The following is a 71595-nucleotide window of genomic DNA, read 5'->3' on the forward strand; positions in this document are numbered from 1 at the left end:
GCCATGTAGGCAACTGGAGAGAAACATGTGGAGGCCCCTGGAACCCTTTGTCTTCTAGGCACAGTCCTAAGATCAATGGCTTCTCTTTCTCTTTTGTTTTACAAATTTCATCAGAGACACCTCTCATCTGTGGGAACTAACCCACACTTTACCCAAAAGGGATTTTACAAAATACAGATATTAAATATCCATTTCTTGAATGATATGAGAGAACACAGAAAGGCTTAAATAGTGTGAATTGTCAATATACACTTAACACATTCACTAAAGGAATAAATCATCTATGCAACTCCCCCACTCTGACCCCATGTTAAATTTTAATACAGTATCTTTCTCTATAGTGTAGGTTGGCTTGGAACTCAGCCATCCACATGCTGGGATTATAGGTGTGCACTACTACACTTACACCTGGATTACATTTTATTTTTATTTTATTTTTTTGAGTTATGGTCTCACTATGTAGCCATGGCTGACCTGGAACTTACATAACCAGGCTCACCTTGAACTCACAGAAATCCTCCTGCCTTTGTCTTCAGAGTGTTGGGGTGAAGGCGGGATTTAAATGAGTTCACCAGACCCAAGATACATGATAAATATGTGTCTATTAGGGAAGGAATTACAATGGTAAGAGTAAGTAACCGCCACAGTCTTCCTGCTCCAGAAGATGCAGTCTCTGCTCTTCGATGCTCTCCATGGTCCAGGAGAGTGTGGGCCAGCCCCTCCTCTGCCTTATAATGGGTCACCTGAAACCATGTCCAAAAGGGGTGGCCTCCACTACAAATTCACTGACAAAGCAAGATGCCACTACATTGGGATTAAAAGCCTGTATCACCGTGCCTGGCATACTTCTCTTTTTATGTTCTTTAGCTCTGTAGTTTTGATATTATAATGCCAAATAGTAATATATATTGATAAGGAACATACAGAAGTGAAGGCAGGTCAGAGATGCAGGAGGAAAAGACCACAGTCTAAGCTGGAGAATTCATTCCAAGTCTACACAGGGTGGTATCATAAATCACAAGACACACTTTATTCTTTATTCTTTTTGTGTTTGTAGATGGGTACTGTAACAGAGCTCCAGACCTTAGTAGGCCCAGAGACCTCAGCACAACTGACTCCATGGGGGGAGTATCATTCAGGCCACCAAACTCGGACTATAGACGGTACCACGTGCCAAGACTAAAACGACAGCCTAATTCATCAGAGTCTGTGGTTATGGGAAACTCTTTAAAAGTTCTAACCTTGGCTTCTGTAGCTTTGGCTTCTGTAGCTCTGCTTCTACCTAACTGTTCTTGATAACTGAAGTACGTCTATCCAAGACATGCTTTTTTGTGCTTAAAAGCTCACTCCGAGAAAGGCGAGGGCTAACTGGGATCCTGAACACCCAATGTTGTCACCAGCCAGCTAATAAAGACTTTCTATTGTTTTAAGCCCTTGTCTGAGCAGTCTTCTCTGGTGAATACCCCACAACAGGTACCCTTGTGTTTGTGTGCCCATGGAGGACAGGGGTCAACGTTTCTTCCACAACTGCTTCCCATCTTATTCTTTTCCATTTCTATTTGTTTAATCGTGTGTGTGTGTGTGTGTGTGTGTGTGTGTGTGTGTGTGTGTGTGTGTGATATGCCACTGTACATGTGGAAGTCAGTGACCATCTCTGTGGTTCTTTCTTCCTCCTCAGTGTGAAGCCAGGGGATCCCACGCAGTTCTTTGTGCTCAAATGGCAATTGCTTTTACCACTGAGTCATCTCTCCAGCCTCATCGTATTTTCTGGGGCAGCCTCTGTGAACTTGGAGCTTTCTGATTTAAGTAGACTGTGAGGACAGTGAGCCCTGGGGATCCTACTGTCTCTATGTCCCCTTGGACTGATAACAGAGCCATGTGCCGCTGTGTTCAGCTTCAACTCGGATCCTCATGCAAGATGTTCGCCACGGAGTCATCGTTCCAGTTTCCACTTTTATCCTTTATACTTACACAAATTGAATGTGGTTAAAAGTTTCTTAAACATAGCAGCAATGTGTTGTGACTTATTTGTTTTTAAAAACCTTCTGTTGCCTCATGATTATGTTCCACTTTCTTCCCTTCTCAGAGGTCAAGGTGCAGTAGCCCGCCCCACCCCGCCCCCTTAGCAGTCGCTAGTGAGGGGCTTTCAGGCTCCAGGTGCCCTATGCTTTCCTCAGAGTAGAATCTAGACTGTTCTCGGAAAGACTTGGGTATGCACAATGTGTGCCTTTTCCTAGTTGCTTATTACAGAACACCAACTCTGTGTTAGCCCCTCAGAGAACCAAGTGAGTAGGAGCTAATAGGCTGAGCGCTCGGGAGTCAGAGGAAGGTGGACCTCTGTGAGTTCTAAGCCAGCCTGGTCTATATAGAGCAATGGCTCTCAGTCTTCTTAGTGCTGTGACCCTTTAATAATAATACAGTTCCTCATGCTGTGGTGACCTCCAACCATAAAATTACTTTGTTGCTATTTCATAATTGTAATCTTGCTACTGATATGAATCGTACTGCAAATATCTGATAGGCAGGATATCTGACATATGACCACTGTGGGAATCTCCACTCACAGGTTGAGAATCAGTGGCAGAGAGCACCAGGACTACATAGAAAGACTCTGTCTAAAACAAAATATTAATAAAATAAATTAATGCCTGAAGGGACATTAGCCCACTAGAGCATGCAGCTCTGGAAGGCCTTGCCCTTCTCCCCCATTCCCTCTGCCTTGATAAAAATTAGATTACATTCCTAAAGCTAGCCACCAAGATCTAGTCCCTTATTTGGCCACTTTCTCCTCCTGAGACTGACTACCAAGGTCCAGCTACCAAAGTATTGAAGTCCAGCAATCAGAAGCCCCCTTTGGTTCACCTAATTAAAATGCCCAATTACAATTAAACACTCATCTGAACATGGGGTCTCCTCTTTTATCTTTATAAATTGCTGTTTGCTTATGGTTCCTGTCTCCTCTCCATCCAGAAGCAGTCCTTTGTCCTCCCTGGGAACAAATAGAACAAATATCCCTCCCCTTCCCCCTCCTCCTCCCCTCCTCCTTGTTCTTTTCCCCTTGCCCTCATCTTCTCTCTCCTGTCTTTGTCCCTTATTCCATGCCTTTGTCCCTCAGGGGCCAATGAATCTCCTTTGTGCTGAGAATTTGGTCTTGGGCTGATACCATGCCTTGTACTTACTGTTTGGGGTGAGTAGACATGTGTATTGTGTCTCCTCAGGAAAAGTATTGTCACACAACACTAGCCCACAGAATTATTGAAAAGATACAGAACTGGAGCTCATGGAGCCGTTCAAAAACTATAATTCCAGCACTCTGGAAGCTGGAGCCAGAAGATTGCCTCAGGTTCAGGTGACCCTGAGATACACAGTGCATCCGGACTATCCCTGACTGAAGAGTGAGACCATAAAACAAGAAGAAAGGGGGCTTGAAGATAGAGCCATATCTCTAAAAGGCTTGCAGCATGAGGACCTGAGCTGAATCCCCAGCATCCGTGAAGAATTGTTGATGGGGGGATGTCCTTCTGTATATATGTTTCTCTTATTGGTTAATGAATAAAACACTGTCTGGCCAATGAAGCAGGAAGATAGGTGGGACTAGGGCAAGGAGAATTCTGGGAAAGATAGGCAGAGGGAGCCCGCCAAAAGGAGTCGCCATGTGGAGACTAGGAGGATAGGAAGATTAGTAGTTATGGGTTAATAATTAAGACAGAGCTAGCCAATAAGAAGCCCTAGTTAGTGGGTAACAGTTTAATAATTAATGTAAGCATCTGCAGCAGCTGCAGGACCTGGAGGGACAAGAAAAGCTCCAGCAACAAATTATGACCCCAGTTCTTGGGGGAGCAGAGAGTGGAGGTTACCTGAGACTTGTTGACAAGTCAGTGTAGCCTAATCGTGGAACCCAGGTTCCAGGTAGATAGGTCCTGAGGAATTGCACTCAAGGTTGACCACTGGTCTCCACACATGTACACACAGCCCTGCACTCCACACACAAACATGCTTACACATCTGCACATACTACACACCAATATATATATAGTTATGTATTCAAACACAAAAGCAACTTGTATTGAATTAATGATGCATTATATATATTGTACTCAATACTACTGCAGTAAAGAAGCGAGATTCCGGAAAACTGATTTCAACTCTAAATACACTAAAACCATAATGAGGGTCAGTGAATGAAATTTTTATGTAGGGTTTCATGTATGCAAGACTGGCCTTGAATTCACTATGTAGCTAAAATGACTTCAAACTTCTAATTCTTCTCCCACCCTCTGCCATCTCCCTAATGCTGAGTGTGCAAATGTGCTCCACCATGCCTGGTTTGGAAAATTACCAAGATCACACTTCTATGTACATTCGTGGTAAACTGATTTGATTGAATTCTTTTTTTTTTCTTCTATTTTTTCTTGTTAGGTGTGTGTGTGTGTGTGTGTGTGTGTGTGTGTGTGTGTGTGTGTGTGTGTTGATTATTTGCTCCTCCAGCTCCTCTCTCCTATTCCTTCCCCTGGATATCTTGGACATACATCCCTCACATTTTCGCAATCACCACCATCTCCTCCTTGTCATCCTCCTTCCCCTTTCTCTTTCCAACCTGAGTTATCTCTTCCTTATCTGTCAAAATGTAACAAGTCAAACTGCACACTCCTGCTGTCACAGTCAGGAGCTGCTCTGGGCACCATGAGTGCCACCACACCCTCCATCACGATGGGCTGAATGACTCCTTCTCCCTCTCCTCCCTTCTCTTATTCTTTTCTTCCTTTTCTATAATCCATTGAGTCCAATTAGTGCTGCCTGGGTGAACATGGGTAACTTAGCAACAGCCACACCCCAAAGAAAAGAAGTGGCTTCCTCTCACACACACTCCCCTAACCCCCACAGCCATCAATTGCCAGTTGCTAGTAGCTCCTCAGCTAGTGGTAGAGTGTCATGAGCTTGTCCCTCAAACATGCTGGAATTATCGACTGGCTTTATTTTGTGCAGGTGACTGTAGCTGCTTGAGTTTGTGTGTACAATGGTCATCCCATATTCAAATGTCACTCACCCCCATCCTCAGCTCTTCGGAGTTATTCCCAGAGCAGTATGGGGGTTAATACAGATGTCTCACTTAGAACCAAACACTCAATAGGCACATAATTTCTGGCACCTCAACCAGTCATGGATTTCTACATTGACCGCCAATCAGCCAAGGTGGAGAGCAACCTATGAGTGTAAACAAAATGCTCGTAGTTTGACAACATTTCTGTCTGTTTTGCAAATCAACAGCTGCGGGTTCCCCTGCTAGGACCTATAAGCACCTGTGACCTTATGGGCTCTTGAGCAAGTTTCAGTACTAATAGGATTCTTACCAAGTGTAGGCCAAGGACTTACACGTTGAGGGTAGGGAATTGTGGGACATGGTCAGATATTATCAAGGGAAAGAGGTTTTCTCACTAAACTGACTGGGTGGGATTATTGCTCTAAAATTGAGTCAGCAGTTGGAGGCTCACCTAAGTGGCACAGTTCTTTACTAGCATGGAAAAGGCCCTGGATTTGCTCTCAAGCATCAGAAATAGACAACATGAAATAGGATGGGGTGTGGCTCGGCCGACACAATGCTTGCTTAGCATGCACAAAGGCCTGGCTTCCTGTACTAGCAAGTGACTTCATTAGAATGTTTAAGCTTTAAAGTGCTTTCATTTCTGTGAATGTCTCTCAGTTCCCATAGTTTTTTGCAGGGTACAGATTATTTGGGGAACTAGCAGAGAGCTTAGTCACTTTCAGCACACTTTGAAGCTAACGTAGACATTCCGGTTTTGGCTCTCCTTATTAAAATTGCAACTTATACGGAGAGAACTGTACTTATCTCTCATTAAATGTTTCCTCCTAAAACTGAACTCAGGGGAAGTAAGAACTCCGTCATTCTCCTCTAGATAATTTTAACTATTTGTCTAAAACATTTGAACATGGGACGATCAGTAGATGCCATGGGCCAAAGAAAGCAAAACCCATTGTTACCATTATGAGGAGATTTTAGCATGTCTTCCCCAAACTCAAAAATGGATAACACAAATGATACATGGAAAATTTGAGAAACAGAAACAGCTGACCTTGTGGGCATGTGTGGGAACCTCAGTCCTCCACACACAAAACAACTTCTCCCCCACCCACCCCACACACCCCACCCCAACCCCACTACATGTTACAGATTCAAGCACTCTACTATTGAGCCAACCACCATCCCAATAATATACTTCCAAAACAGGAAACACAAACAAAACTAAGTACTTGGACCAGCAGGATGGCTCAGCAGGGAAAGGCACCTGCCACCATTTGGCAAACTGAGATCAATCTCTGGGACCCACATGGTGGAAGGAGAAAATTGACTCCCAAAAGTTTTCTGACCTCCATGTGGGCACCATCGTGTATATGTGTTCATACACATAGACAGATAGATACATAGACACACATACCTAAAAACAGACACACATACACATAGACAGGTACCCACACACATACAAAGAAACCAAATTTTTATTTAGAAAACTAAGTACATGCTGGGCCTCCACAGGCACAGACAGAGTCTTGCTATATATCTTTGCTATAAACATATAAACCATACGGAAATGTATAATGTAAGAAGTTGAGCTGGATATGGTGGCCCAGGCCTATAATCCTAGCACTTTCAAGGCAGAGGCAGGAAGAGCAAGAGTTCAAGGTCATCCACAGCTGCACAGAGAGTTTCAGGACAACCCGGGCTACATGAGAAAGACCCATCAGGTTTACTTCTCAATCCCTGTCATCTTATTTTGGAGACAGCTTCCCATTAGCCCTGGACATTGGTGATGGGTTCAGACTATCTGACCAGCAGCCCCAGGGATCCCCTTGTCATTACTCCTCAGCACAGGGATTCTGCGTGGAAGTCCCTGTACCTGTGGATGTGGGATCCGACGCAGGTTCTTACACTTCTGCAGCAAGCACATCACTGAGCTGTCTCTAGCCCCTAGGCTGTCTTCCTTTTCTTTATTTTCATTATGTTTCATTTGTTTATTTTGTGCGTTTATGTGTATGTGGGGACACATGGCACTGTGGGTATGTAGAGGTCAGAGGACAACTTACTTGCACAACTTGCTTCTTTCCTCAAGCCATCATAGTCCCAGGTAGAATGGATCAGATCACCAACCGCCACGGCCAGTGTTTTATCCAGTTGAACCTTCTTGCTGGCCCAAAGCCTATCAAACTGTGTACTGCATAATGCTTTATAATCCTGTATTTAATTGGCTTTTCAACTACCAAGTAACTACTAGCTTCAACGGCGTGGAACTGAAGGGTTTCACGTGGGTGTGCAACCGGTTTTTCTTCCAGATTTTCCATGTCACTCTCTGTAAGACTACTTCATCCTTTATAAAGTTGGCATCAGAGTCCCACTGTACCTTGGATATATTCTACTTGACAGTTTCAGTGTTTCTCTAAGGAGAAAAGTTTGAGCCCATTATTTAAATGCTGCAGCTGGACTGGGGGAAGCCAGAAAAGAGGTCAGGGCAAAGAGGGCAATAGCCTCTGGCTATAAACCAGGGTGTAGCTTGGATAGGAAGTGGCCGTGTTTCCCCATCTTCTGGCTACACCCAACACACCTGACAGTCCACACCAGTCTAGAAGCCCTGCCTGGATCTCTAAGATACCTTTCTCCTTTCAGGAGCTATAACTTCCTCTTCCCTAATCACGTCTTTGCCTGTTGAAATCCTGTCGTTCCTGAAAAATCCTAACAAAACCCACCACGATCTAACTAGCAGTGGATGAAAATCAAGTCTCCCTTCTGTAGTTCCAAGACAGAGCCTTTTTTCCAAAGGCAGTAAGAACAACCTACTTTCACGTGTTAAAATAAAAGCCCCCCTCTGGGAAAAGCTCCTACAGCCAAGCCTGCTGACCTGAGTTCAATTCCCAGAACAAACAGACTGAAAGGCCAGAACCCACTGCTGCAAACCCTCTGACCTGCACACATACGCTGTGGCATGCGGGCCACACACACCTATAAATGCCCACACACAAAATAAAAATAAAGTAAAAAATGAGACAGTTATTAGAGAATAGACATCTCTTCAGTTCCGTGAAAAAAAAACTGTCACCTGGGTGTCCTTGGGTGTAAAATGAGGCCAGGGCATAGACCGATTAAAAGATGGAAAGCCGTTGGACAATAGCGTCTGGGCTGTGGTAGGAACTTGATAAATGTCAGTTCTCAGGCAGTGGCCGGACGGTGGGGGCGTGGTCACAGGCGACCCTGCAAAGCCTCGGGATTGCCACCATCCTGGGCGCGCGCGCGGTCATGTGACTGGGCTAAGATGGCGTCGCCCGGTTCCCGGTGGCTCCTGGCTGTGAGTCTTCTGCCCTGGTGTTGTGCCGCCTGGTCGCTGGGACATCTGAATCCGCCTTCGCCGCCACCGCTGGTGATCTGGCATGGGATGGGTGAGTGAGTGTGGAGAGGGGCATCCTTTTCCTGTCTGGGTTCGCATCACAGAGCTGGAAGGGCGAGGACAGTGATTCCACAGCATCCGCCTGGCCTAGATGTTGGGATTTGGGGGCCCTCTGCACTGGAAGGGAGGGACCCAGGTGTCTTTGGTGAGTGCTCTAGAAGAGCTGTGCACTGCTACTGTTTATGCTGTCCTTGGTAAAATCCTAGCAGCTATGGCATCAGCCAGCAGCAACTGACAGTCTGGCCATTGGTCCCCGGAGAGTTGGGCAGCACTCATGCTTTCGTTCCTTCACACACTGAATGGAGATCTACCAGTTACCTGTTACCTGCATGTTCTTTGTACAGTTACCACACAGCACGACCACTCCAGAGCATGACACAGACTGAATTCTCTTCCCTGCTGGAACTTACTTTGCAGTGGGGAAGCATACTATAAAGAAATAAGGGAAAGTATCAAATGATGATGAGTGCAGTGGAGACAGACAGAAAGCCTGCAAGAAGACAGAGCTGGAGGTGTGAGTGTGAGCTTGTAGAGAGCGATATTAGGGAAGGATTCTCCCAGACTGACAGCTGAGCAGATCCTAAGGGGAAGAGGGAAGATGTCATATGGATGTGTGGTCAAAGGAACAGCAGAGGGAAAGACCCTGAGCTGAGCATGTGATGTCCAGGTCAGTGCAGCAGGAGAAAGGGAGCAAGAGAAGAGGAATGTGAGCCGTCTTTCTAGTACTGGGAACATACCCTGCAGGAACAAACCACTCACTGAGCCATCTCTCCAGCCCTCTAACTTACATTTTTAAAAGACTGTTAAAACACAACGTGGTGGGAGCCTGTAACTCCAACACTCAGGAGGTAGAGGCAGGAGGATATATCTGCAAGTTTGCGACCTGCCTGATCTACATGGCAAGTTTCAGGTCAGCCAGAGCTACATGGAAAGATATACTACTGCTGCTACTGCTGCTGCTGCTAATTATAATAATAATAATAAGCTAAAGTTAAAATCAAATGAAGGGGTTGCTCTGTTGGTGACACTAGATGGTCTTCAGACCCTCCCAGTGGTCACTGACACAAAGCTGTGGCTCTGAGCTCTGGGGAGGAGCTGTCACTAGAAAGAAAGGGACAGAGGAGCAGAGTCAGCTGTGACCACAGGGAAGTCAGGCTGCTTGTCCCCAGAGAGGACAACAGGCGATTCTCAGGGTCTTTGGGGATTTGGATTCACTAGCTGCGAAGACTGGCTTTCTTGAAGACTCCTCTTAAGGAGAGGCCCCGTGTAAGATTCAGCCCAGTGGCCCGTTTGTCCTGGAGACCCCTGACTTTATCCTGTGGACAGTCAGTTGTTCTTTCCTCCTGTGATGAGGTGAGGAGGGAGCAGAGCCAGGCACCTTTCATGGACTGTAGAAGGGAGGAGAGAGGCTCTATGGGATCAGGACTTATGGATTAAAGGGCAGAGTCCACTGGGTCCTTATTTTTGTTTGAGTTGCTGGGCTGAGAATTGATTGTAGGTGTCACAGAGAGGTGCAAAGGGACACTGCAGTACCTTAAACCCTAGAGATGCCCGTGGCTCAGAGCTGTACAGTGAGGGATGTTTGGTAGCATGAAGTATGGGGGAAGTGCTGGAACATTGCTATACGTGAGGGTGGCATCTGGGGACTTAGCTATGGTGTGAGAGAGGAAGGGGACAGAGATGACACCACCGCTTTTTGGCTTGAACAATTCGAAAGATGGGGTAGCTTGGAGGGGAGCACACTTGGGGTGTATATGTGTAGTCAGAATTCTTTTAAACCCAACAGAGTAACACACAATGATACTTGGGGCCTTCAGGAAGTTGAAAGAGTAGGGTCATAGCTCCAGGTCAGCTGAGGTAGATAGCCAGACCCTGTCTCAAAAGAAAAAGATGATGTGTTTGAATTTGGGAACTTGAAGGATATGTTGTTATTTCTTTGGTATGTTGTCTAATTTGGGGGCCCCTTTTTTTTATTATTGTGGGGGCGATGCCACCCACACCACTGCATACATGTGGAGGTCAGAGGACAATTTGCAGCGATCAGTTCTCTCTTCCACTGTGTGAGTCCCAGGAATCAAACTCCCATTGTCAGCCTAGGCAGCAGGCGTCTTTACTCAAAAGACGTATGCCCAGGCTTCATACAGCACAGGCTAACTCAGAATTTGTATTTGTTGTCTAGCCAAGAATGACTTTGAACCTCTGAACTTACCCCTACCCGTCTCACATGCTAGGACTACAGGCATTTGCAAGTAGGCTGGGCTCCTTTGATATTTTCGAGACAGTATCTTTTGTAGGCCAAGTTATCATTGAACTAGATATTTAGTCAACGCCCCTTTTTTGTCCCTACTCATTACAATGTGGTGGATGTTGTTAGGAAAGAAATAGAAGCTTCTCTAGGGCAGAGTGTTTTCTCCTTAAACTTCCTGTCCAACTGAAGTGCTGTGACTTAAGTGCAAAGCAGACACATCTCTATCCAGTGGTCAGTTTGTTCTTAGGTCTGAGTCTTTGTGGGAAAGGAAACAATCCCAGAGCTGGGGTGAAGCACTGAGGATCTCACCCCCAATTTATAAAAGTTAGAAGTCAACCTTTTCCCAAACCTTGTAGATGGATTTTCCTTTGGACCACCAGCTCACCAAAAAAAAATGACATGAAGACTTATTAATAAAAATGACATGGAGACTTATTCATAATTATGAAAGCTCAGCCTATAGCTTAGGTTTGTCCCATTAGCTCTTATAACTTAAATGAACCCATTTAAATTAATCTATGTTTTGCCTGGTGACTTTTTAACTTTCTTCTTATACTTCCTCATTCCTTTCTGTATCCTTTGGTAAAGACACATCTTCACAAACTACAAAAAGATTATTCCAGAACAAAAGCTCACAGAGACTGTTTCATTAAATTTTGTGCCTTGGGCATTTCATGGACCTTCATCCTGGTCCTCGAGGTTACAGATGTGTGGCACCTGACAGAGCCATGCTGGAAGTGTCTTTTACCTGTCCCTGCTGAAATCCAAGTGACATCAGCTCCACCGTTTTCAGTGCACAGTTCATTGTCATTGAGCCTGTTCACCAGCTGAGACGACCACAACTTCCCTCTAGTTTCAGAACTTATCAGCACCCAGGAAAACCTCCATACGGATTAAGTCAATGTTTCCTTCCCCTCCTCTCACTCCTGATAACCTCTGCCTATTCTCTGTGCTGTGGGGTTTCTTTTCTGGCCGGAACAGGTGAATGATTAGACAATTTGTCTTTTGTTTGGGTTTATTTTACAGAACACGCATTGAGGTTCATCCAGGTTGTAGCATGCTTCAATGCTTCATTCCTATTCATGGGTGAATAGTATTCCATTGTGTGACTATAACACAGGTTATTCAATAATGATCATTTGACCTGTTGCTACATTTTGCTATTACCACAGTACTACTGTAAACATTTGTGAAAGGTTTTATCTGGATGTGTGTTTTCCTTTTTCTTGGGTGTAAAGGTAGGAGTGGAATTGCTGGGTCATTTTATAATTATGTGCTTAATTTTTTATTTTTATTGTTTTAGTTGTTGCCATACTTTCCAACAGAGATTAAATTGGTAGAGTTCCACCAACAGGGTACAAGCTTACCTATTTCCCAATGTCCTTGCTAACACTTATGTTCTAATTTTTAAAATGTCTTTTTTTTTTTTTTTTTTTTTTTTGGCCAGGTGTGGTGGTATACATCCTTAATCCCAGCACTGGAGAGGCAGAGGTTGACAGATATTTCTGCGTTTGAGGCGAGCTTGACCTGTGTGGGGAGTTCTAGGCCAGCCAGGCTTATATAGTAATACCCTGCCTCAACAACAATATAAGTTGTTTTTAAGCAATCTAGGTTGGTATGAGTTGACCCTTCACTGTTTTAACTACATTTTATCAACAGTGATGCTGCTGACCAGTTTGTATCTTCTTGGAGAAATGTCTTTGCATCCTTTCCCAATTTGTGTTTTAAAAGTTTGTATGTATGTGTTTGATAGCATATGTGTATGCGTGCCCATGGGGATAGAGTTAGAGGTGGTTGTGAGGTGGCTAACATGAGTTCTGAGAACTGAATTCAGAACCAGAACTGAAGTGGTTCAGAAACTCTGAAAGTGCTCTTAACTACATATCCTTCTCTCTAGCATCTCCATTTCTTTTGTTTAAAAAATATTTGTTTTTATTTTTATGTATATATGTGTGCCTATGTGAGTGTACGTCAGGTACATGTAGGTGCCCAAGGAAGCCAGATGGGCATCAGATTTCCTGGATCTGGAGTTCACATGCTTGTGAGCCATCCAACATGAGTGCTGGGAACCAAACTTGGGTCCTCTGAAAGAACAATATCTTGGTAATTGTTCTACTGCTATGAAGAGACACCATGACCAAGGCAACTCTTACAAAAAGAAGCATTTAATTGGAGCTTGCTTACAGTTTCAGAGGTTTCGTCCATTGTCATCATGGTGAGGAATATGGTGGCATGCGTGGTGCCAGAGCAATATCTGAGAGCTCTTACATCCTGATCCACAAGCAGAGAGAGAGAGAGACTGACTGACTGTGCCTGGCATGGACTTTTAAAATCTCCAAGACCACCTCCAATGACACACTTCCTCCAACAAGGCCACTCCCCTCTAATCCTATCAAAGAGTTCCACACCTTGACTAAACTCTCAAGTATATGAGTCTATGGGGGCCTAACTTATCCAGCCCACCTCAAGCAGCAAGCAGCCTCAATGGCTGAACCCTCTCTCCAGCCTGCCCCCATTTCATAATTATATTACGTGCCTTGTTGAATTGTAAGAATCATTTGTGTATCTGGACACTGAACTCAGATACGTGTTCCACAAAATGTTTTCTCTCCTTCTGGAGTCTGACATGTCAACTTTTGGCTTCTGGCTTCTTAACATGCTGGATCAGAACTCCATATGAGATTATGTAACTAAATATGGGGATCTTGAAAAACGTGGCAACAGTATTTTGAATGCTCAGTGAGCAAAAATTCATTCAAATCAAGGATGAAATGAATCAAGTTGTTTCTGACAGTGTTTGCATCTCCTACTCCACTGGGGCCTTGGTTCTGAACACAGAATACATGTGCATGTTTCCTGCCAGGAACACCTACAAAATACTGCCTCAAACACTGCTCAGTCTGCAGGCTGCTGTGTGTTACGAACCCAGCGCTCTTACTGTACATACATCATCTTATGCTCTTATAGTAGTTTTATTGCCAGAAACAAAGACTTGATATTTTCTTAAACATTTAAGTACCAAATCAGTTTATCCGTCATACTATGTTTCAATGATTAATTTTAAAATTGCTGTTGAACAGGCTTAGTGGTGAAGAGAACTTCTGCTCATCAGTAGACCCCAGTTTGGGTCCCAGCACTCCCATCATAGCTTACAATTGCCTGCAACTCCACCTTGAGGGGTGCTGACACCTTCTGGCCTCCCCAGGCACCAGGCATATACATGGTGCACATACATACATGCAAACATTCATACACATCAGTTAAAAATTAATGAAATCTTTAAAATTGCTGTTTATGTTGCTGACTTATATATATATATATGTATATATATGTATGTATGTATATATACACACATATAATGACATATATATATATATATATCAGTAAATGAATTTTGTTTTGGGATTAGGACAAGCATGCTTCTAGTATTTGTACTATGTATTTATGTGAGTAATGCTTCAGTGTTAATGATTATAAAATCAAAAGATTGATTGACTATGAAAAACATCAAGGATGTTTTATGTCTTGCATTATTACCTATTCAGCCAGAACTCAATTCTTTTCTGTTTGTTTGTTTATGACAAAATCTCTCTGTGTAGCCTTGGCTATCCTGGAACTCACTTTTTAGACCAGGCTGGCCTCAAACTCTGAGATCCACCTGCCTCTGCCTCCAAAGTACTGGAATTAGATGCATTCACCACCACCACCTGGAGGCCCTCAGTTCTTTTTTAATTTAAAGGTAGGGTCTCACAATGTAGCTCTGTCTAGATTAGAACTCAGCATGTAGACCAGACTAGCCTCAAATTTACAGAGATCTGACTTGTTTTGCCTCCTGAGTGCTGGGTTTAGAGGATGACCCACTGTGCCTAGATTATGGAAATATAAAAAGTACATTTTATCATTTTGTAAAATTAATTTCACCTTTTATAAGTGGTAAAATTTCATATATGCCAAAGAATTATCTTAAATTTCTTTATGTGTTGTGGTACAATCTTTGTATACTCTAAATGCGCATTGCTCTCATTGTTAATGAAAAGCTGATTGGCCAATAGCTGGGCAGGAAGCAATTTGGGTAAGAGCCTGACACAGAGAGAATTCTGGGAACAAGGGCAGAGTGGGAGGAGTTGCCAGCAGACACAGAGGGAGCAGGAGATGAATGTGCCATGTTAATAAAGGTACCACCATGTGGCAGAGGGTAAATAAGAAATGAAGGTTAACTTGCAATGTAAGAGCTAGTTGGTAATAAGCCTGAGCTATCAGCCAAGCATTTGTAATTAATATAAGCCTCTGAGTGGTTAAACTGGAGGACTGGAGAGAAATGTCTGTTTACATTTGAGATTACCAGTAAATATCTGATTTGTATACATACTTTGTGCACCCATATGGCCAAGGTACCATAAACATTTCTAAGTTGAGAAGGGTGCTGTGTGGGGAAAGCTGGAGAAGCCCTGCAGTAGGCCATTGTTCCCAGATTCTCTCTAATCTGTATGCTGCCCTTTGACATTCTTGATTATCACTCTTTGCGACATAAAAGGTTTTTGTTTCTTAAATAATGTTTTGATTCATGAATTTGTGTCATTGTTTTCCTTGGCTAGGAGACAGCTGTTGTAACCCCATAAGCATGGGTGCCATTAAAAAGATGGTTGAACAGGAAATACCTGGAATTTACGTCCTGTCTCTAGAGATTGGAAAGAACATGATGGAGGTAAGATGGCGGCAGCTCCTTCCCTGAAGGATTTGCTGTCAGGTTTGATCAAGCGTGCCATTTGAACACTTCCCTTTGCATTTATTTTTAGCAGCAAGCCATAGCCCCACTGGTTTGGTTTCATTTTGTTTTGGGATGGAGGGTTTTGCTATGTAGCCCATGCTGGCCTGGAACCTGCCTCTTCCTCACAAGTGCTTGGACTTCAGGGTTGTTCCATCATGCTCAGCGAACACATGAACTCTAGGGGCCGTGAGGGTATTCACCTGTGTCAGCCCCTGCCTTAGAAAAGATGCTGTTTATGTACAGTTCCTTCCTTTCATGCTCACTCCTCCTTTTTGTAGGATGTGGAGAACAGCTTCTTCTTGAATGTCAATTCCCAAGTAACGATAGTGTGTCAGATTCTGGAAAAGGATCCTAAATTGCAGCAGGGGTACAACGCTATTGGCTTTTCCCAGGGAGGCCAGTTTCTGTAAGTATCCTCATGGCACTGCTCACATGGAATTAATGTTTCTTCTGTTTAATCAATTGGCTGTGATTATGTGGTGCCCTCCCTCCCCTCTCACAGAAAGAAAGTTAGTCTTAAAATGTCACTGTGTAAGCTTTGTGGAACTTAATTTCTTTTTTTTCTCTGTGTGTGCACATGTGTGAGCATGTATGTGGAAGGGTCAATGTGTGGTGTATTCCTCAAGTCCCCACCTTACTTTTTTGTTTGTTTGTTTTGTTTTGTTTTTTGTTTGTTTTTCGGGGCAGGGTATCTCTGTATTGTTTTGGAGCCTGTCCTAGAACTAGCTCTGTAGACCAGGCTGACTTTGAACTCACAGAGATCCACCCACCTCTGCCTCCCGAGTGCTGGGATTAAAGGTGTTTTCCTACCAACCCCTGGTTCCACCTTACTTTTTTAGAAAAAAAAAATTATAAAGATTTTATTTATTTTTTTATTAATTATGAATGTATTGGGTTGGGTTATATAAGTACAGTGCCCAGAGAGGCCAGGAAGGGCATGAGATCACTTCACACTGAGTTATGTTATTGTGGTGGGAGCTAAGCCTGAGTTCTTCGCAAGAGCAGTAAGAACTCTTCACCACTGAGACACCTCTCCAGTATCCTATTTTAACTTAAAAAATGTTTAAACTATATTTACTCTGTGTGTGTGTGTACACATGCACACGCATGAGCCCATGCATGTATGTGTGTAGGTCAGAAAACAGACAGCTTTGAGGAATCAATCAGGTTCCCTCTTCCAGTATGGGAGGCCCAGGAATCAACTCCAGTTATCAGGCTTGGCAGTGAGTGCTTAACCCAATTCCATCTCACTGAACAGTGTTGTTGTTGTTGTTGAGAAAAGGTCTTTCCATGAACCTGGAGCTCAGTATTGAGCTGGACTGGCTGATTGACCAGCCTCAGGGACCCTCTGCCTCTACCTCTCCAATGCTGTTATTACTGGAACTGCTGTGCCTGGCTTTTTCTTTTCTTTCTTTCCTTTTTGCTTTTGTTTTTCAAGACAGGGTTTCTCTGTGTGGCCTTGGCTGTCCTGGAACTCACTTTGTAGACCAAGCTGGCCTCGAACTCACAGAGATCCTCCTGCCTCTCCCGCCTCCCAAGTGCTGAGATAAAAGGCATATGCCACCTCTGCCCAACTTCTTTTTTTTCTTTTTTTTTTAAGGGGGATGATGTAACCCAAACTCTTTATGGTTATCACTGACTGAGCCATCTTCCCAGCTCCTCTTGATTTCTTTTCTGTGAAATAAGATTTGTATTCAGCCAGGGGGAAGATCCTGTGACTCTGTGGTTTTGGGACCCATGTGTATTAAATAGCTTAATGTGTGAAGTAACTGTTGATACATTCCAATCAGACCATCAGGGCTGACAGCCACCTTTGATTTCTCCAGGAGGGCAGTGGCCCAGAGATGCCCGTCACCTCCCATGATCAACCTGATCTCAGTTGGGGGACAACATCAAGGTAATGGTCACCCTTATCCCCATGGTTCTCTTCCTCTTTTCTAACCATGTCTATCTGGTGTTTTGTGTTTCTTTTTTCTTGCTTTTTCTTTTTCTTTTTTCTTTTTTTTTTTCCTTCCTTCCTGTCTGTGTGTCTTTCTTTTTATTGTTTTTCCGCCTCCTCTTCCGCCTCCTTTTTAGATAAGGTCTTGTTTGGTAGCCTAGGCGGGCCTCAAACTCTTAGCAATTCTGTTTTAGCTACCTGGGTACTGAGATCATAGGCATGTGCCACCACACCTGGCACCCTTGTGTTTGTGTGTGTGTGTGTGTGTGTGTGTGTGTGTGTAAACTGCTAAGTCCATTTAGTGTTGCTCATATGTATATGACCACTTGGGGCTGGATAACCTACCAGGGACTCATCCCTGAAGACTGTTTTCCTACTCTCCGCCATCATTAATTGCTTAAAGTTATTCATCTAGGGGTGGGGCCATGCGTGATTTCTCCCACCTGCACTGGCATGTCAACTGGTCTTGTCATTATGCAGGTCTTGTTTAGGTGACTGTATTGCTGAGATTTCATGGGTGTAGAATCCCTGTCATATATAGATGACATTCTCTCAACAGCAGCTGTGCTGGTCTTCTGAGCCCTGGGTGTGTAGATGTATCAGTTACAGTTGAACACCTCACGATCAGTTGTCCTCTGTATCTGACCTGTTGTGGGTTTCTGTAGCAGTGTCTATTTGCTACAGAGAGAAGCTCCTGTGATCAGGGCTGAAAGCTGTCTTATCAGGAAAAAGCAGGTGTCAAAGTCACATATCCAGAGCAAGACCTGGGCATGCAGAGATGGCATGTGTGTGCATGTGTGTGTGTGCTGTGTCTCTGTGTGTGTGTGTGTGTGTGTGTGTGTGTGTGTGTGTGTGTGTGTGTGTTGCTGGGGATAAAACCCAGGGTGTCCACATAAAAGGCAAAAACTCTACCACAGGGCTGTACCCCAGCACACATTTGGCCTTCTGAATCTATGAGTTCCATATTTGTGGACTCAAAGATCCATGGGACTCTTCTGGGAAAGGCCATGGTGGTTGTGTGTGCCTAGAATCCCAGCATTTAGGGAGTGAGGTCAGGAAGATCATCCTCAGAGAGTTTGAGTTCAACCTGGGCTATAGTAGACCCTACCTGTCTTCATTAAAAGAGAGAGGGATGGGTGGGGAGGGAGGATGGAGGAAACTGGAATCTGTACTGAACATATAAAGACTATTCTCAGTGTAATGGCAATCCATAGAACAGTTACACTTATTAAGTGTCAAAAGTAATTTACACAGGATTTAAAGGAGGGGGTTGCATGGATGAAAAGTATCACATGGGAAGGGGATGGGGACAGGAAGCCAGATGATTTCCCAAGAAAGCGGATGAGGCAGTCATGTGCTGTATGTAGCAGCCACATGTGGGTGGGGCTGAGGCAGAGGTCCCTGGGGCAGTGCCAGGAGGAAGTTGGTAGTGGTGTTAGTTCACAGTACTTGAGCTTTTTTGTTTTGTTGAGTAACTGAATGAGTTCAGATTCAAGCTGTTTGTCATTTTGTTTTTACAGTGCCTGGTCTAGTGCGTATCCAATATATGATTATGGGAGTAATGCAGGTTATCTTTTACCTACACAGGAGTCTTCGGCCTCCCTCGATGCCCAGGAGAGAGCTCGCACATCTGTGACTTCATCAGGAAAACAATCAATGCTGGCGCTTACTCCAAAGTTGTTCAAGAACGGTGAGTGTGGCTAGCTATCTGGTGCAGACTGTGGGAGCACCTTGCTGACATTCATGCTCAGTGATTCTAGGAGTAATTGCTAGTGATATCACGGCTGTTTATAACTCTAGTCTCAGGGGATCTTATGCCCTCTTATGGCCTGTGGGGGGCACTGCCTGCCTGTGGTGCACAGGCATATATGCCAATAAAACACCTATATACATAAAAATATAAATAAATAAATATCTTTTGAAAATTGTCCTTAAAACATATGAGGCCTAAGCCAGGTGTTGGTGTCGCATGCCTTTTAATCCCAGCACTCGGGAGGCAGAGGCAGGCGGATCTCTGTGAGTTCAAGGCTAGCCTGTTCTACAGAGCTAGTTCCAGGACAGGCTTCAAAGCAATACAGAGAAACTCTGTAATGGAAAAAAAAAAAAAAAAAAAAAGGAAAAGAAAAAAAAAAAAAAAAAAATGAGGCCTGATGTGGTAGCACACACTTAACCCAGCACTCAGAAGGCAGAGGCAGGCTGATCTCTGTTTGAGTTCCAAGCCAGTCAGGGTGACATAGTAAGACTGTCTTAAGTAAATAAACAGATAAGATAGATATACAGGTGATAGATAGATAGGTACATAGATAGATAGATAGATAGATAGATAGATAGATAGATAGATAATAAAAGACTTTTATTAAAAGAGATAAAACTCACTGGGGCAAGGAGAAATGAGAGGAAATAGGAGCTAATATATGTTTTTGAAAAGCAAACAGAAGGATGTAAAACCTGTTGTATAGTAGAAAGGTTGAAGGGTTTACCTCTGTAGAAGGCACACTGCAGTGACCCGGGCTCTAGAACCCCAAAAAAGGCTTGGAACTAGGGGTGTATAGTACTTTGGGAGGTTTTGGTAAGTGTGCGGAGCCAAAACTAGGACCTTTTCATTGAAAACCTGAGGCAGGAGCAGTCTGACTCGCCAGTTCCCTGACATGCACATCCAGGAGGCTACTTTCCCCCCACCATGGCAGGAGAAGCCAAATCTACTCCCTGCAGTGTAACTGGCAGCCCCAGACTTTGAGCTAACCTTGTTGTATACAAGGCAGAGTTTGTAGGGTCTGTCTCTGGAGGAAGTGACTAAGAGAAGTCACTGCCACCTGTTCATCAGCTCCTATCTAAGCTCTGCTCATAGATGACAATGGGCCAACCTTCTAAAACTGTAAGCAAGCCCCCAAATAAATGCATTCATTTATAAAATTGCCTTGGTCATGTTGCCTTTCACAGCAATACAGCAGTAACTAAAACAGAGGTAGAAAAGAGAACAGAGAGAAGCAGTTAGGATGCCTGATGTGACTAATGGGACTTTCCAAGCAGAGGAAGGGTGAATTGGAATTAAAGAAGTAACACAACATGTCCAAGCCATTAGCAGCATGAGCTTCCAGACTGAAAGGGCTTGCTAAACACCTGAGCATGAACACAAGAAAAACAGACAAAGCCATACTGCAGTGCACTAGGTGTGGAAAATAGATCCCAACTAAGATGCAGCTAAATTCAAATCCTGGGCCAACATCTTTCCCTACAGCACCACAGCTACTCAGAGGGCAATGGTGCAGAGCTTTGTCTGCTGACCTTGAGTCCTGTATGCCCGTACCAAGAAGCAACCCAGTATGAGGGGAAATGAAGTAAAATAAAGGGAAAGGAGGTACTCTCCCATGCTCTCCTCCTGGGGGTCACTGGAGAGCCCGCATTCTGTCATCAGCTAGCTGTGTGGCCCTGGGCACTTTGAACCTCTGACAGTGAGGTTAGTAACATGCTTTCCTGGGGAGTCATTTTCAAGGTTAAACAAGCAGAGTATAAGCTATTTAGCAGAGATTCTCTGTCTATCAAGGGCCAAATTCCAAAGATTTATCAATACTTGGCTTACTTTTTTTTTTGGTTTTTCAAGACAGGGTTTCTCTGTGTAACAGTCCTGGCTGTCCTAGAACTCACTCTGTAAGCCAAGCTGGCCTTGAACTCACTGAGATCTGCCTGTCTCTGCCTCCCAAGTGCTGGTCCTCATCTTTCTTAGCTGGATAATGGGGACAAAGAAGCAAAGGTTATTGAATCCTATGGATGAATAGAAGTAAAGGAAAGTGAAGGAGATGAGGCTGAGGAGGGACAGCCTGGGCCACCGTGATTAGAAGGAAACCAAGGGCTGGCGATGGTGGTGCATGTCTTTAATCCCAGCACTTGGGAGGCAGACACTAAATTTCCAAATATTTGGACTTTCTGTATCTGCCAAATGGCCTGTCCTCCTCTCAGTAAGATGTCTTGTTGACAGGTCTACGAAGTCACCCCATCTGGAACTTGGGGGCTTTGGTCTTTCATCCTTTTGGCATCCCTTAGTTGCCTAGGCATGTGCGGGTGGGCATGCTGACTGAGAGGCACCTCATCCCTTCTCTTCCTCAGCCTGGTGCAGGCGCAGTACTGGCATGACCCCATCAAGGAGGATGTGTACCGCAACCACAGCATCTTCCTGGCAGACATAAATCAAGAGAGGGTAAGCTCCCATGCTCCCATGGTTAGGCATTTCTTTCTGGCCATCAGAAAGAAATCAGCAGTGACCATTTAGGGAAAATACCCAAGCAGAAGCCAGGAACCAAGGGGTTTGTATGTGAGAGGCAGTATTCATGAGTTTCAGTTCCTTTTAGGGCAACTGGGCCGGGACTCATCTGGCCCTCCTCCTCCCTGAAGCCCTCCAGCTTCCTTCATGTTGAAGCGGCAGGTTGAAGTTACAGTAGGTGGCCTGCTGGGCAAAGTGGGAATTCACAGCTACTGTCTTCACAAAGGACGTCTTCCTGGTGGGGCCTTCAGGTGCACAGATGGACTGTGCCCAGGCATGAGCATGATTTAGGACATTCTGTTCAAATTAATGGTTCATTTTATGTGATGGCTAAGTAGGAGATATCTGTTGTTTGAAGAAAAAAAAAAAAAGTTGAAGGGGCCAATAAAAGAACATAAGAGTCAGGAACAGATAGCAGAATAACCCAGAATTCTGTTTGTTTTGCCTTGGTTTGAGGCCTGTGATCTAAGTGGATAGTAGAGACAGTATGTGGACAGAACTCATGGTAAAATCCACCCCATGATTGGTGACATGTATGTCAGTTATCAAGGCTGATCTTTTAAGTCCCTGCCAGAACGTGACAGTAGCAACCCTACAGTACCATCTGTTCTTCTTCCAGTGTGTCAATGAGTCCTACAAGAAGAACCTGATGGCCCTCAACAAGTTTGTGATGGTGAAATTCTTTAACGATTCCATTGTGGACCCAGTAGACTCTGAGGTGAGACCTGAGGCCAGTGTGCCATGAGACTGTAGGAAACTAATAGTACCAACTGCAGCTGCTTCCTAGGCACACCTGTTCTCCCCACCAGCTCTTTACCTGCGAAATCAGCTGCAATCTCTTAGTTGCACCCAGAATTTTCTGTAAAATTATGTGGTTACACTCTACAGTTTTAATCAGGTCCCCTGTCCCAAAAGAGGTTCAGAATCACTAGCCCATTTTTATAAACCCCAAGCCTGTTCATGAGCGTCTCTTCCATGACTTAGTCTTTTGAATGCTTTCCCCTGGCTTCTCCACCTGATGAAACTCCTCTCAAGGCCCAAATACAATGTCACTTCTTCTAGGACACCATCTCTACTCCCAGAATTTGGCTCCCTCCTTCTAGTGGGGTCCTCAGTCTGTTGCTCGAGCTGACCTTGAACTGGAAGGGATCCGCTAGGATGACAGGTGTGAGGGGCCGCCAGCTGCTTCTGCTTTTGAAGTTACCAACCTCAGCTGAAACCTCGCTCAGTATCAGATCACAAATCTCACCATACTTTTGAGTGGCCTAGAAGCTCAGAATGTTTACATGTATAAGTGACTGGAGGAAAAAAAAAAAATCAAAATATTTTATGGTATTGAAAGTCCCATTTCTCACACTCAGTTGCTCCCTTTGCATCACAATGGCGAGTAGCCACAACCACATGATTCTGTACCTGGCCTTTTCAGAAGTCTGCTGACCCGCTGCTAAACAATGAACTGGTTCTGTCCCTGCTGGACTGGCAGCTTCTTGGAAAAAGGGCTTGTATATTTATCAGTGAATGACGAGGGCAGCACAGGGGCTTTCATTGGCAGTCAGGGAAGGAAGCAGAAGTTACAGGGAAATGGAAAACTGAAGATTACTAGTTCATCCCTCGGGATTGACCTTTAAAATGAGATGACTCAAGATATAACCTATGTCATGCCGCATGCCTATAGTTCTAGCATTCAGGAGGCTCAGACAGAAGTTTGCAAGGTCCAGACCAACCTGGACTACCCAAGTGAGTTCCAGGTCACCAAAACAAAAAACCCTGTTGCCATTCTTCCTTCTTGCTTGCTATGTTGCATATATTAAAATGTTCATTTTGCTGGTAGTTTTAGGTACTAGGCAGCGTCAAATGATTTTAAAAGTGTGCTGGGTGGATAGATAATCTGACCATTTTTCTTCTCTCCTCCAGTGGTTTGGATTTTACAGAAGTGGCCAAGCTAAGGAAACCATTCCCCTCCAGGAAAGCACTCTATACACAGAGGTAACGGGGAGGGAGAGATCAGCCTTGGGAGGTTGAGTTTGTGGCAGCCCTGGCTCCTGAAGTTGCTGGGCTCCCTGAGGGTAGACCTCTGCCTTGTCTGTCCCAGAGCGGTCTGACTTAGGTCTTATTGGGCTGTTGCTTGTCACACTAACTTCCTAAGTGCTGGTTTATAGATATTTACTGCATCCTAAGACCTGTAGCTGGTGGTTTCTGAACATAAAAGGGGACACCATTATAAGGAGTTCAGGTTTTTCCGCCCTCAGCCTGGTCTTGTCCCGCCGCCGCGCCAGCCCCAAATAACACAGACTCTGTATTAGATATAATGTTATTGGCCCGGTACTTGTTTCTTATCGGCTAGCTCTGTCTTAAGTATTAACCCATTTCTGCTGATCTATGTATTTCTCTTACCGGGGAGCCGGCCAGCATACTGCTTTCTCCAGGCTCTCCATCTTGGCTCCCCTTTCTCCTTCCTCTTTCCTCCTTGTCTCCTAGTCCCTCCTATCTTCCTTTCCTGTTGGCCAACAGTGCTTTATTCATTAACCAGTATGAGAAACATACAGAATGACATCTCCCATCACACCATCTCTAAGGTTGTATTTTGAAGAAAAGGTTTGGAGCCTGGTTTCCTTTGCAGTTCACTACAAATCCTAAAAGCCTTTAAGTAAATGCAGACAAAGGTGAGGTGTCATGCTACTGTACTCTAAGATCTGAGCCTGGGCTCTTCTGGATGCTGTTTAACAGCAGGTCCTGTTTCTCTGTCTCCCCCTGTGGTCCTATACCAAATACAAGTTCTGTGCAGGCCCGGCACAGATTCAAATACTCATAACATCAGACACATCAGACATACATCAAACATATAGGCTGCGAGCTCTATCTTACCTCCAACTGGCAATGGAATTGAGTCTGGGGGTGGACCAGATCTCGGTGGGACCTCCAAAATGTTAAGACTCTCAGAATGAGGAGTCTCCTAGTTTTGGTCAGTACCCCCAAGAACTCAATGTCCAGTCCAGTTGCTGCAACATGCAAGAGGCTTTAATGAACAGGAAACGTTTGTGCAAATGGGCTCCCTTAGCACGCAGGCTAGAGAGAAACCCCATCCCCCGGGCACAGATGTTTTTTAAAGGCAAAACCCACAAGCTTAGGGAGGGGGTGTGACCCTCTGTCCATCGAGTAGATGACCCTTTGAGGCTGGATGGTCTTGCTATTAGGGTCAACAGACCTTAGGGTCTCAGGGTGTGCTAATTAATCTTGTCTGGGCAAACCAGAGGTACAGTTATCTCTTTCTTAAGGACCCTATTCACCACCTGCTGACTCACAAAAAAGGAGGGGCATTGTGAATTCTTGGTATCTTGTTATCTCAGGGCCTTGTGAGGGGAAGTTAGCAAATTCCAAGGAACAGATATTGGTCTGGGTTAGCTTTCCAGGTTAGTCTGTCCTTCATTTCAAGTGGGGGGGTTTCTTTAACTTTACTTTTTTGTCTTTTAACCACATCCAGTTATGGCTTGCCACAATCTAAAGAATGTATACTTTATATACAAATGTCCAAGTACTACACCTGAACCACCTTTTACTAATTTTTCAATTTCAGAGGCATATTTTCCTCTGCTTTTCTCATACATATGGTGGCCCAATTTGGGTGGGGTAGAAATAAAGGGAAGCTAATTTCTGTCAGCTTTGGAAATTATAGCCAAAATTTTCCTTATCATGAAACTCAAACCTGGGGTAGACAGACAAAGCAGTGACTTGTTCTGCTGCTAGATCTTCTCTTCCCAACAAGAGACGGACAGCCTGGCTATTGGGGAAGGACACTGTAACTGCAAGAAACTAACAGGTCCTGAGTTCATTATCCTAAGAATTGGAATGTTGTATCTGGAAAACATTCGGCCAATTTTCTCCCATCTTTGGCTCAGCCCCACTTCACAATGGTGTTCTGTGCCAGGTTTGCCTGTGACTTGCCCAGCTGTGTTTCAGAATTGACTAGAGCGCAGCTCGGGGCCAGGTCCTGGGTTTATGTCTCGCATCTTGCAGGTGTTGGGAGTGGGGCAGAACCAGAACAGTCTCAGAAAGACAGAATCCCTGTATGTAGTCCTGGCTGTCCTCGAACTCTTTGACCCAGCTGGCCTTGAACTCATAGAGATCCACCTGCCTCTCCCTCTGGCTCCTGAATGGTGGAATTAAGGAGGTGTGCCACCATGCTGGCCTTACCCATATATTTTGAAAGCTCAGAAGCAGCTGAAGGAGCCAGGCACATGCTAACCAGGCTCAGGAGGCTGGGGCAAGGAGGAGTGCTGCCAGGTCAGGACCAGCCAGGGTTACAAAACAAGGCTGTGTGTCAGGAAAAAAGCCTGAAAGGAGGTAACCCCCCCCTCCCAACAATACACCTCTCTATTTTAACACCGAGGGGAAAGTATTTTGAGACTAAACGTTGTACACATTCTGTTTTAGTCTAAAACCTTCCATTAAGCCTCTTGAGTTCACTCTGGCTTTTCTCTCTACAGGACCGCCTGGGGCTAAAGCAAATGGACAAAGCAGGAAAGCTAGTGTTTCTGGCTAAGGAAGGGGACCATCTTCAACTGTCTAAAGAATGGTTTAATGCCCACATCATCCCTTTTCTTAAGTGAAGCCCTTGCACTTTGCAGCAGAGCTCAGGAAACTCCAGCTCTTCCAAAGCGTGTAAACAGCTCTCCATGCCCAACCCTGAACTCTAATCAACTTGCAAGCAGTTCTTTCTCTCCTGTTATCTAACATGCCCTACTTGGAAAGATCTAAGATCTGAATCTTATCCTTTGCCGCCTCCTATTACCATATGGTGTTGAGTTCAAATTTAATTAGCTAATAACCATGGAGATTGTTTTACGACCTTGTGATATGGTCAAGCTTCCCCTTGAGAAAGGAGTCTGCTGTTGTGGTACAATGATTGTGCCCGGAGGATACAAGAAAACGAAGCAGGGAGACAGGCACTGATGGCAAAACCCCACAAATTTGGAGCAAATAAAAGCCTGCTGGTACCCAGTCCTGAGGCGCTCACACAAGCACTTTCTCAGCACTGCTGCTGTGAGCAGTGCTCGGACAGCATCACCTGCCTGATGTTTCTGCATCATTTCCTAAGGCTGGTTTCCTATTAAGTGTTGCCTTCTGGTGGCACCTACAGTCACTCCACAGGCCCACTGTCATGCCCCCATTAGAATTCACCTTATATCCTAAGTAATAAAATCAGTCACCAAAGTAGTGAACAGCCAGCAGGGTTGCTTAGAGAAGAAATGCACTTTTTTGGGGGGGAGGGGGGACAAGGTCTCACTTTATAGCCCTAGCTGGCTGGAACTCACTATGTAGAGCAGACTGACCTTGAACTCACAGAGATGCCCCGCCTTCTGAGTGCTGGGATTAAAGGCATGTGCCACACCTATAGCAGTGTGTGTTTTACATACTCTGACATAGTGGGGCAGTAGGGTAGAAGCAAGCACCAGATGCTGACCGTTCCTGTCACTCTACTGTCACTTACACCATTGCAGATGGAACGGTGTGAAAAGATGGAACTTTTAAACACACTTCCACCCCAAATCCTACTTACCAGCACACTCCAAGCTGCTGCTGATTTAATTCAAGACAGTGATTGCAGAGTACAGACTTCCTTTTCCCTCTGGAGAGCAGGCCACACTATGACTGCCGACTCTGATGGTTGAAACACCGGCCCACCACTTCCTGTGCTGTTTGAGCCTGGACCCTCTAGCACCCACGCTGCGACAGCAGCGCTTTCTGAATGATTCCCGTCTAGTCTGGAGAAATGACTGTGTTCATGCAGGCACCCTGTTCGTGCTTCAGAATCCACCCCTTGCCAGTTTTCCCTTTTCTCAAATCTACTCTTCAAATAAAAAGATGAGGGTTAAGGGCAGGAAGTAGGAGGATGTGAAAATAACTTTACATGGCTGTCTAAAATAAAGAGTAGTTTCTTACCCTTGGTGTCATTCTCAGTATTTTTACATCTCAGTACAGATCAGCTGAATAACTGAACAAGTTTGGTATTAACTTTATTCTATTTTCTGTATAACTTTAAGTACATAAAGGTTTATTTCCACAGGCCTCGGGAAATGGGCAGAAGTCACAGGACAATCTCTCTTCCCACCAAAAACCAAACAAACAAACAAAAAAAAAAAAGTTGCATATTTTGGTCAGTGTGTCCTAGAGGGAGAGCTGGGATACCATCGCAATGCTGTGCAATATTTGTATGTAAATGAAGACCTGGACAGCCCGCAGTGGAGGTCTTAGTCCTGCCCAGGTGCCTGCAGTGAGGCCCTATGCTGAGCACGAGCAGGAGCAGAGTGATGACAGGCATCTGGCAGGGAACAGGAACACCAGACTCCTTGGAATGGTGGTTGCTTTTTCCTTTTTTTTTTTTTTTTTTTTTTTTTTTTTTTTTTTTAAAGTTGTCTCCATGGGAACCAAGGTAGTCATGGGGGAGAGGGGAGACTTTTTTCTCAAAAAGGGTACTGCTACTGCAGCTGAGAGTGGACAGCCTACCACTTTGTGGTTGAGGCTGACCCAGGATGGAATGCAAAATGAAGGAATGCTTTTAGGAAACAAGTCTGCTTGGAATGCTAAGTGGCAAGCCTTAGCCTTTGGTCCAGTGCAACTCACTTCTCAACAATGGAAATTTAGGTTGGTTAGAGCCTTATGGAGTCACACTGGCTCCTACTTCCTCCATGTTCCATGTTAGATTAGCATGCATTCTGTTCTGTGTGTTTCCAGGACGTTTCCCCCCACCCCACAAGGACTGTTTGTTGGTAGAATGACCCCCAAAGCTGAAAGCTTCAGTGCCCCAGTCTGGGCCCGCAGCTCTTAAGCACGGACTGTGGTACAGCTGCGCCATACAGAGCAGCTAGCTGCACCTTCCCGCCGAAGATCCACTGACCTGCTATCCCGCCCCAATCTCAGCCTGAGGTATATTCAGTGAAGGCAGGTAGCTGGGCTTCTCAGCAGAGAAGCAGTTTAAGAGCAGAAAGGTAGAGGAAATCTAGAAAAGAACCGTCTCCATACAGATGTATCCCATGCTGTGAAGGGAGAGGGCACAGGACCCACTGGCATTCGCTTATCCAGCAATTTCCGTCACTGTGGTGACCAACTTCTGCCCATTCCACAAGGTCTTGAACTGCTCAGGGACTGGAAACTCGTTCTGCAAAAAAGAGGTAATAAGTTGATGGAGGTGGAGATTGCTCAGCGGTTAAGAGCACTGGCTGCTCTTTAGAAGACCTGGGTTTGATTCCCAGCACCCACATGGTGGCTCACAACTACAGTTCCATGTGATCCGATGCTCTTCTGACCTTAGGCACCAGTCCCTCATTGGTATAACTGCATAATGCAGACAAAACACTCAAACACATTTAAAAAATCTAAAACACAACAAACCTAAGAGGTAACACAATGGAATCCTGCTTATACAATGAGCTGGGGCCATTTCTATGTCACACTTCTGCCAATGTTTGGCTTCCACTTAACCCTGAGAGCAGTGTAGGACGGAGTGGGACAAACGACAGCAGCCCAGCCATGCTGTGCGCTCACTCTAGTGATCTATAACCCTGACAGGCTTAGACAGCCCTAGACACCAGCTTGATGGGGGCAGGACTCTGATTCTTAGTGAGCTAAGAGGGGCAGGAATGACCCTCCCCTTGGAGCCCCTTCACAGGACCACCTGGCTTCTGAGTGCACCGCTGGGATTTACCTATAAATGTCTATCAAACAGTTTTCTCTAATTCAAGACAAGAAGTCTTTGGTCCCTCTTTCAAGAGACAAATTCTAACTACATAACCCAGGCTGGTCTCAAACTCAAACTCCTCCTACCTCAGCCTCCTGAGTGCAGGGAATACAGGTATATACCAACAAGCCCGGCTTACTTCTTATTTTTAATGTCATATTCCTCAGGGATATAGCTTAGTTGATAAGAGTGCTTGCCTAGCATGCAACAAAGCCCTGAGTTCAATCTTCAGCAGCAAATACACAGCTGCTATATGGCTATATCCCAGCACTTGGGAGGCAGAGGCAGGAGGATCACCAATGAGCTCCAGGCCAGCCTGGAATTGGGAAGTGGGGGAATGAGAGAGAGAGAGAGAGAGAGAGAGAGAACGCTTACAAAATCTCCGCCTTCTGTAGGAATGAGGACATTCATCTCGGAAGATTTGGCACTGACGATCTCACAGTCCAGGGAGTTCTTGCTCAGGTAAGCATGGCAGCCATCTGTTTTGTTAATGGAAATGGTTGGCACTTTCCCCATCACCTGTAGAGAAATCCAAAACCACTGAGTTCCAACAGGTAAGGGTAGACTAAGCTGTAGAGAGAATGTTCACTGTTTTAAGTGATTACGCTGCCTCACAACAGCTATTAGAAAAGGGTGGGCCAGGCAAGGTCCTGGAGAGAGCTCCTTTAAAGAGCCAACTTCTTCACATCCAAACCAGCTCAGCTTTCAGACTTTGGAGAATCAGATTCCCAGGAACATCTGTGAGTCTGCTGTCTCAATTGATTCCTCAGGGACCAAAAGGCGGAGCCAAGATATCGAGTTACCTGAACTTTGACATCTCTACTATTGATTATCTCCACAATGCCCACCACGTCATCAAACACCAGTCCAAGCTTCTTACAATTATCTAGGAGAAGAAAGGAAGCAGGTCAGCAGTGTAACTGCAAAGGACAAGAGTGTAGGAATTTACAAAGGGGGGAAATGGCTCTAGCCCTCTCAGGCTCTAGGTTGGAACCTGCCTAGGGCAGCAAGGAAGACTCACCTACTGTAATGGAGTTAATTTTGCCCTTGATTTGCAATGTTGTGTTGACACACTTGTATATGTAAGCCACCTGCTTCAGCTCAGTGTCATCAATCACTAGGTTGGAAACATTCTCCTGGTTTTCCTGAAAAAGACAAATCCCAAGATTCTTACCACAAAGCACATATCAACAAAAACAACACCTTCTCTAAATCTTTGTTCTCTTAACATAAGCTAGACCCTGCACTCTTCAGCTAACTCCTGAGTAAAGCATTGTTCCTATTCCCCCTTCCCAGAAGTCCAAGTCCCTTTAACTCACCACTCTCCACTTCTTGCCTTCCAGTTCCAGCAGAGCCGGCTCCTTCTTTGTGGCTGGTTTGGGGGAGGGGCTGGTTTGGGGTTTCGGTGCAGAGAATGGTTTGGGGCCACTCCGAACCGGACCACTCTGAGCTTTCAGGGCAGGGTTCTTGTGAGTCTTCATGTCATCAGATACATGTTTCAGGGCTGTAAGAACACACAAAAGCTACCTTGCTCCTGTTCTTCACACCAGAGCTTTGGGCTGAGGCAATAAGCAAGATCTGCTATCACTAGTCCTTAGCAGAAACCTCAAGAACTCAAACTCTTGAGAGGCCCTCTGAGAAGTTAGCATCTCAACACAGTGACTTCAGAGACCATGTGGTACTTGCTATGTGGCAGAGGCTCCGGGAAAACTGCCAGCATTGAGTTGGCTACTTAATGACTTCCACTGTCACTGTCCATGTCCAATTTCTACTTTCCCTTTTGCAGTTATTATAGGGGGGAGAAGGTAGTCCACCAGGGGTCACACTCGAATCATCACTCAGGCTTGTGGCGAGCTCCTTTACCCACTGAGCCAGCTGCTCTTCTATTAAGAATTATTACTGTGGTAGGAGGGACTCATCTACAGTGTGACTGTGAGGGTGAACGGACAACTCAACAGTGAGTCCTCTTTTCATTTCTGTGGGCCCTAGGGATTGATTACCACGCTTGTGCTACAAGCACCTTTACCTACTGAGCCATCTCACTGGCCCTTCAATCACAACTCAAGTTTAATGTCCCTCTGGTAAGTTAAAGGCAAGTGGCACCCCCAAACGAATATTCCCATATGCAAGCCAGGGTTCTGGTTTAGACTGGCTGCTGTGTCTGGTTGATGAAGTTTAATCCAAAAAATTTGCTTTAACAACTGCTTCTGCCAAAAACTCACCATGTGTGATGCTCTCCCCCTGATTAATCTGTGCAAACAGTGCTGAGCGGGAAGCAGAGTCGTCAGAGCTGGAACTGGTAGGGACTGGGGGAGGAGGTGGGCCCGGTGGGGGAGGAGGTGGGCCTGATCCAATAGACGGTCCGGATGGCAATCCACTCAGTTCTTTTGCCACAGGCCCCTGAACAGGAAATGCAGCGAACAGTCATCCTTCTGTGTTTGCTGTGCTCTGTGTATTTATTATAGCATTCAGCATAGTAAATTTATACTAGGGGTCTGTCCTTGTATTTTTTACATTTAACTTATCTTTAACTTACTTTTTTACCCTATTATTTTATATGTATAGGTATCTTACCTGCATGTGTGTCTGTGTACCACATGTGTACTTGGTGCTTGGGGAGGATGAAGAGTGTATTGGAGTAACAGACAACTGTGAGCTGCTCTGTGGGTCTAGGAAATCGACACTAAGTCCTCTAACAAATCAACCAGTGCTCTTAACTGCTGGGCCATCTCTCCAGGCCCCTGTCTCTCCGTTTTTCTTTTAAATAGATTCTGACTGGCTGTGATATGGGCTGATGTACCTAATAGTACTATGTAGCAGAATGATGGCCTGAAATCCTAATCCTCATGTCTCAATCTCCTGGGATAACACATGTGAGACATCATAACTTGGGAATTAAGCCCAGAGCTCCTTGCATGTTAGACTAGCACTCTACCAACTAAACTATATTCCCAGAGCCTTGTATTTGTAGTGTGTGTGCGTGTGTCTATGTGTCTGTGTGTGCTTGAGCACACATAATCACATAAAGGAGCAGGTGCATAGTTAGTATCTGTATTGTTTAATACCTTGAAAGCAGGGTAACAAGACTCATTCATCTGTATCTGTCCCCCAGCAGCAATCATTGTGCCCGACCAGTACTTAGTAAAACTAACTAGAACTCAGGCCTGGGGACGCATCTCAGCTGCAGTGCTTGCCTGGTGTACATGAAACCCTGGGTGTAGCCCCTAGCACTCTTTAAAAGCTGTCATGGTGGGATGTACCTGTAATCTTAGCACTTGGGAAGTGGAAGCATGAGGATCAGAAGTTCAAAGGTCATCCTAGAGAGAGGAGAGAGGAAGGAAAAGAGGGAGGGCTCACTAACCGTCTTGCTCCAGGCCAGGCTAGTGGTGTGGAACTCCTTGATATAAGCCTGCAGTTCTGTCCATATACTCAAGTAAGCTTTGACCCAGTCCACATGCTTCTTATCCCTGGGAAAATTAAAAAAGAATTTCAGAGTATAACAGTAACTCCAGACTCCACCCCCCCTCCGGCCATGGGCTCACACCCTCCTGCTGGGGCATTTCCCACAACGGCAGCTTCCCTAATATAAATAATATATTCAATTTATTTTATGTGTATGAGTGTTTTGCCTACAAGTATATCTGCATACCACATGCGTGCATGCCTGATGCCAGGGGAAACCAGAATAGGCTGCTGGATGCCCTGACTGGACTTATAGATGGTTGTGAGCCTCAATGTACATGTTGAAAATCAAAGCAGAGTCCTCCCCAAGAGCAGCTAGTGCTCACAGCTGCTGAACCATCTCTCTAGCCTCTCATCAATGATGTTTTTCTTAAAAAAAAAAAAAAAAAAAACCTGGACAGTGTGGTACACATCTTAATCCAGCCCTTGGGAGGTAAAGGAGGTGGTTCCCTGAATTCAAGGCCAACCTGATCTACAAAATGAGTTCCAGGATAGCCAGAGCTATGTAGAGAAACCCTGTCTCAAAACCAAAAAAAAAAAAAAAGGGGGGGGGAACAATCAGTGTTTATTATAGAAGATACACTTCACTGTGTCTAGAATAATCTGTTCTCTTTCTGAATGTTAGCTGGAAGACTTTGTGATTACTTAGCCCAAGATCTAGTTTCATCAGCTCCAAAATGATAGGGTAGACTCCAAGCAGAGCATGGGTAATTCCAGACTGCTGGAAAGAGTAAAGAAAGTATGTGGTGTTGTAGGACACACTTCAAAGGAAGGTTTATTTTTTACACAGCTAGTCAACAAATGTCTACTGACTGACCATGGTCTGGATAGTCACAGGGCTAAGTAATTGTAGTCACTCTGGCTCAATATTAGCAATGGAGAAGTCACCTTGGACTAGCACGATTATGTGGTTGATTATGTGGTTAGAACACAATAACTTCCTTACTTAATACCGATGTTAGCTAGGTAACCTTACTATCACTTTACCCGAATATGTGAATATGTAAGGTTATTTTCTAGTTAAGTCCTACTGACCCCTTTGCCATAGTACCACTACTGAGACATAGCAACAACAGAACAATATGTGATATGAACAATCAACTCAGAGGGCTGGAAAGATGGCTCATTGGTTAAGAGTGATGGCTACTCTTGCAGAGGACCCAGAGTCAATTCCCAGCACCTACATGGTATCTTACAAGATTTGTAGCTCCAGTTCCAAGAGATCCAATGCCCTTTACTGGCCTTTGAAGGCACCAGGCACATACAAAGTGCACAGATTTACACACAGGCAAAACACCTGCACAGATAATAATATAGTAATATAGTAATTAAGTGTGTGGGGCGGGGGCAACTTAAAGGGCAATAATCCATGTTAACCTCCAGCATATAACCCCTAAACCTGGAAGATTAAGGACTAGGTCTGCCATTCAGAGTGTAAGAAGAAATGGAAGCAGAAACAGTTCCTGCTTACAGATTCACTTTCTATGAGCCTGGATCGACCAAGCTTCCCACAAAACAGCCCTGAAGAGAGAAAAGCAACACAGAAGCACCCCAGGAGAAGCCAGCTGCGTGACGTGTCCTGTCCCCCCTGGGGAAAGGCTAGACTCACACATCTTTGTACTCCTTGAGGACTCGGTTTGTGTAAAACATGGCAGCATCAGTCATCTCTTTCACAAAGGGGCCAGGTTTTGCAGCCTGTGGACAAAGAAGCAGTTGGTGACTGACAGCCTCTGCAGCCATTAACTCCTTGCCCTGCTTAGTCCCTCCCTTCCCCCTTACCAGAGCCACCCAGCCCAGGGCCTGGATGCTTTCACTGACAGCTGACAAATGATTGAAAAACTTGCTGCCTCGGTTCTTCTCCCGGAAGGTTATAACTTCTTGGATCTGCTCTGAGATAGGTGCCAACAAATCAGAAAGCTTATTCTAGGAGAGATGGAAAATAGCTGTGGTTAGTACTTCTATAAAGGCTACATATGCTGATCAACTTTTGATTCTGAAGGCAAGCTTTTCCCTCTATGAGACTATTCTACGTAGCCCAGACTCCAGGTTACTCCTGCCTCAGCCTCCCAAATGTTAAAATTATAAACCATGTGCCAAACACGTGATGATGCAGGAATGAGTCCCAGTCTCCACTGAGCACACAGGTAAACTTCATGTCCCTCCTGCCTTGAATCACATGATTAAGATACTGCTTACACCCTTTCTCTGAATAAGTTTCAACTCCTCAGGAGAGACTTTGTGCTCAGGGCCCATATTCTATAGCGGAAAAGCGCACCATTCAGGCCACTTGTCTCTCTTCTGACCTGCTAACTGAAGATGCCACTTTATTTTTGTCTCTTATGTTCTCTTTTTCCGCCTCTCCAAATGCTTCATGAGCAGCCTTATACCCCAGCCACCACAAGCTTCTATGCCATGTGTCACTATTACTAATCTTGGTACCTTACCACACACTACACTGAAAACTGTCACTGTACCCATGCATGTTCTGCCTTTCCTTTGTTTCTCTGTGAGACAGTCTTATGCAGCCCAGGCTAGTCTTTACGTAGCCAAGGACAACTTTAAACTCCCAATTCTCTGTCTCTACCTCCCAAATGCTAGGATTAAAGGCATACTACCAAGCATGGTGTAAATATGCTGCTCCTTTTCTGTTAATTTTTTAAAAGCAAGTGCTTTGTCCAAGTTCTCCTTTGTCCTTAATGTACCCTGAGCCACACAGCAGCTGCTGAATAGAGATCTGGTGTCAAATGCAGTCAGTGATGCTGCCATCCCAAGCTGCTTAGCAAAATGAATCAGGAAAGGATAAAGGGAGTCACAGTTCCAGAGGCTTGGGTACTCACCCCACCATAGCCTTGCCCACCCATCATAAAACACCAGAGCCACCTGTTTGCTAACAGAAGCAGCAATGTCCCAGGGGCAACTCAAGTTATGGACACAATGACAGAAAACAAAAGTCAATAGGGACCAGTAACTACTCAAGGCACATTCCCACGGGGACACTGATGTGGAATGACTGTATATTACTATGAGTATGATAGGTCTATTACAGCATGTTGTGACAACCTCTTGAAAATTTCTCAGTTTGCCTTGAGCATCAGGACAAACTAAACCATCTACTAATGAACTTACACCGGCTGGCTGCTGGCACTGAGAAGCTGTAACCAGGAGAGCTCGCTCCAACTTCAGGCCTGTGTGGACCATCTCTGCCTGCAGGAGAAAACCATCAGCTATTCATGACACATGACAACTGGAGAGGTCCTGTTAAGTATAACCTGAAACTTCATGTCCACAGGCCCTGGGAGTATCCAAACCCTCCACACTATCTGCCTCATGTATTCTAGAGTCCAGAGACTGATATCAGAATCACATTTACTATTGTTCGTGTTGGAACAAACTTTCAAGGACAAATTACCACAGTTGGAAATGAGGACAATCACGAATTGTCTTAGGTGAAGGCAGCTTAGTGAGTTCATATGAAGTGCTTTGGGATTTGTTTGGTGAGGGACTTGGGATAGAACTCAGAGCTCTGTGAATGCTAGGCAAACACTCTACCACCGAGCTAATAATACATCCCAGTCCCACATACATTTGTTTAAATTTATTTTGTTTTTATTCATGTGTCTTTGTGTGCATATATTTCATTGTGTACGGATCCCAGCGTAGCTCTTAAGAAGCTATCAGACCTCCTGAACTGGAGCCGTTCAGCTGAAAACCACCTGAAATTGGCACTGGGAAGAGAGCCCAGGCCATCTGCAAGAGCAGCACCTCTCCAGCTCCTTATTTTATTTTTATTTTTGATGTTTTGAGATGGTGTCTCACTTTACAGCCTACCTAAGTAAACCTTAAAACTGTGGCATCCTCCTGCCTTAGTCTCCCAAGACTAGAATGACAGGCAGGAGCTACTACACTCAGCTGATCTTCTACTTTCAAAAATAAAAGTGACATATGTTTTGAAAAAATTTTTTTTCCAAGGGGCTGGAGAGGGCTCAACTGTTAAAGAGCACTAGCTGTTCTTCCAAGGGACCCAGAGTTAATTTCTAGCACCCACCCACCATGGTCACACCATCTTGCAGGGGATCTGATGCCCTCTTCTGGCCTCTGAGGGCACCATGCACACCAGCGGTATGCAGACATGCATGCTGGAAAAACACCTGGATGCGTAAACTTTCATTTAATTTCTTTAATTCTTTTTCAAATGTTACAGGACTGTCCCAAGTAAAAGATGCACCATCACTCCCCACCGCTGCAAAGTCCTAGCGCTGCTCAATGTAGCTTAGAGCGCATACCCTGCCAAGAGCTAGTGTCTAAGGGGCTCAGGGCCAGTTAGACAGATCCTAAATATGGCTACAGTTTATAAATGATCATTCAGTGCATCAGCGAGAAGGCGCTGGGCCCCAAAAGAGGTGCAGAATGTATGTACGAATGTGGGATGCATGTGATGGGGACAATGCAGGAGGCAGTGCGTGAGGAGACGTGGGAGGACAGGCATCTGTCACTGCCTACACAGGGGACTAAGTGTGAAAGTAACCCACATTAGCATAACCAATAACTATCAAGCGTGGTTTTATAAATGCTAAGTCAGGACAATGACTCTTTTGAATACGCCACCCTCCGCTTGGTTATATAACATTAAGGTAAGACTGCTAGAACATTCTTCACCCTAAAGACCAACACAGCTGTATTTTATGAATAAACAAGCTTTCTCATAAAAGAAACATATAGAATATGGAATAAAAACAGGAGGCCTAGGAAAATGAAACTATTTCTGGGCCTGGACCAATGAAGGTAGAAGGAAAGGAGTCGGGAGGCTCCAGAGGGCTATTAAGCTGGGAGTGAAGGAAGGAAAAGAAAGGCCTCACATCCTTACATGTTTCTGCACGTCTCCCCCAATCTCCTTACTCATCTTCAAGTACTCTGCCACGGGATTGGCAAGCAGCGAGTCAAATGCTTGCACATATGGAACTGCTCCTGGGGAAGGCAGACACACACAACAGGAAGACTCAGTCATGCAACAGAAGGATTAAAAAAAACTCTGTGGGTGATGTGTGGGCTGGCAAGTATGTGGAGGTCAGAGGACAACTTCAGGTCTCAGTCCTTGCCTTCTGCTTTGACACAGCATCCCTTCTCATTCACGACTCACACACCTGGCTGATGAGGCCAATCAAGGGCCTCCAGGGAGGCAGTCTCCTGTCTCTGCCTCCTCAACACAGGAGCACCGGAATCACAAACACATGCTACTGTGTCTGGTGCTAAGTGGGGTCTGTAGATCTGAACTCAGGTACTCATGCTTGTTTGGCAAGCACTTAACCTGCAGAGCTATCTCCCCAGACAGGAGGTGCTTCTTAAAAAGTGGAAAGACAGGAGAGACACAGTGCAGCAGTCGGACAGCGGAGCTGTCTCTAACACCACCACTAACTGCTTCCGTGACATCCTTACTCTCTAGACCTGATGTTGTTCTTCATCTACAAAGTGAGAATATACTTAATGATGCTCCAGGATTCCTTTCGGCTCTAACATTCTATGTGTCAGTTACTGTATAGGCAAATGGTCAACTGACCAAATAAGAAACTTTAGTATCATTTGTCATTTGACAGAATGACTAAAGTCACTCTGCTAAAGTACGGGAAACAGCACACAAGCAGGAAGTTCTTGTGTTAAAATTACTTAACCACACACAGACCTCCCTGTGCCAAGTCACTTCCTTCCTTATCTATTCACAGGAGATGAACTACCTACATTAAGTCTGGGAGATGGGCTCTAAAGAAGAAAGTTTACCAGGACAGAAAAACTGTGGCAAGGACAACACAAGGCGCCCCGCTGGGACTGGCTTACCTTTTGAAGGACTGTCTCCATATCCACAGTGCATGTCAGAGGTGTGTGACACTGCCTCCAGGCGGCCCACTGCCCTCTCCAATCTTTCTACAAGATTTTGCATGTCAGCCATAATGTTCCACCTGCTGAAACAGATCAAATGTCATGTGTTATTTTAATATTATACCCACATGGGGTGAGAAGGATGCCAGTTCTGTGGAACAGGATAATTTAGTAATAAAATACAGCGGAAAAGTCTTCTAGAAAATTTGCAAACGCATGCAGACTTCATTAAGTAGGAAAACTACTCAGAAAAGTGTTCACTAATGCAAATCTTATTCAAATAACAATTGAGTATTTAGTTTATATTAACAAATATTTGTGTGGGAATTTAGAATTTACAAAGTACATATTTTCTCAGGTTAAGCCTCCCTACAACTATTTGGGGTAATTACTATAATCCTTTTGAGGGATGGGGGGATGAGCCCAAGTCTTCATCAATACTAGGCAAGCACTCTACCACTTAGTCATACTCTCAACCCATTACTATCCTCTTAAAGATAGACATTTACTTTTTAGTAACATTCAATGACTTGTCTCTAGTTACACACCAGTAAGTAAAGAAGCCAACATTCAAATCTCCAAGCTATATGTTCAATGTGGTTTCCACCCTGCCCCCAACTTCCTGCTGCTGCAGTGGGACATCACACAGCAGGATAAATACCATCCTTGCCAACTTTTTATTGAAGGTGGGGAGAGGGTACTTAATATATACCCAGACGACCACCCAACAAATAGGGAAAAAAGCCAAAGATGACACAGGCTGCAGACAGCGTGGCATGGGATTTCAGAGAAGGGCTGCATCCATCAGCTGGGAGGATCGACAGCATGGCATGGGATTTCAGAGAAGGGCTGCATCCATCAGCTGGGAGGATCAGATAAGGGGATCACGAAGCTGCCATCTGAGCCAGGCTCAAAAGAGAATGGGTAGGGTCTGGATATGGAGCCAGGAAGGTGGCAGAACTGAAACTTGTTATAGACTTGTCAGAGCCTCTTACCTGAACCAGCCTCGTTCACTAACTTAGCTCCTACAGAAAGTAAGCTCCAAGAGAGGAGAAAGGGTAGCTTATCTAACTTGATTCTACTCTACTCTTCCATCTGCATCATTCACTACCTGGCAGGTTAGGTTGGAGGTGTGCATAGATATTTATGAACCTGTACCTATTGTGAAACCACAGTTGCTTTGGCTACAAACCCAAGTGTGTACTATCTGCACCTGTAAAAGGTAACTGTGACTGAAGAATTACAGTTAAAGCCTTGACTTATGTTCCGATTCATTAAAACACAAAGCAGTTCAAATAACTGGAGCTGACTGGGCTCAGTGATTCCCCAATTCTGATTCTCCCACAAAATGATAGATAGCATGCTGAGTATCTCCTCTACCACACTGGACTCCCTGTGCAGGAGATAAGCAGCTCAACAGACAATACAATCCCTGTTCCTTCTTCTCTGTGTGCAGCTCCTATCTCTGGACCCAGTCACTTGTTACCAACGGTTTTTTAAGAGTGTTAGTGAGAATAATAATAATAATAATAATAATAATAATAATAATAATAAGCCTGAGAAATCAAAGCAACCTTTACATTTCTTGACCTGAAGAAGCAGATATCTCTCCAGGCCTACCTCACAAGCAAAAGAGACCAGGGACAGCAGACACCCACTCTCCCTTACTTTAGCAAAACCATCAGCAATAGCCATCCTGCTTCCCTGTTCCATTCTGGGCACTGGCTGGGGCACTCAAAAATAATCTATACTATAAATCTAAGAGAAGAAACTAAATCCAAGAGCTATCATCCATGCACAGCACTCAGTCGTACAGCATGCTCTGTCACACAGAAAGGCAGCCAGTGAGGCCTACGTACACACCTTGTGAACTGTACATGCTCCCACAGCTGTGAAAATTAAGATTTGTTTCTATTTTACATGGATGGGTGTTTTTCTTATAAGTGTGTCTATGCATCGTGTATGTAGATGACCCACAGAGGCCAGAACAGGGGGTCAGATCTCCTGGAAATAAAGTTACTGATAGCTGTGAGCTGCCATGTAGGTGGATAAATTGAACCCAGGTCCTCAGGAAGTACAGCCAACGCTCTTAACCACTCAGCCATCTCTCCAGCCCTGAACACTGATTTTAAACGTTCCATAATAACAGCTTTAGGGGCTGGAAAGACGGATCAGTGGTTAACAGTGTGTACTTCTCTTTCAGAGGATCTGAGTTCTGTTCCTAGCACCACTTAAAATAGTTCCCAATTTCCTGTAATTTCAACTCCAGAAGAACTAATAACTTTTGGCTCCTGTGGACACTTATACTCACATACAGATACACAAATACACTAATTTTAAAAAAATAAAATAAAATCTTCCTCCAACTCCCAAGTTGCTAAAGAAGACTTTGAACTCCTACCTATACCTCTCACATGCTAAGATTACAGACATGAGCCACCCTACCTGGATAAAGCTACTATTTATAGCTAATCTCCTCCTCCCACTAACAAAATATGGTACCCCAGGGCTTGGGAGTTGTTTTGTTTTGTGGGAACAGAGTGAGATTTGATGCTATGGGAAAGAATGTACAGAAGCAAAGGGACTGAAAGACAAACCAAATGATCCTCCTCTCTCCTCCCAAGCGCTCAGATGACAGGTGTGAGCCACCACTTCCAGCAGGACACACTTCTTACCCTATACACACTCTTTGGGGAGGTCATGCCCACTTCTCCCTAGCCTTCACCTGCTGTTACTGTAGAAACACACCCAACCTACTCATAAGCACCTATCTGTTACAGACTTCAGAGCAGCATATCTGAGTCAAGCCATTCTTCTGGAATTCAGAATCTTAGAACCAGCTTCCATTTAGACATCTACACTTGGCTGTCCTGAAGGCACCTCAAACAGAAATAGAATTCCTCATCTTGCCCAGCAAGCCCTGGCCACATTCTCAGTGGTCCAGCACTGCCGGCAGTCACACAAACACCCACGCTAATCATCTGGAAACTGTCAGCTATAGAATAGTGAACAAGAGTGGTCTTTCTGGTTTGTTTTGTAGAGACAGGGTCTCACAACTCCTCATTCTCCTGCCTGCGCCTCCCAAATGCTTCATGAAACACTGTATTAAATAAACACACTACAGCCTTTATTTTGTGTATCTCAAGGATAGGTATCCCTTGCCTTCATCCTGACTGAAAAAAGAAAAAAAATCACTAAGGCTTTGCCTTATTACTGCCATAACTTCCTAGCTAGTCTCCCCTAAGTTCAGCAACATACCCCTTCTTCATCCAACTCACAGGCAAATGTAATTAGGATGTATTTTTATTTTGTGTGGTGAGGTCAAAGGACAATTTTCAGGTGTTGACTCTTCTCCTTCTAGGTAGAAGGTTCTGAGGCAGGGTCTCTCAGTGTTTCTTGCAGTTGTATTGTATATGTGACCTTTGGTTGGTCCTCTTGCCTCCGCCTCCCATCTTGCTGTAAGAACGCCTGGATTACGGATATGCGCTCCAACATCCAGCATCGGGGTGTTTTTTCATCGTGGGTTCCAGGAATCAAACACAAGTCAATAGGTTCATATAGTATGAGCTTTTACTCACTGAACTATTGCCTTGGCCCATAAAATTAACATGTTTTTATTTAATACCGCTCAGCGTTTTCCACCGCATTCAGAGTAAAGTCCAAATAAGCCTTCCCATAAGCTAGCCTTGCGTTCTCTCCTATACTCACCTGGTTTAATCTCTCACTCCACCTATCTCAACCACACCACAGCAACTAGGACTTACTTGTATCTCCATAAAAAGCCATGTCTTCTTTCATTTATCAGCTTGGTTGCACTTGCCCTATCTCAGGAACTCCTATTGTCCTTTAAGACTCAGGTAAGATATCAGCTACCTAAAAACCATGTCCATTTATGTACTTTCATGATACTGTGCACTTATCTCTACCACCACACAGAGGCTTAAAATATTTCTTAATAAGCAACAGGCAGAAGTTGGTGAAATGGCACCTTATAAGGGCACTTGCCACCAAGCCTAATGCCCTGAGTTAGAACCCTGAAACCCACATGATGGTAAAAAACACTCCTGCAAGTTGTCCTTTCACCTCCATGCTTCTGCACAGATGGGCAGGGACATGAACAGATGGGCAAACCCACATGATTGATAGATAGATGGACAGATAGATAGATAGATAGATAGATAGATAGATAGATAGATAGATATGGATGGAAATGAAAACAGAGACATGGACTGAAAGATGAACAAATACACACAATAAATAAACAATAAATGAATGAATGAATAAGTAAATAAATAAATGTAAAAGAAACAAAGCAACAGGCAATTTGCCACCCTAGGGCAGGAATCCTGGCTTGTTTTTGACAATCCAGCATTAGAAAATTAACAGAAGCAAAAAATACAGCAGGTCATATCAGATCTTTGGATAGATAAATGAACAAATTTGAATGGAACCATACCTACTAATATCTAAAAACAAGCCTGGCCCCTCTCCTTCCTGTTGACTCTGTGGGGAAGTGTTTTTCCTCCTTCTTATAATTCTTTGCTTTTTTTTTTTTTTTTTTTTTTTTTGCAAAACCTTACCAAAAAAAAAAATCATGCTCAACTAAAAATAAATCCTGTCTTCTCAAGCACAAATCAAATCAGTATATAGATATCTTAAAACTAAGTACCACGGTGAAATAATTTTGCTCATTAGAATATGAAATTTTAGGACCAGCAAGATGGTACAGAAGGTAAAAGTGCCTGCCATCAAGCCTGACAGATGGAATTCAATACCCACGGCCACAGGTCAGAAAGAGAATCAACTCCCACAAGCTGTCTTCTTCTCACAAACACAAACACAAAAACACACACACACACACACACACACACACACACGAGTTTTCTTTAATTAAAAAAATTGTGTGTGCATGTATGTGTGTGTGTGTTTTGCCTACACGTATGTATGTCTTTGTACATGTATGCCTAGTACCCAAAGAAGCTGGAAGAGAGCATCAGATCCCCTAGAACTTGAGTATAGACAGTTATGAGCTGCTACGTGGGTCCTGAGAGTCAAACCCAGATCCTCTGGAAGACCAGCTAGTGTTCTTAACATCTCTAGCCTCCTAAGATTTTTTTTTGGGGGGGGGGATGGGAGTGGGAATAAACTGAGCCATCTCTCCAAGCCCACTTACAAGTCCATTTATTTTTTTGTGAGCTCTATATGAGACTATCCTGATCTATACAATGAGTTCCAGGCCAGCAAGGACTACATAATGAGACTTTTTCTCAAAAATAATAAATTAAAATTTAAAATAAATCCCTTTTAAAAAGTGATAGAAATAAGCTGTATTAAAAAAAAAAAAGGCTAGAATGCATAGGGTTATGGCATGAAAATAAGGCTGGCTAAGCAAGCTAGGTCAGATATCCAAGGAAAGCCAGATAGTGTCTGGCTTGATTTAATGATAAAATGAAAAAAGGAATAAAGATAAAGAAAGCAAAGTATTTACAGGTATATCTGGTAAACAGAACTGGGCTTGAATGAAAGAGAGAAAAAACAGGGTTTGTAAGGTTACTTATCTAACTAGATGCTGGGGGAACAGGGGAATGAAGGCTACCACATTTGTTTGTTTGTTTGTTTTGAGGCAGAGTCCTATTATGTAGCACTGGCAGACCTGGAATTTGCTGTGTAGATCTGCTGGCCTCAAACTTACAAAGATCCACCTGCCTCTACCTGAGTGTTGGGATTAAAGGCATGCCACTATGCTCAATAATTGGTGCCTGGGCATTCAAACTAAATGAAAACTACCAATTAGTCCACAAACAACCCCCCTTAGGCAACTGGGTAACTGCACCTAAATTAAGGGCTGGGTTTTTTTTTTTTAAAGGATAAAATAGCTTCCCTGCCCAAAAGGGGAGAAACAAAGCTACCTCCCATAGAACCAGCTTCTCTGGATTAAAAGTAACTGTAGAAATCACCTTCTGATGTCAGAATAGTCCTTTCAACATTCTTAGCAATTAGCTGGGCAGCCTCTGATCAAGCACCTTCAGTGATGGTAGAGCCGAGACAGCCCGCTCTATTTGACAGCTCAAAGTATTCCTTATATGGAGTCAAATGTGCCTCCCTGCAGAACTTCCACCCACTGCTCTCAGCTCTGCCCTTGGAGGGCACACACACATATCAAGTGTGAACTAGACAGAACAAGGGTAACTGTGTGGCTCTGACTCAAAGCACAACAGCATCCAGCGAGGGAAGATAAAGACAATTCTGGAGTTACACCAGCATGAGGGCCTTAGAGGGATGACGTTAAGGCAACAGCAGGTTTTAGCAGGTTCTAGTTAGGGCAAGAAGATGATGTCCATTTTGGATGTATGGAATCCGAAGAAGAGATGAAGCTTCTGAATAAAAATGTCCAGGAAGTCTTTAGACAGAGAGCCTGGGAAAGGATCAAGACTAGAGATAATGTTTACAAGTCACTGGCAAGAAAAGTTTCATGACATCATAGTGCAGAATTAGAAGGAAAATGTGAGCTTGATTCTCCAGCAATTTCTTTTGCGGCCTGTAACCAAGAAAAACTAGAAATGGCTAGAGAGTCTTGCCGAAGTTGCTTCTTTTCCCCCATTTCGTACTTTGTAGTACTGGGAACAGAAACCAGGGACTGGTTTCATATATGCTACACAAACACTACCACTGAGCTACGTCCACAACCTCTCAGTCTCTTCACTGCAACAACCTCTTGCTGTTCATCAACTCACACAGAAGGCAATGCGCTGGGTTACTCCAGCAGTCCTGGTCACAACTCAAGAGGCAAGTGAACCAGTAGTATGAAATGGTTCCAGCTTTGTCCCATGGGAGTTCTACGCTATCAACTCAAATAAAACGGAGATGAAAGCAACCGTCCTAGTCAGCCTGTATTCTTAATAATCCAACTGACCTTAAAATGCTTCTCTCTTGAACTTTTCTTTGTAAGCCTGTTGAGATTTTTTTTTTATAATATTTTTATTTAAATTTGAAACAAGCGTGTTTTACATGTCAATCCCAGTTCCCTCACCCTCCCATCACCCCCACTACGAACCTCCATTCCATCCCCTTTCTGCTCCCTAGGGAGGGTGAAGCCTTCCATGGGGAGTCTTCAAAGTCTGTCTTATCATTTGGAGCAGGGCCTAGGCTCTCCCCCCATGTGACTATGCTGACAGAGTATCCCTCTATGTGGAATGGGCTCCCAAAGTCCATTCATATACTAAGGATAAATACTGATCTGCTACCAGAAGCCCCATAAACTGCCCAGTCCTCCTAACTGTCACCCACATTCAGGGGGTCTGGGTTGGTTCAATGCTGGTTTCCCAGCTATCAGTCTGGGGTCCATGAGCTCCCTATTGCCTGTTGAGATTTTATCCTAAGAAAGTAAACTATCATAATGTAGTGAAAGTGAGAACATGAAGATGGTCACTCAGTGTTACACATTTATCTACCCATCTATAGTGAATGTACCTTAAGCTCCTAATTGTGGGGACAGCTAAATGCACTGAAGGGGGAAAATGTAAGATTTATAGTAGCTATCACATTACAATGATGAACTTTTCAGCAAATTCCCCTTTTTTCCAAACTTTGACATAGAAGTATAATTTTTTAGAATGAAAAGAGAGGAAAAACATCTTTAATCCCAGCACACAGGAAACAGAAACAGGCTGATATCTGAGTTTAAGGTCAGCTAACCTATATAGTGAGACCCTGTTTCAAAAAGGCATTAGAGGATGAGGGAGAACACTATCTCCTGGGATATCTCTTTCAAGCCACCACAAAGCTATAAATTAGTTACCTCTCCCTAACAATAGAGAAATTCTTAGGACTAAGCTCTAGTGATGCTAATAGGAGATACTTACATATAGGTTGGTGTTCTGGTTGGTTTTATGTCAACCTGGCACAAGCTAGAGTCATCTAAGGAGGAAGGTGCTTCAATTAAAGAAAAATGTCTCCATAAAATCCAGATGGTACTTGGGAAGCAGAGGCAGGCAGATCTCTGTGAGTTCAAGCCAGCCTGGCCTACAGAGAGTTCCAGGACAATCTCCAAAGCAATACAGAGAAACCCTGTCTCTCATATATATATATCCAGCTGTAAGGCATTTTCTTAATTAGTGATTATTGTGGGAGGGCCCAGCCGATTGTGTGGTTCCATCCCTGGGCTGGTGGTCCTGGCTTCTATAAGGTGAGCTATGGGCCAAACTCCTGGAATATAATCAAAGTAAGGGAGGAGCAATAATATGAACAAAGGAGTCAAGACCATGATGGGGAAACCCACAGAATCAGCTGACATATGCTTATGAGAGATCACTGACTCAGGTCTGACAAATGAGGAGCCTGCATAAGACCAAACTAGACCCCCTTAATATAGGTGACAATGGTGTGGCTAGGACAATATATGAGGTCACTGGGGGTGGGTCAAAGATCCAACACTAAAGCACAAACTGACTTAGTGGAGCCCATTCCATATGGAGAGGTACCTTGCCCCCCTAAACAAAGGGGTGCGGGGGTGGGGAGGAGCCTTGGTCCTGCCTCAACAAGATAATGGGACAGACTCAGTAGACTTCCTAGGGGAGGCCTTACCCTCTCCATGGAGCAGATGGGAGGTGGGGGGAGTGTGGGAGAGGGGGGGGAAAGGAGGGAGGGGGAACTGGGATTGGAATGTAAAAAGTAAATTAATAAAAAAAAAGTTTTTTTAATTAGAAAAAGTGAGCTGAGCAAGCCATGGTAAGCAAGTCAGTAAGCAGCACCCCTCCATGGCCTCTGTGTCAGCTCCTGCCCTTTGAGTTCCTGTCCTGGCTTCCTCCAATAAAGGACTATGACCGGGAAGTGTAAGAAAAGTAAACCCTTTGCTCCACAACTTGCTTTCTGATCACGGTGTTTCTTCCAGCAACAGAAACCCTGACTAAGGCAGCTGGCTTAACCCAGAAACCAAAGAATAGACTCTGCAGGGTAAAGATGTCATCTAAATCTAACCCAAATGAGGAGCCACTGTTCTTCCCTAAGATTTTGGTTTCACTGATGAAACCAATGACATTTAGTGCCCAAGTCACTGCCACCTGAGGACTAGATTAAAAGAGAAAAGAAAAGCCTATCTTCTAGGGAGGGAAAGAATCCAACTCAATATCAGTGCTTGTCTCCTATTCCGTCCTTCCATGGTCCTCTATCTGAGACTCCAAGAGTGTTAGCTGAAACGGGTAATACTGCCTCCGAGCTGAAGTCAGACTTGGGAACCAGCTGTGTCAGTGGCATGGGGCTAACAGATAACTCTGTGTGGCTATGGGATCCTCTCTCACTTATACTGAAAAGAGTATTATGAACAACATTCAGCAGGCCCTTGTTACTTCCTTGTTTATACTGTGTAGCAAACAACTACATTGCCGATTTCTGCCTGGATGGTTGCTTTAATAGAACAGCCTTCTCTGCTCACAAATATAAAGATAGATTCAAAATTGAAATCCATCCTTAGCCATGATTCAGCTTCGACTGGAGATATGAAAAGATCTGTGATTCTAAGTCTATAATTAACTTAAATATAGGAATTGTAATGGCCTCTGGAGGAAAAAGAACTAAAAACACTCTCCCCCCCACCAAAAAAAAAAAAAAAACCTCAAACAAAAATAGCAAGGCTGCTTATTCCTTCCATTAAACATTTCAACTATTCTCTAGCCAAATGGAAAAGTTTGGCACATGTCTGGTAATAGAAGGCAAACAAAGCTGCACTGTAGCGGAGGAATATTTTCAGAGCTTTGGCTGTTTTTTTAATTGGGTTTATATATTGGTATATCAAGAAGAAATAGTTCAATGATGAGTGCTAAAGTTATATTACTTTAAAGGCAGAGAAACTACAAGCCTATCAACTCTATAATTCCCATCCACTAAACCCAAGCAAGCTGGATGTATGAAGAAGAACAAAACATGGGTGTACGTGGCCACAGTATCGGAAGAGGCAAAGCTGCTAAGCTGCCAGTAAGTAACACAAACTCTGCTGCTAGTACCTGACAATCATTGGCCTTTCCCTATGAAAAGACGCAACTGGGGCACTGGAGAGATGGCTTAGTGGTTACGAGCACCTGCTGCTCTCAGAAAGGACCCTGGGCTCCCAGCCCCACATCATCAAGCAGTTCACAACTGTTTGTAACCAGTTCCAGGGGAATCCAACGCCACCTTCTGGCCTCCACAACTAGCACAAATGTGGTGTGCATACATACACTTGTGCACACATACACATAAAATTAAAAAAAAAAATAAGTGTTTAAAAAAAAAATAACTGAAACAGGGATGCCAAGAGGGTAGCAAACTCTTTGAAGACAACCAGGGACTTCCTTGAAACATCCAATAACATCCCGGTGCCTTGATGAAAATAAGTGATTCCTTCTTCATTGCGGAGTACAAAATGCTTAGAATGTGCTCTGTCTAGCTGCAGGGTCTCCTTGGAGATCTTACCTGAGGAAACAAGTCCCTGCAGAACCACAGCTCTGCTGTCTGTTACACTCAATTATTGCATGGGGATGTGCCCAGGCCACAGTGCATCAGTGGAGGTCAGAGGTCAGTTCTCTCCTTCCACCATGCTAGTTCCAGGATATACCTTGGGTGGCCATGCTTAGCGGTAGGGGCCTTTGCATCATGAGCCATCTCACCAACACCTATGAAGCTGTCTTAAGCAGTTCTACACCAAGAAAAATTCTGTCCTCCATGGAACATTTAGCAATGTCTGAAGGCATTTTTGGTCATCACAATTGAAGTGCTACCAGCATCCAGCTAACAGAAGCCAAGGATGCTGCCAAACATCTTACAGGATGGCCCCGAACTTCAACTGTGCCAAGGCTGAAAAAAACCTGTTCTAATATAAGAAGCATAAAGGGAGAACAAATGACTCACATAAAATGCTAATCTAAATTAGAAAGTTAAGTCTGAAAATTAGTTTAGGTAAGTGTCTGAGTGGGGCTGTGCTTAGTAGTAGACAAGTGTAAGGCCTTGGGAGTGATACCTAGCACTCCCAAAACAAAACACAACACAATATTGCACAATACAATTTATAAGAGGATGGCTATGGAGACACAGTATGTTGGAAAAGGAATTTAGACTTGATTCTTTGGGATTATGAAATCTGTGAGACTAATTCGAATAATGGACAAAGGATAAAAAAACGATTGATTTTAAAGAACTTTAATAGTTTCACCATGGTTCAGAAACTGGGGTGTTAGGTACAAAAGAGAAGTTAATGGTAGATAAACTGATGATATCTACAGGAATAGTCACGACCTCTGGGTGAGATACAGTGTACAGTCCTCAGATTTCAAACCTCAGCATTAAATTTCAAACCAAAGGGTTTTACTTCCAATAACACTCTGTATTTGCTTTTCTAAGCAAAATGAATCTTGTACTTTTTGTTTCACAGAAAACCAAAATGAAGAAGCCATACCTTAAAAGGTCCAGTCTCTGTTTTTAAAAAAATCAACTTTAAAAAAAAAAAAAAGGATGCACTACCAAGAACATGGACAAAAAGGTCCAGCTCGGGATGGAAAATTTCACAAACACTGCCTCCTCTAAGCCAGATGTGCACAGTGCCTCCACCTCTTGGTCTGCAAGGAAGTTATACTTTAAAATACTTTTATTGCTACCACTTTTATTAAACTTCTCTGAGTCATCAGTTATACTCAGTTGACCTCCGAAGTATTTCTGGAAAAGTAAGAAGTACCTACAGAAAGCTCTTCATGCTGGGTTTACCTATGGAAACCCAATTCACAAATGACAACTACAAAACAAAATCCAAACACATTTGGATTAGATACTAAAAGCCCCTAACAATCTGGCAGGCATCCCCACCCCCAGTTTCTGCCAAACTCCAGGTTTGAGAACTTCCCTAAGCTGTACAGGCCAGACCTATTCTGCCTTCACACCTATCAGTTTGCTCTGGCTGGACCACCACATTAGACATCTTGGCCCAATACCTGGAAGGTTCCAGATTCTGTTACTCATCTTTCCAATGAGGCTTTCATATTCCTTGTCTGAACAGTACCACCCAGTTCCTAGGGCCAGAACACTGGCAATTTCAAGACTACGCTACTTCTTCACCCTATAAATAACAAGCCTCCAGTTCCTTGGATTCCAGTCTTGATATCTGCCTCAGGCTGGCCTTCAACTCATGATTCTCCTGCCTCAAACTCCAGGTGCTGACATTACAGACACGAACTACCATGTATGGCCAAGTTTCCGGTTTAACACTGTTCAAACACAAGCCCTCCTGGTCATTTCCACTTCCCCTCTCTAGTTTAAGCCATGACACAGCAGCATCTTTTAGATGCTGATCTACTCCAGTGCCTGGTCCCTTCCCATTCTGCCAAGTGAGAAAACCCTACAAACACTTCAGAGCTTCCAGGCTAAAATCAAATTCTTTAGCATGCTTCCAAGAGCACCACCTCTCATTTTCTCCACTTCTCCACGTAATTCTGGAACTGCAACAAGGCTGGCTAGTCCTTGTCTTTACATGCCTAGGTCCCTATGTCCTTCCGCCTACAGTACTCTTTGCTTAGAAATCTGTTTTCTAGGTTCTTTATAGGCCTATGGAAATCATGAAAGACTTAAGCACTCCATTTCTGCCTGGAAGGGTAGCTCAGATATTTCTCCTCTATGCTCTCTGTAACACACACTCAGCCATCCTTGATTTGTTGGCCCCTTCCCATGATGCAAACCCCACAAGTGTACTGCTGGCTACAAGGGTTAAGTGCCTCATCTAATAGGTGTATCCCATAGTAAGATCCAATAAGTGCTGAGCAAATGATGAATGTGCTGTCCTAACCCTGGAGTTTCACTTCAAGGGAAAGCAGTACAAAGAGCTACTGCTGACAGTTGATACTAACCTCTGTCTAAAATATTCTCATCCTCTCACCTTTCAAAATGTTTCTGACCCACTTGCTACAAGACCCTTCCACAGCACCCTCATCACATTTATAAGTACTTCCTTAACCGTCTTTGCACGGTTAACTTCATGAGGGCAAGTACTAGACTTTTAAAAGCTGTATTTGATGACTCTTCCATATTGCTGACACAGAAGAAACACAATTTTGTTATACACTGATTTTAACCCTGTGAGGAAAATAAACACTTCCACTTGAAAGGCGCAAAACAAGGCATAAAAAGTTAAATAAGAAGTCCTACGGCTACAGGCACTGGGCAACTGGGCCAGACCCAACCTGAATCATCTGATTTCACATCCAGAAGTCGACAGCACCTCCCATAAAGTTACCTTGGCTTCCTAGTAACAGCGGCAGTCTAAGAGTAAGGGGAGCTCTCTGAACGTAAACGCAGGACTTACTGCACTATTTTAAACTCAACAGGCATTCCGAATTTTTTTTTTTATTTATTTTTAGTTCCACACAGCAGGTAGCCTTTAACCGGCAACTATCCAGATCAAAAGACTACCCCAAGTTAGAGTGGTTCCGAGGAAATGAACATAGGAAGGATCTGGGACTGCAAACCTCTCTCTAAAACCAGACTCTTTTCTTCTCCGAGGTCAATTTACCCATCCGTGCAATGGGAACGAGACCTCATCAGAAGGAAATTCTAAGATCTACAGGAGTCAGACCTCAGCGGACCTGATAGGCAAAGCTGTGAAATCGAAAGGAAAGTGGCTTCCCCAGATCTCCCGGCTCAATCTGGTACCCTGGCCCCACCTCAAGAGACCGCACCCAGGAACCCGGGATCGCCGAAGAACCCTCACGGCCCCCTCAACAGGACTCCCCATACACGAGTAGGATAACAAGGCCATTACCGACGCCAGGAACCAGTGGACCCCAAAGACCACCCCAATCCTTAACCAGACACCAACCCTCTCACCTTAAGAGTTCCGCCTCACCTCCGGACTGCGATCAGCCGCTCTCCACTTCCGGCAAGAACCGCCCAGCGGTCTTCGCGCGACCCACTTCCGGGCCCTCACTGGGCGCGGCACCCCCACCGGAAATGAACCGCCGGCTGAAACGCTAGCCCGGGAGAGAGGAAGAAGTTTGGCCGCCCGGCTCGTGACTCCGCCCTTATTCCCCGCCACCGGAGAGAGACTCTGGCCTAGGAGGGCTTGGGAAAGGGCTCCGCCCCCAAGGCGGGGGCAACTGGGAGAAGGGGCGGGCTTACTGGTTGGCCACGCCCCGAGGCTCAGACCAATGAAGATCTGGAGTTCCTTCGACAAGCCCCACCTCCGAAAAGGGCAGCAGATGAGTGGCTGCTTCTTCTGTCAGTTTGTGCCCAGTGACCGAGGATGGTCCATTTCTAACCTCACTCCGGAAGGGGCTCAGGGAACAACACTAACGAACGCGAAGGCTGTGAGAGGCAGCCTCCGGCGGTGGGGATCGAGGGCGAACTTCCCCCCTCGCCGGGCGTACAAGCCTTGGTTTCCCTGTCGGTGGTGCGGAAAAGCACTGGACTCAATGATGCTGAGCGTAGCAAGCCCGACTTTGAGCGTTTAGGCAAGCCCGCCGTTACTCGGTTCTGTGGCTAGGGCTGGGAAGGTGGAGAAAACCTTCCACTTGCGCCCCACTTCCTGTTTGCTCTGTTCGCTTTGTGACCATAGATGGTCAGGTCTGTGGTCGCGGGAAAGCTTCCGCCCCGAGGCTTTGGAGTCCTTCCTCCCACCCAGCAGGGTGTGGTCCCTGAGAATTAAATGAGCAGAATTAGAGATCCAGTACCACACCTCAAAATCTTGCTTTTGAGGCATCCTCGCCCCTGGCTATATATGCTCAGGTGGCTGCTAATGAGTCCCTGTGCCTTTCAGAACTGTAACTGCAGCCTGCAGGGCAGTCTTGGCCTTCCTGCTTCTTAAAAAGGAGATCATGTCTTTGTTTCCTCCGGACTTAACACTTTCCAACCGCTCATTATCCTCCCACAAAGATTTATTTCTAGGAAAAAAAAAAAAATTGGCGAGTGCTGTGCTATGGTTCTTATCCCTTAGACTGAATGACTGACAGCTCTGTATTCAAGTTGAATGCAGGTGTTATATGCCAGAGTCAATCACTCAATAAATACAGTTCTTGTAATAATAGCTACCATTTACTGAACACTGACTCCGTGCCAGACTTGTGCTGAGCACTCAAGCCATTTTCATTTAAACCTAATAGCAATTCTCTGCGGTATGTGCCATTACGTCCTCGGAGTTTCAAATGAGGAAGCTGAATAACTTGCCAAGGTCATGAAGTAGATGTTGGAACTTTGAAGGGAGCACACATCTGACTCTTAAAACCAATGGGTTTAATTAATCCCGATACTAGATCGATCTGGAATCATTTGAGGCATTGGATGCCTCTGGCTCTAGACACAGGTGGACTCCATTCCTGACTAGAGCCCTTTTACTAGGGGCCTGACTTCTGACAAGTTGCTTTGGACAATTTACAGGCCTTTACTAATTCTATGATCCTAATATGTTTAAAAGAAAAATGGCGCCAGGCGTTGGTGGCCCATGCCTTTAATCCCAGCACTCAGGAGGCAGAGGCAGGCGGACCTCTGGGTTGTGCCAGGTTTGCAGAGCCCCAGACCAACCCAAAGAACCAGACAATTGCAATGAAATTCAAAGGTTTCTTTATTGTTCAAGCTGGCCAGCTTGGATCTCACTCGTGGTGGGGGATTCCAACCATCCATAGAGGGAAGCTTTTAAAGGGGAAGAGTATGAAGTTGAAGGCCACAAATTCCAGAGTTTCTATGGCTACTTAAGGTCATATAAAGTACAGGGTAAAGTAGTAACTATATATTTTAAGCAAGATACATTTGAGAAAGATAAGACGGGGCATGGGATTGCAGAGAGTTACAGGGTCACAGGGTCTGTCAGTTATCCCCTGGGCTGAGGGATCTTTACAACCATCAGGGGACCTTTATGACCAGCAATAAGCAGACATAGGAATGTTGACATAATTGGTGGCCAGTCACCTCCCTTCGCTGAGAGGGGGCTCCGAAGACAGCCATGCACTCCTGATTTAAGGAGTTAAATTTTCCTTTACCATTACAAGTTCCCTTTCTCTGTATAGATTTAGTGCCCAGGTTTTTAAACTTTTATTAATTTTAATTCTTGGTCCATCACTCTGTGAGTTCAAGGCGAGCCTGGTCTTCGAAGAGAGTTCCAGGACAGTCTCCAAAACCTACAAGAAACCCTGTCTCAAAAAAAGAAAGAAAGAGAGAAAGAAAGAAAGGAAGAAAGAAAGAAAGAAAGAAATGGCAATATGACAAACTGACAAAATGTGTATTTAAAATACGTACATTTGGGGAGCAGGTATAGTGACTCTTGCTTTTAGTACCAGCACTCAGGAGGCAGAGGCAGGTAGATCTTTGTGAGGTGAAGGTCTGCCTGATCTACACAGAGTTCCAGACCAACAAGGGATACACAGTGAGACCCTGCCTCAAACAAACAAATACGGTCAGGTTTGGAAAATGACTCAGTGAAGTGAAGACTGCTTCAAAGGCTGTGACTTGAGCTGGATCCCTCAAGACCCACATGATGGAAGGAGAGAAGACCCTTTGTGCCTTCGGTCCGCACACAACTTCTCATACCCTTGACTGGCCTGTAGCTTACCATGTAGACCAGACTGGCCTCAAACTCAGAGATTTGCCTGCCTCTGCCTCCTGAGTGCTGGAATTAAAAAGTGTACTGGTCATTTTTTTTAATTTAAAAGTATATATGTACATTTAACCAAAAATGTCCTTTTTTGTTTTTTCAAGATAGGGTTCTCAGGATGGCCTTGAACTCACCGAGATCTGCCTGCCTCTGCCTTCCAAGTGCTGGAATTAAAGGTGTGCACCACCACCACCTGGTCAAAAATACTGTCTTAGTATCAAAAGCTTAGACAGGTATGGTGCACACCTATGATCTCAGCTCTTGGGAGGCTAAGGTAGGAGGATTCTGAGTTTGAAGCCAGCTTGGGCTACATAGCAACAACTCATCTGAAAACAAACAAACAAAAAAATTAAAGGGTTAAATTTAAGTGTGTATGAAGCTCAGAACCAACATCCCCTCCCCCTTAATCTTTCTTGAATAGGGAGGAGAAATGTACAGAGTATACATGTATCCAAGAGCAAAAGGAGAATAAGGAAGAAAAAGAGATGGTTCATGGGTTAAAAGTGCTTATGTAAACCTGAAGATCCTCGTAACCCACAAAAGGGAGGAAGAGAAGCCAACTCCCAAAGTTGTTCTCTGACCTCAACACACTTCAAAAGCCATGTGTGCCCACATAATGCATGTATAATACATAAATAAAAGACCATTTCCTTACCTATAAAACTGGAATGATAATTCATGAGCTTGCCATGAGAAGTAGAAACAATGACTTTTTAAAAGTCATTTTATAAAATGATTATAGAAATAAACTGGGCAATAGTGATACATGCCTTTTATCCCAGCACTTGGGAGGCAGAGGCAGGAGAATCTCAGTGAGCTCTAGGACAGCCTGATCTACAAATCGACTTCCAGGACAGCCAGGGCTACACAAAAACCCTCTCAAAAAAAATGATTATAGAAAATGAACACACGGCTTAAAACCCATACCCTAAGGAACTGTTTTGAATGCACACATAGGCGCATGCTCTTGTAACTCCATCACAGATAGAATAAAAACATTACCGGTTGCGTATTTGTCTATATCTTGAAGGAAATTATTCAGTTTCTTCCTGTGAAGAAAGCCCTGTGTTACTTTCTTCAGGTTCCACAACTGTGATAGAACAGTGTTTTCCAGCTTTCTTTTTTTTTCCTCGTTGATACTGTTCTGCTGCCAGACCTCAATGTCTTGTTTACAATCGGCTCACATCTAGCACATATTCAGTAAGTGCCTTGGGTTCAGAATAGTATTTCCTAGGTTAAGATGGATGACTAACAGTGGAGATGGGAATTTGCCCAAGATGAGGTTAGTAGTTCCTGTAGAAGAAGACTTTGACAGAAGGCTGGACAAAGAGGCTAAGAGGAGAGCGAGACCTGTTGCAGTCACATGCTCTACCCCTGGCTGTGCCCCCACAAGCAAGGTGGACCTTAATGGGACTATTAGATTGTATTTTAGAAATGTGCTGTAGAGCAGAGGCTTGAGTGGGCAAGGCAGAGACAGGGAGACCTACTAGGAGACAGCAAGAGGGCCAGCGCAGCAGCTCAGTGAGTAAAAGCACTCAGGAAGCCTATCCCTGGAACCTACTGGAACCTACATAAGGTGAAAGAAGAGCACAAACTCCACAAAGTTGTTCTGCAGCCTCCATATGGCTCTGTGGCATGAATATGCACATACGTCACACACATACACACACACACACACACACACACACACACACAATATTTGAGGACAGGCACTGCAGAGATGGATCAGCAGTTAAAAGTGTATACTGCTCTTGTGAAGTACCCACATTTGGTTCCTAGCATCCATGTCTGGTGGCTCCCAACTGCCCATAACTCCAGCTCCAGGGGCATCTGTCCTCCATGAACACAAGCACTCATATGCACAAAACCCACACAGAGATAGTCATGCATGCACATAATTTTTTTTTATTAAGACCTTTATTAACAGGTGCTTGCAGTTTGTTGACTTTTTTCTTGAAACATGCACATAATTTTTAAAATAAATAAATGTCTTTTAAAAGTCAGAGGGGATCTGAACTAAAGTAGAAGTATACGGTTCAAGATAAAAGATAAAAGACACCATTCTTAGTGCTTGTTTTTTTTTTTTTTTTTTTTTTTAAGATTTATTTATTTATTTATATACAGTGTTCTGCCTACTTGTATGCCTGAAGGCAGAAGAGGGCACCAGATCTCATTACTGATGGTTGTGAGCCACCATATGCTTGCTGGAAATTGAACTCAGGTCCTCTGGAAGAGCAGCCAGTACTCTTAACCTCTGAGCCACCTCCACAGCCCCCACCAAAAGATACCATTCCTATGAAGGGAATACTGATCATGAGGCTAGAAGGACATTTGGCCCCCTGGGACTACCACTGGGATGCCTGTGCTCCTCTAAGACTCACGTAGAAACAATCACAATCAATAGCAAGTGACGGTCTCCTAGGATATGATTAGGCTGTGAGGACTCCCTTGTGGGTACCATCAAAGCCTTTAAAAGCCTTGAAAGCTCTGCACACTTGGCCCTCCTACCTTCTATCCTGTAAAACCTTGGCAACAAGAAACCATCTCAGAAAGCCCAGAGCAGGACCTTTCCAGACGTCTTGAGGACTTTCAACCTCTGGAACTGTTAGAAAAAAATTTATAAACTATCCAGTCTCAAGCATTTTACTATAGTAGCTGGAAGGCCTGACATCACTAAATATTGCATTTCCTCCTCAGTGAGCACTATGGTCATAACTGTTAGGGTGGGGTTCCTTGCCTGTTTGTTTTGAGACAGAGTCTCACTAGGTAGCACTGCCTAACCTAAAATTTATTATATAGATCAGGCTGGCCTCAGATTCACAGAGATCCTCCTGCCACTGCTTCCCAAATGCTGGGCACAATTTTCCTGTGCCCTATTAATTTCTTTCTCCCTGTAATTCCTTATGTGTCTGGCACAGAATTGACAATAAATATTTAAAGGAGAAATTTGACTAAATGAGAAATGGTGGCTCTGAGACTTGGGGTGTGAGCGATGGGAAGTGAGAACAGACAGGATTTGGGCTTTCAGGCTTTGAGTTTCAGATCTTAAACTCTAGCCTGGGAAGGAAAAGGGAGGAAAGACCCCTGGTCAATCAGTTTACAGGGAGGAATTGCAGCATTGTTTCATATGTTATCACTTTGTGTGTGTGTGTGTGTGGTGGGGAGGCTGGGTTTCAGCACATTCTAGATCTGTAGAATTGCTTTGTCTCTCAGGGGTGAGGGGAGGGTGGTACCCAAGTCTCCTTATCTTTCAGGGTTTCAGACACAGAATTCTGACAGTGCATCTGGAAAACTTCCCAGCCTGGCTCACAGGACAGCATGGATCCCTGCAGCCTGGCTCAGAGGACTGTGTGCATCTGTGTAGCCTGGCCCATTGCCTGCGTGCATTTGGGCAGATCCTGTATCCTCTGCCAGAAGGGGTTGATGGCAGACAACAGTCTTTGGGAGACTGTCATTTTTCTCCCCTTCCAAAGGCAGGGGCCCCGGGCTGCAGCTTGAGAAAGGGTCCCAGGCTACACTTAGGAGTTGCCAAAAGAAATAGCAAGGATGAAATGTGGTGGTTAAAGTCTGACTTTGGGGTCACACTGACCTGAAAATGAATCCCAAATCTGCCACTTACTGTGTGATCTCAGAATTATCCTCACTTAACCTCCAAGAAGGAAATTCTTACCCAACTAAAACGATTGATATAAATTAAGAAAGAAAATTTATACAGTTTCTAAAGACAGTTGGCTCTTAGGAAACAATGAATGCTAATAGTACTCAGAACAAAGGACCCATTGTCTGTACCCCTGGTGAAGGCCACCAGAGAGCAAAATAGGATTTGAAGTGTCAACATACTGGCTGGTGCCACCAGAGCTGCCACTACTATCTCACCAGAAACATTCTCTACAGTCCATACTCACTTTTCTGGCTGTCTTTTGATTCAGGGTCAGGGATTATTTTCTTGACTACAAGAGAGACTAAAGTAAATCAGGAATCTGAGATGCCTTTGCCTACAAATAACTGAAAACCTGGATGCAGTGACATATTTTAAAAATGTTTTAATGGCTCGATATCAAAGCCAGTATCTTCTGACCCCTCCCCCTTGCCTTTTTTTTTTTTTTTTTTTTTTTTTTTTTTTGAGACAGGGTCTCGTGATATAGCCTTAGCTGACTTGGAATTCATCCGCCTGCCTCTGCCTCCTGAGCACTAGGATTAAAGGCATGTGTCTGTCTCCCTGCCTCATTCACTCCCATCTTATCCCTTTCATTTCAGCTGCAGCTGAAGCTGCCTCATCATATTTAAGGAAAGAGGAAAGGGAAGAGGCAGTGTCTGAAATTGGAAAGCTAAAGTTTTCTCAAGAACCCACAAAGCATACCCTGTTTCCGGTCTCATAGCCAGATCTCTCGGTGAACTGAGTTCAGCTTCCCTGTCTCTTAGAGGGACTTTTCTGAGTTTCATTTCATAGTGTTTCTGAGGGTCCTGAGCCCATTTGTCCATAGCTATAACCACTGACTCACTATCTTAGTCAGAGTTTCTGATGCGCCAATGAAACACCATGACCAAAAAGCTAGGTGAGTTCCAGGCTAGCATGAGATGCATGAGACTCTGTCTGTAAACAAACAAACTGGACAACTCAAACTCATTTGAACTCACTTGTCTTTGGGAACTCCAAGAGATGGTTTAGTGGGTAAACATACTTGCTGCAGATGTTGGGTGATCTGAGTTTGATATCTGGAACATCTGTAAGTGGGAAGGAGAGAACTGATCCCACAAAGGAGTCTTCTGACCTCCACTCCTATACTGTGACATGCACCAGTGTCCCTCCAACCTCCAAATATACATAGCACTACAATAGCAGTAATTGTAATTCACTTCTCAAGAGAATGGAACAGCTAAAGAAATGGCGTGGTGATTAAAAATATTTGCTGAGTGTTGGTGGTGAACACCTTTAACCCCAGCACTCTGGAGGCAGAGGCTAAATAAGTAAGTAAGTAAGTAAATAAATAAATAAATAAACCCGCTTGTCTTACAGAGGACCTGGATGGCTCACAACCACCTATGGTCCCCAGTTGTGACACTGTTTTGAAGGCCGTGGAGCCTTTCAGAGGTGGGTCCTGACTAGTGGAAACAGATGACTAGAAGTGGATCTTGGAAGGTGACGCTTACTCATGGTTCTGATTTGCCTTTTCTGCTTCCTGGGTGGCTGCCATGTGAGCAGCTCTGTCACATGATCCCTCCTGTATGATAGCCACATTACGTTCCTGTCCCTTCCTGTTGTGAGGGACTAAGATCCCTCTGAAACTGTGATCCAAAGTGAATTGTTCTTCCCTTAAGCTGTTTCTGGCAAACAGTTTGTGACAGCAACACAAACACATTGCCCAGACATATGAAGGGGATGCAGGTGTAGACAGTCCAACGATGAGAATGACAGATGTACCTTTTGAGTGCCCAATATCAGCATATACCCTTCTCTTTACTCTTACACTTCAAAAACTAAAACCTCCAAACCTCAAGCAATTCCTTTATAATCTAAATAGCAGGTCCCACGCCCACTCTCTACCCTATGGATGGAATCAATGCAAAGCCCCTTCACTATTTCATCCATCAAGGAGCCCAGGATCTCCAGATAACACTGATGCTTCTTCCAGTTCCATCATACCTCCTCCCCCATGCTCATCCACTACGGACTTTAAAGTTAGCCACTCCAATGTGCCACATCTGCTATGTGTGCCTGGGGAAGGGGAGGGAAGGAGGAGTTAGGTACAATACGTAAATATCAAGTAAAATACCAAGACACGTTTCCGTGACTGATCTCAAGACCTCAGTCAGTAGCTTTCCACTGCACATCCCCTATTCATTCTATGTTCTTTGTCTTCATCCAACACCTCAGTTCACTGGGGTCATAGCAATGGAAACAGAAAGAAGGTGGGAAATGGGCATGCCACGTCCTAGAAGCCCCAATCCCGCAGTAGTACATATCCCTGTGTTTACATTGAATCAAGTAGGATGTGTTCTACATAGCTTCTAGTTGAGACAATAGCTGAGTTTTTCATATGTGGACCAAATCAGTCTTTATTCATACCTCCCCCTTCTGTCTCTCTCCCCTCTTTAGCTGTTTGTGTGTGTGAGGGAGAGGAGGATGAAGGGAAGGTCAATGTCAGGAGTCTCCATTTTATTTGCCTATTTATTAATTATTTTATTTTATTATTGTATGTGTATGGGTGTTTTGCCTGCATGTGTGTGGGTGCACTGCATCTGTGCCAGATACCAGAAGAGGGCTCTGGATCCTTGTCATGTGGGTGCAGGAAACTGAACCAGTGGTCTCAACTGCTGAGCCATCTCCCTAGCTCTTCGACTTCCTTTTTTAACACAGGGTCTCTCACTGAACCTGGAACTTGCCATCTCAGCTAGGCTGGCTGATAGGAAGCCCTGTGATCTACCCTATGTCTAGCTTCTATCTGGGTGCTAAGGAGTGTAAAATATTCCCATATGCTTTCATAATTTTTTTTAAAAGATCTGTTTGTTTATTATATATACAGTGTTCTGCTTGTTTGCCTGTAGGCCAGAAGAGGGCACCAGATCTCATTACAGATGGTAGTGGGCCACCATGTGGTTGCGGTATTGAACTCAGGATTGCTGGAAGCTCTGAGCCATCTTTCCAGCTCCCAAAGTTCTTTTTGTTTTGTTTTGTTTTGTTTTGCTTCAAGATAGGGCTTCTTTCTATAAAGTCATGGCTGTCCTGGAACTCACTTTATAGATCAAGCTGGCTTTGACTGTGTGTGCCACTACTGCCCAGACCATTAACTTTTTTTGAGACAAGGTCTCACTGTGTAGCCTAGACTAATTTCAAAATCACTATGCAGTTCCTGAAATTCATGGTAGCCCCCTGACCCAGTCTGCAATATGTTGGAATTACAGGTGTTAACCAACAAGCCAGTTGACAATTTCTTTGTTTGCTAATATACCTGCCATTGTAATCAGAGGTATGTATGCAAGAAAGGTTTAGCAGCAGTTTTCCCAGGAAAGTAAAACCCTGAGTTGCAACATTTTCTAGTTTTTTGGGTTCTTTTTGTTTTGTTTTGTTTTGTTTTTTGTTTGTTTGTTTGTTTTGGTGTGTGTGTCTAAATACTCTCCACATGGCTAATTTTAAGCCATCAAAATTTCATCACTAAATGTAAAGCTAAGAGAAACACACTGTAATACAGTGAAATAAAGGTTCCCCCAAAATGCCTGGCATCCTCATCTTTGGAAATTGTTACCATGTTACCTTTTGTGGCAAAGCAGACCTTGCAAACGGGATTAAATTAAGGTAAGGAGAGCATTCTGACTTGTCCAGATAATCAAACATAACCATATGGACTGGTAAAAGAGAAGAAGACAGATTCAGTGAGTTGGCAAACAGCACTAAAGCTATAGATAGCTCTATAGTGGAGTGAAGCCTTGAAGTTGGGTCTCATCAGGGGGTGGGAATGGGGTGGGGGTGGAGTGGAAGGTGAATAAAACAACAAAAAAGACCAAAACAAGAAAAGGGAAGAGAGCAGGTGATAGGAAAAGTTGAAGTCATAGTAATGCTGCTAAGAATGCTGGGGGCTTCAAAGAGGCTGGAAAAGAATAGGAACTGGGTTAGGGTTTGCCTGGCCCACTCTGGGTCCTACATTCAATCCATAGCGTTGAAGGGGCAGAGTGGGAGGGAGGGCACAATTGATTGGTTGATTAGGGAAAGGAGCTGACACATAGTTACCCTTTTTGACTTCTGCTTTATTGGGAGAAAGGGCCTGGATCCTTTTCTCAGGGTGGATGCTAAGGTGAGACAGCATTCAAAAGAAAATTACAATTTATCAAAAACAGAACAGGACCATAAAGAGAAGGAGAGGATTCCCTTTAAAACCTGGAGCTTTATTAAGCCAAGCTGAAAGGAAATAAAAGAGATAGCCATCATGATGGAATTATGGGGAAGTCCCAGAGAAGGAACCCTTCAGATAAACCCCAAAACAAAGGAAACATTTGACTTGTGTATCTGTCCTGGGGACAGCAGGAAATTTCATACCAAGGGTAGCCTATATGACAAGGAGAATGGAGAAGTCCCTGATGGGTAGGACCATGGATTAGGAGTTGTAAAATCCAGACTTGGGCCCTGGAAGATGGACTAGCAGTTAAGAGCACTTACTACTTTTCCAGACGACCCAAGTTCAATTTCCAGCACACAGGTAGCTTCAGTCCCTGGAAAGAGTGTGCACACCATAGATACACATACATATACATACATACACATGATGAAAAAGAAAAACCAGTAAACAGCACAGGACAGATGAGCTTCTTAACTCTCTGTCCCGAGAGACCTGCCGCAAAGATCTGGCCTTCTAGAGTGACCAGCACCTTCAGGGGCAGGCCCATGGTCTAATGCCCAGTACTAAATGGGAGGGTGGGGGGGTGGCAAGGAGGCAGGAAGAACAGATTTCTCTATAAACCTTCAGAAGGAGCCCAGGAAGGTGTGGTTTGGATACATCAGTAACAAAGATGCCATAGTGGTCAAATTTGCTTAAACAAACAAACAAGCAAACAACTTAAAGTCTTTTAAAAGAAAGGACAAGCTCAGCTTCAGCTACTGTCTCAAACACATAGCACAGCCTTTTGAGTAACACACCCACTTGTTTTGCCTTCATCTGCCACTTCATTTTTTTAGATTTTTATTTTATGTGCATGAGAATTATGCCTGAATTTTGTCAGTGTACCACGTGTGTGCCTGGGAGCTGCACAGGCCAGCAGAGGGAGTGGACTCCTTTAAAACTGGAGTTACAGGTGAAGTTGCTCTTCTGGAGCGGAGTACCATGGATTAGCAACTTCTGTTTACCCAGTCATCGTTAAAGTTGGAGACTCTCCGATGCAATTGAATCTCCTAGCCACGTGTGTGTTCACTACTGTCCTTTGCTGACTGTAATCCAGTTTTGGAGCTGCCATGTATGTGGGTGCTGGGAGCCAAACAAGGGTCTTCAGAAAGAGCAGGAAGTGCTCCTAACCTCAAAGCCATCTCTCCAGCCCAAATCAACTGTTTCTTCCCCTTTTCAGAGTTCTCTACTAGAGGTAAGTATTGTTGTGGGGGAGGGGAGATTGTTTTGCATTTGGTTTGTCTTTTTTGTTGTTTTAAGAGTAAGCAGAGTTTATTTCAACAGGTGAAGAGGTAAAAGCAGATGAGGAGTACACCTTCCTGAGCCTGAGGGCAGAGCAAGTAGAGAAATTGGCTGTATAGACCAAGCAGCCTTGAGTGCGCAAAGATCGCTCTGCCTCTGCTTCCTAAATGCCTTGAGCACGCAGAGATCCGTCTGCCTTTGCTTCCTCAATGCTGGGATTAAAGGAAAGGTGTTCGCCTCAGCTCTGGGCAGATGGGACGATTCTTTTTGTTGTTTTGTTTTTTGAGACAGGTTGCTTTGGCTGTCCTGGAACTCGCTCTTGAGACCAGGTCGTCCTCGAACTCAGTGATCTGCTCGCCTCGCCTCCCCAGTGCTGGGTTTCTTAAAGGTTCCTTCTTAGGTCTTTCCAGTAATAGCGCAACCTTGTTTTTAATTAATATCTTTATCCCAACTTCTCTCTCTGGAGTGTCTGACATATTTAGGTAGAGCTTTATTTTATTTTATTTTATTTTTTGAACATCTTTTCCTTGCTGGTAATGACGTTAGCCAGCACACACTTAAATCGCCACAAGATGGCAGCCTTGCCAATTCTGGCTTCAGGGAGACCTGTAACCAGCTCCTTGGAGATGGAAGACAGTTCTGAATAAGATTTAAATCTTAAGACTTCTTGAGATCCTGTTAAATCCTGAGTGCTTTAATATATTAGAAGCTTTTTTTTTTTAACTTTGCAAAAGTTGGGTTTATCCCCTTTTCAGATGAGAAAACTAAAGTTGACCTTAGTTAACTTGCTCCATTAGGGTATAAATTTGAAATCAGAATTTTATGGATCCAAAAATGGGTGGGTAATCCTCCCATCAAGTGTGTAAATTTCGTTCAGCAATGGTGTTATGTAAGTTTTTGTTTTAAGGTACAGGTTAGGGAAAATTAATTTCAGTTGTTCTGACAGAGCACTAACCAGTCTAACAAGAATGAAGATTCACTCAAGACCCACTTGTGGGGCTGGAGAGGTGGTTCAGGGCTTAAGAGCACTGGCTGCTCTTCTAGAGGACCTGGGTTCAATTCTCAGCAAGAGGCAAGGGCGGGCAGATGTCTGTGAGCTCCAGCCCTGCTCCACATAACAGGTTCCAGAACAGCCAGGGTTGTGTAGTGAGACCCAGTCTCAAGAAAGGGGAGGGAAAGCAGAGACAGGAGGGAGGGAGGAGAAGGAAGAAGGAGATGAAGCAGGGGGAGAAGGAGGAGGAGGAAGAGGTTCTCTAGTGTGTCCTCTCAGAAGGCAAAGGAAAAAAAATCTCAGACAAAGCAACAGGCAACAGACTTTGTTGACATGAAGAAACACACACACACACATACACACACACGTGCACACATGCTCTCAGAGTGTGACAGTATGCAGAAAGCATGCTCAAAAAATTGAGATCAGCTAGGTGTTGGTGGCACACGCCTTTAGTCCCAGCACTTGGGAGGCAGAGGCAGGCAGTTCTCTGTGAGTTCAAGGCCAGCCTGGTCTACAGAGGGAGTTCCAGGACAGCTTCCAAAATCCAGGGGGCTGGGTTGATGGCTCAGAGGTTAGGAGCACTGGCTGTTGTTCCAAAGGACCTGGGTTCAATTCCCAGCACCCATATGGCAGCTCACAACTGTCTGGAACTCCATTTCCTGGACTTCTGAATATAGTGCACCCTTACATAGACACACAGGCAAAACACCAACAGACATAAAAATAAAAATAAATTATTTTAAAAAAGGAAACAGGGATTGAGATCAGTGTGCCTGAGCACAAGAACAAAGGGAGACGACAGGAGAGGAAGCTGGACCTGGCAGTTCATGATGTTGATCCCAGCCACACTGAAGGCACAGCAGGAGGATTGCAAAGTGAAGAGTGAGTCCCAGATCACTGAGTAGGTTTTACAGAATGGTGGTAGTTAATGACTTTAATCCCAGCACCAGGAGACAGAGGCAGGTGGACCTCTGTGAGTTCGAGGCCAGCCTGGTCTGCAGAGTGAGTTCCAGGACAACCAGGGCTACACAGAGAAACCCTGTCTCCTCCTTTCTCTCTCTCAATGTATGGCTCAGTGGTAAAACCCTTGCCTAGAACCACGAGTGAGGCTCTAGGCTCAATTCTCAGGGCTTCAACAAGGGAACAAGGCTAGTCTTGAATTCAGAGATACCCCTGCCTCTGCCTCCCAAGTGCTGGTATTAAAGTCATTTACCACCACCCTGGATTTCTGTGAAGCCCTCACAGAGCTGCTCAGGCTGATCTTGAACTCACTCTTTAGCCAAGGCAAACCTTCACCTTTCAATCCTATCTCAGCCTGGATTTAAAGGCGAGTGCCACCACCGCCAGGCTGATTTTGGACTACCTTGCAAGGAAGATCATTAATGTAATATGATGGATCTTTACTTTCAAGTAAAACATTTGCATAGAACCCCAATGTGTAAAAGGTATTAAAATGGGGCCTTTTCATGGAATGGGAAATGAACAGACATTAGGCTTCCTGGTTTTTCCTTTCCATGCCTCACACTGGTCATGCAAAAGGAGAATGGAAAGTACAGCATGACGGTGGCCGTCCACAGTGTCAGCAGCTTTGTTTGTAGAGGGCCAGCAGGCAGAGGCCACGTGCAGTTCCCGGAAAGCGCAAAGTGAGAGGGCCGAGATAGTGGTCACTCTTGAAATTCTTCATCTGAAATGGAACAGCCAAAAGTTCATAGAGGAGGGGCTGGAGAGATGGCCCAACATATGTGATGCTCTTGGAGGACCTGGGTTCAGTTCTCATTCCCCATGTGGCAGCTCCCAACCTTCTGTCAATCCAGTCCCTGTGAATCCGATGCCCTCTCCCAGCCTGTGTGGACACCAAGAACACAGACTGGCGCACACTCATCCGTGTAAAAAGAAATAAATATAGCTGACCGTGGTGGTGCATGCCTTTAATCCCAGCATTTGGGAATATGGAAATTGTCTAAAGAGTTACAGAGGGATGTTCATGTACCTAGTTCTTCAAGCTAAAGATTGTGGAGTCATGCTCAATGTCCCACCCCACCAGGAATCATTTCCAATAAACCAACAAAGCCTATGGGCTCTAATTTCAAAATGTATTCTGAGTCTCATCACATAGTCATTCTATTGACAGTTATCCACTCCAAGGCACCATCCTCTCCTATTTAGACTATCATAATACTCCTTGATTTGTCTCCTCCCTTACACAGGGAACTGAACAGGCAGCTTTCTGCCTCTTGCACAAACCAGAAAGACACTCTTAAAAACATAGCAAAATGGGAGCTAAGACGATTCTGAAATCCTAGAGCTTAGCTCAGCTGCCTGAGGGTCACTCACTGTGGTTTTGGCTACAACATCTGGCTCTTGGTTGCCCTCCTCTGAATCATCCCTTTTCTTCCAAAAGGAAATGAAGTTTACAAATGACTAGGCTGCTCAGACTATTTCCTGCTTCGAGGAGGGTAAGGTGCAAAGGCCTCTCTCTTTTCATCTAATTTGCTTATGTCCTTGTTGGCTCTAGATGATGAAAAGTGTGTGCCAGAATAATTCTCTTTAACATTTGGTTGTACCGTGTCCCCCTCCCCCAGGTGCACATGCTTGAATGTTTGTTACTTGGTCCCAGATGGTGACAGTTTAAACGAGGTAAGAAGCTTTTTGCACATGGGACCTAGCTGGCAATTAGAGAACAGGTGTGGGCCAGGAGGGTTACAGACTGGCCCACTTCCTGACCTGAGTTGTCTCTTCTTTGATCTGCCAGAATGTAACAAGCCAACCTGCACACTCCTGCTGTCAGTCAGGAGCTGCTCTTGTCACCATGAGTGCCACCACACCTTCCATCACCACGGGCTGCATTACAACCTGGATGGTAAATATGAAATTTGATAATGACAATGGTTGTGCAGCCTCACAGATTTTTTTTTATTTACTTATAAAAAAAGGTTATTTTAGCTGGGCGTTGGTGGTGGATATCTTTAGTTCCAGCACTCAGGAGGCAGAGGCAAGCAGATCTCTGTGAGTTTGAGGCCAGCCTGGTCTACAGAGCTACTTCAGGGACAGGCTCCGAAGCAATATAGAGAAACCCTGTCTCAAAAAACCTAAATAAATAAATAAATAAATAAATAAATAAATAAATAAATAAGAAAAGAAAAAGGTTATTTTAGCCAGGTGGTAGTAGCGCATGTCTTTAATCCCAGCACTCAGGAGGCAGATGAATCTCTTGAGTTTGAGCCCAGCCTGGTCTTCAGAGCTAGTTCTAGGACAGCCACAGCCACTACACAGAGAAACCCTGTTTCAGAAAACAAACAAACAAACAAAAAGGTTATTATATACTTGGAAAGGTGAGTTTTATAGTGTGTGAATCATATGCCAACAAATAGCACCAGGAATGACAGCAAGGAGACTTGTGCCACTACCAAATTTAGTTCCCACACAGAGCAGTTGACAACCTATAACTCCACCTCTAGGGGATAAAACACTCTCCCAGACCTGTATGTGCTACACACACACACACACACACACACACACACACACACACACACACACACAAAGCTTAAAAAGAACTGCAAACTATTGCAATCCTGTTTTGAATTTTAGACTCTTAACACAAGGCTGACAAGATGGTTCAGCAGGTAGAGGGGCTTGCCACCAAGACTGAAGACCTAAGTTCAATGCCCAGAACCCACATGCTGGAAGAATGGAATCTGATCCTACCACATATGTACTGTGGTACACATGTTTCCATACACATATATATTCACCTATACAAATAAACAAATACACAAATGTAAAAAATAAAATATCTACTATACATTTGTGATATTAAGATTGCTACATTAAACTCTGCACATGTCCTTAATTTCTAGTAGGATTAAAGGAACTGCTGGTCCTCTATGCTGTGTATGCAGGCATTGTTTGCATTTTGCAGGCCTTCATATCACATTCATAATTAGCACTGTATATGCTTTTTAAAGTTAGAGGCTCACAATTCATAATCAGTTGTTTCTCTTGTTCTAGCAATAACCTTTTTTGGCAGTGCTGGAGATCAAACCTATGCACATGCTGTATCCCCTAACCCTTAGACATTCCTCCTTCCTTAACACTTTGCTGGAAAACACAAAGTTGGGGGGTGTTACCGACATCTACAAGTGTTGAAATCACCTTGATATCGTTTCTGGTGTTCTTTATCGACACATACTTCACACACTATAAAATTCACGCTCCAGAGTATATAATAAGGTAGCCCTTATTATACCCTAAGGTAGCTCAACCATTGTCACTACCAAATTCCAGAAAGATTTTTACTACCCCCAAGAGAAGCCACATGCTCATTAGCAGCGCTCCCTATGCCCTCCACCTGGCACTTGGCAAACTCTCCTCCATGCTCCTACTCCACACTTCATATAAATAGAGCTGTGTGGTACATGGCCTCTGTTTCCTTCACAATGCCTTCATACTTCATCCATGTGTAGTGTCTGTCACTTCACTTATTTAGAGGCTCTGTCATTTATGGGCAGCTTGTATTTCTATACATTCACCAGCTAATGGACATTTATTTGTCGTCGTCCCCCCCCCCCTTGGCTAGTTGAATAGTCATGGTTTTATATGAACGTGTTTTTAATCTTCTTGGGTACATACCTAGAAGTATGTTCTTGATGTTTCCAGAAACTGCCAGACTGTTCTCTGCAGCAGAGGGAGCACCTTGTTCTCCCCCATTGATGGATCAGTGCTCTAAGCTCACATTCTCTCAAAGCTTGTCTCTCATATTTACAGCTATCCTAGTGAGAGGAAAGCTGTATTCTGCTATAAATTTTTTGCTAAGATTTATTTTATTTCTTTTAATTGTGTGCATGTGCGTGCATGCACGTGAGTATAAGTGCCCTTCTGGACCAGAAGAGGGTGTTCTCTCTCTCTCTCTCTCTCTCTCTCTCTCTCTCTCTCTCTCTCTCTCTCTCTCCTTTTCTTTGGGGAGGGAGACAGAGTTTCTCTGTGTAACAGCTCTGGCTGTCCTGAAACTCACTCTGTAGACCAGGTTGGCCTCAAACTCACAGAGATCCACCTGGCTCTGCCTCCCGAGTGCTGGATTAAAGGCATGGGCCACCGCCACTCTTTGAAGGCGTCATCTCTTGAAGTTAGTCATAGGTGCTTATGAGACACCTGATGTGGGTACTGAGAACTGAACTCATGTTCTCAGGAAAAGCAGTGCATGTTCTTAACCACTGAGGCATCTCTCTATCCTGCTTTCTTTGTTGTTTGCTTTTCTTTTCTTTCTTTCTTTTTTTTTTAAGAGGGAAAGATTTATTTGGCTCGTCATTATGGCCTTGGTTTGCATTTTTCTAACGGCTAATCGGATTTGTGTTTTATAGTGTGTGTGTTGACGGTATGACAATTACTTTGCTATAGTGAACAATGTATTTATAGATAGTATTGAGGAAAACAATAAGATATGTAACAAAGTGGTTCTATACTTTATTCTCACATCTTTTATTGATTGGTTCTCTCCACAAAAACAAAACAAAACCAAAAAATCCCATTCAATTTTCACTTCCTTGTGTAGCAAGATGGGGACAGCCCAGGAGGCAGTGCTCTTAAAGAATAAAAAAGAAAATAGCCTTCTCTCCACTTCCATATATCAATTTAAATCTGCCTTTGCTTGCACTGCACTAATGAAATGTCATGGGCCACTTGGCTTAGACAATAGAAAGATAATTGGCCCACAGTTCTGAAAGCTGGCAAGTTTAAAATCAAGGTACCAGCTAATTTGGTTCCTGGTGAGCCATTACATCCTGGTTTGCAGATATATCTTCTTCCTGTGTTCTCAGTGACCTAGGTGTGAACCTGTGTGGGGTGGGAGGAGGTGTGTTCCTTTGGTGTCTCACAAGAACGTTGATCTTACCAGTTTAAGGCTCCAAGAACAACCACATTGGGAATGAGGGCTTCAACTTCATATCTAAATTCAAGTTTCTAAACCATTTTAGCACATTTCCTGGAAACTTTTTGTTGTTGCTTTATTTTGGAGATGAGGCCTGAAACTCTCTACATAGACTAGGCTGGCCTCAAACTCACAGAGATCTGTCTGCCTCCAGTGTAGTGGGATTAAAGGTAAGTATCACCATATCCAGCTCTCCTAGAACCTTCTTAAGAAAGTCTTGCTTTGTTTTGTTGGGGA

At 44.3% G+C, this 71595-nt stretch overlaps 2 protein-coding genes across 5 annotated transcripts; one reads left to right on the forward strand and one right to left on the reverse strand.

Annotated features, from left to right (window-relative positions):
- Positions 1 to 8277: 8277 nt before the first annotated feature.
- Ppt1 (palmitoyl-protein thioesterase 1) lies at positions 8278 to 27605 on the forward strand. Its single transcript, XM_051188700.1, has 9 exons — positions 8278 to 8445; positions 15297 to 15406; positions 15748 to 15875; positions 17296 to 17366; positions 18996 to 19098; positions 21513 to 21603; positions 22286 to 22384; positions 23581 to 23652; positions 26151 to 27605. Exons 1-9 carry the CDS (start codon positions 8322 to 8324, stop codon positions 26271 to 26273), a joined length of 921 nt encoding a protein of 306 aa, XP_051044657.1. The 5' UTR covers positions 8278 to 8321; the 3' UTR covers positions 26274 to 27605.
- Positions 27606 to 27663: 58 nt separating this feature from the next.
- Positions 27664 to 52771, reverse strand: Cap1 (cyclase associated actin cytoskeleton regulatory protein 1). Of its 4 annotated transcripts, none has more exons than XM_051188689.1 (13): positions 52593 to 52771; positions 38693 to 38814; positions 37728 to 37828; positions 35990 to 36067; positions 34643 to 34786; positions 34473 to 34558; positions 32763 to 32868; positions 31624 to 31801; positions 30721 to 30905; positions 30423 to 30546; positions 30205 to 30287; positions 29777 to 29920; positions 27664 to 28822 (listed from the first exon to the last, which is right to left on the reverse strand). In XM_051188689.1, the coding sequence occupies exons 2-13, from the start codon at positions 38802 to 38804 to the stop codon at positions 28739 to 28741; spliced, it is 1425 nt and encodes a 474-aa protein (XP_051044646.1). In that variant the 5' UTR covers positions 38805 to 38814; positions 52593 to 52771; the 3' UTR covers positions 27664 to 28738. The 4 variants fall into 4 exon arrangements, with proteins under 4 accessions (XP_051044646.1, XP_051044645.1, XP_051044644.1 ...); XM_051188688.1 differs by having other exon boundaries at positions 38693 to 38817; XM_051188687.1 differs by having other exon boundaries at positions 52574 to 52771.
- Between the last annotated feature and the right edge of the window lie 18824 nt (positions 52772 to 71595).

Source organism: Phodopus roborovskii, unplaced genomic scaffold, assembly GCF_943737965.1.
Source record: "Phodopus roborovskii unplaced genomic scaffold, PHOROB, whole genome shotgun sequence".
NCBI classification, from domain to species: Eukaryota; Metazoa; Chordata; class Mammalia; order Rodentia; family Cricetidae; genus Phodopus; species Phodopus roborovskii.

Excerpts from the sequence above, each read along its gene's own strand:
- Ppt1 (XM_051188700.1), top strand. The coding sequence starts at position 8,322 with ATGGCGTCGCCCGGTTCCCGGTGGCTCCTGGCTGTGAGTCTTCTGCCC. Across the intron at positions 19,099-21,512 it reads TCCAAAGTTGTTCAAGAACG|CCTGGTGCAGGCGCAGTACT; the intron begins GTGAGTGTGGCT and ends TCTCTTCCTCAG. Across the intron at positions 22,385-23,580 it reads TGGACCCAGTAGACTCTGAG|TGGTTTGGATTTTACAGAAG; the intron begins GTGAGACCTGAG and ends TCTCTCCTCCAG.
- Cap1 (XM_051188689.1), bottom strand. The coding sequence starts at position 38,804 with ATGGCTGACATGCAAAATCTTGTAGAAAGATTGGAGAGGGCAGTGGGC. Across the intron at positions 34,787-35,989 it reads AGTGCCAGCAGCCAGCCGGT|AATAAGCTTTCTGATTTGTT; the intron begins GTAAGTTCATTA and ends CATCTCTCCTAG. Across the intron at positions 29,921-30,204 it reads GTAGAGATGTCAAAGTTCAG|GTGATGGGGAAAGTGCCAAC; the intron begins GTAACTCGATAT and ends ATTTCTCTACAG.